The sequence below is a fragment of the Coptis chinensis genome, chromosome 9 (assembly GCF_015680905.1).
Source record: "Coptis chinensis isolate HL-2020 chromosome 9, ASM1568090v1, whole genome shotgun sequence".
Taxonomy (NCBI): Eukaryota; Viridiplantae; Streptophyta; class Magnoliopsida; order Ranunculales; family Ranunculaceae; genus Coptis; species Coptis chinensis.
The window spans coordinates 40,248,481-40,320,569 of NC_141464.1; the positions used below are offsets into that span (position 1 = coordinate 40,248,481).

Genomic DNA, 72,089 nt, shown 5'->3' on the forward strand with positions numbered 1-72,089 from the left:
GAGATCATAAGCATCACTCGAATCTCCCCAAAATTTAATTGCAGTTTTAAGCTTCTCACCTGCCTCGATGATATTGTAATTGAGGCTTTTGATGGCCCAAAAGGCACGATGCTCAAGTTCAACCGGCGATGACAAGGTTTTCCAAAACAATGCGGTAAGGAGACATCCCTATAGGTGTCTTAAATGTTGCTTCGGTATGCCCACAAGGCATCCGATAAGCGGAGAGACCAGTCCTTTCTTGATGGGTTGACAGTTTTTTCCGAATAGACTTTATCTCTCTCATTGGAGACTTCCACTTTGGCCACTTCGTTTGTGGGTGGTATGGAGTAGTAACCTTGTGAGTAACTCCATATTTCTTCATTAAAACCCAAAATTTTTGTTACAAAAATGTGTACCCCATCAATCGATGATAACTTTGGGAACACCAAAAACGAGAAAATGTTTTCTTTTACAAATCTCACGACAGTCTTATGGTCATTTGAGCGACATGCGAGTGCCTCAATCCATTTGGACACATAGTCTACAGCGACTAAAATGTATAGAAAACCTTGAGAAATAGGGAAGGGTCCCATAAAATCAATGCCCCAAACATAAAAAATTTCCACAATTAATATAGGATTTAGGGGCATCATATTTCGTTTGGTAATTCGACCTAGGTGTTGACAACGAATGCAAGCTACGCAATGTTCGTTGTGCATGGCGAAAAAGGGTAGGCCAGTAAAAACCACATTGTAACACCTTGGCCGCAGTTTTCTTTCCACTGAAATGACCTCCGCAAGATTGTTCATGGCAAAAGGATAATACGTCGGTGTGTTCCCAGTCGGGAATGCAGCGACGAATGAGTTGGTCGGAACAATACTTAAAGAGGTAGGGTTCATCCCAGAAATAATATTTTACAGTGGATAAGAACTTTTTATGATCAGGAGGGGACTTCCTCAGTAACTAGGTAGTTAACGATATCCGCGTACCATGGAGATAAGAAAATAGAGTACAAGTATTCGTCTGGGAAGGAATCACCGATAGCCGGGAATCACTATCGATGTCACCAACTAGTCTTGATAAATGGTCGGGCTCGACATTTTCGGTTCCTTTCTTGTCTTTGATTTCCAAGGTGAATTCTTGTAAGAGAAGGATCCAGCGAACAATCGTTGTTTTCGGCCCTTTTTTCGCCGAGTAAGTACCGAATTGCTGCATGGTCGGTATATCACGATGGTCGATGTTCCAACTAGGTAGGGCTTAAACTTATCCAAAGCATAGACAACAGCTAGGAACTCTTTCTCAGTTGTGGTATAATTACGTTGAGCGTCGTTAAGAGTTTTACTAGCGTAGTAAATGACAACGGGTTTGTCGTCACGTCGTTGGCCTAGCACGGCACCAATAGCAAAGTCGCTAGCATCACACATTAGTTCGAATGGTTGAGACCAATCAGGGGGTTGAATAATAGGAGCGGTAGTCAGGGCAGTTTTTAGAGTTTCAAAAGCTTGTTTGCAATTGAAATTGAAGTCGAATACTGCATCCTTAAGCAGGAGATTGGTTAAGGGTCGAGCAACTTTAGAAAAATCCTGAATGAATCTCCCCAGAAAACCAGTGGGCCTAAAAGGCACGGATATCACGAACTGTACGTGGGAAAGGTAGCGAAGAAATTTTAACAATTTTAGCCTTATCAACCTCTATCCCGTCTTTTGAAACAATATGACCTAGAACAAGTCCTTTGGTAACCATGAAATGACACTTCTCCCAATTGAGTACCAGATTTTTCTCTTCGCAACACGTTAAAACTTTGGAAAGGTTGGATAAACAGTCGTTAAAGGAATTTCCGTAAATGGAAAAGTCGTCCATGAAGACTTCCATATAACGTTCCACCATATCACTAAAAATGTGAAGCATGCAGCGTTGGAAAGTGCCTGGGGCATTACAAAGACCAAAAGGCATTCGATGCGTATGCAAAAGGTTCCAAAGGGACACGTGAAAGTTGTCTTTTCTTGATCGGGGGATCAATGACAATTTGGAAGTATCCGAATAGCCATCAAGAAAACAAGAGTAAGCATGACCGGCTAAACGCGTTCTAGCATCCGGTCAATGAATGGGAGAGGAAAGTGATCTTTACGGTTCCGCATTAAGTTTGCGATAGTCAATGTAAATTCTCCATTTCAAAGGAATGCGAGTGGAGATGCATTCACCATTTTCATTTTGCACAACTTGAATGCCGGACTTTTTAAGGAACAACGTGGACGAGGACTAACCCAGTCACTATCCGAGATAGGGTATATGATACCCGCGATCAAGTAAACGTAGAACTTCCTCTCTCACTACTTCCTTCATGGCGGGATTAAGGCGGCGTTGTGGTTCTTGTGATGTCTTTGTGCCGTCATCAAGATGTATACGATGCGTGCATATGCTAGGGTCTATTCCCTTGATATCATCTAAAGACCATCCGATAGCGGAGCGGTGTTCACGAATGACATGAATCAAACGTGCCTCTTCGTCTGTAGTCAAGTGAGCAGAAATTATTATAGGGTGACTACCATCGGGATCGAGATGTACGTACTTCAAATCAGGGGGTAGAGGTTTTAAATCCAGAGTTGGAGGATTGGGGATCAAGGATTCGTGAGGGATCATCTCTTCAATGGAAAAGAGCGAATCCGGTTCTTCTGAATTAGTTTGCACCGAAGCATTAGGGTCAAATAGTGGTACTGACTCTAATAATGCATGGACATCCCTTATGTACGAGTCATCGTCAAACTCCGGATTATCAAAAGAAAGAAATTGGTGTATCTCGTCCGGGGAAAAGAGTTTGCGAAATAATCATGTTCCGACTATCAACCAAGCTAATCTCCCTCCATTATAGGATCGGAAACTGTTTCATTAATTTGAACACGCTGAGTTCGGCTTGAAAGGTTCCCAAAACAATGTCATTGAACCGTCCGACAATTTATAAGAGCGTTGGCAGTTGCAAGGAAAGAACGTCCCAAGATGATAGGGATGGAGTCACAGCTACTTCAGTATCTAGAATGACAAAACCAACCGGGTAGTAAAATCTTGGACCTTTACTATAACGTTCTCTACTATGCCTTTTGGGTACTTGATGGAGCGATCCGCGAAGTTGCAGAATCATATTGGTAGGTTTCAATTCATGAAGACCTAACCGCTTAAATAAGTAGTAGGGAAGTAGGTTAACACCGCACCTTGGTCTAAAAAGCCGCCAGCGGTATATTTGTCGCCTGGCGTGCATGGTACGGTTAATTCGACACGGTCCTTGTACTTTACCACACCATTGGTAGTGGTAATCGAGGGAAACTGCTTAGTGAGGAACACTTGTTGAGGTACATTCATACGTCGTTTGGTGGTGCACATGTCTTTCAAAAACTTGGCATGCTTGGGCAAATGCTTTAGCGCATCTAGGAAAGGTAAGTTTATGGTCAAATTTTGAAGGTTTCACGGATCTCATCAAAATGTTCGCCATGTTTGTTCTTTACCAAACGGGCGGGAACGGAGCTTTTGGATGGAATCGCATGCAAGGATCAATGGTATCTTTTCCTAGGGGCGTAGGTGTAGATTTTGATGGTACAACTTCGTCCGTTATAGGTTAAGCGGTAGGAGTTGGAAGGGCGTTAGTCGTGGCTTCCGCTGATTCCTCGCCGGCATAACGATATTATTGTCGATGGTTCGGCCAGAACGAAGAGTGGTAATGGCATTTACCTCACCCTGGCTTGGATTACTAGGTCCTGGTGCATTGTTCAGTTCAAAGGCGTGTTAGTAGGCTTAGGGTTTGAACCTGCTTGGCGGGGAACACGCCTTTGACTTTTATCCCCGGAGCTAACAAACAAAGAGAGACCATTGGATAGAAGCTAGGATTTGATTACGTTGATTCATGTATGTCGGGAAAAGTTTCAGCCGTTTTATCGGCTGTGGATTGGACTAAAGGGGCAGCAGGAACTAGTTCACGGTTATTATTCACGGGTTGATTTTGGTAGCCATATCCTTGACTAGCGGGAACAAGGTTGCGGTTGTTTTGGTACCCTATATTTGCGTTGTTGGGAAAATTACTTTGCCCTTGCTGAAATTGTGGAGGATTTCCTTGGCGATAGGAATTGTAGTTAGCAGGTGGTCGACAGAACGTTGTTTGCCACCGAAGGAGCTTGTTGTTGGGCGAGGGGTGCCCAAGCTAAATTTGGATGTTGCCGCCAAGGTGCATTAGGGATGTTGAAAGCACAAGCCTCTTCGAAGGTTGGGGAGGACACTTTCGTATACCAAAGGACAATAAGAATCGGGCGTTTCGGGACTTAAACAAAGAGGGCATGGGGAAGCGTTGGCAGCCATGACCTGTTTGGGTTTTTGTTCATTTACTTGTACCGAAAGAGCATCAACCTTTTTGTTTAGGGACTCGATTAGAGTTTTTAATTCCGGATCAGGTTTGACCTCGAACATAGACGTAACTTTGGTAGGAGTGTCTTTAGAAGACCTAGAAGAATCAGTGTTTCCCCAATGGGTGCTTCGTGAGGCCTGTTTCTCAAGAAAAGTGTATGCTTCAGTAGCGCCCTTGTCCATGAAACAACCGCCGTTCATGATATCTAATGTTTCCTTTTGATGGTCAGAGTGACCATTAAAGAATGAAACGGACTAATACAGCGTGTCGAAGTTGATGATGGGGACATTCGAGAAGTAGATCAGTAAATCTGCTCCACGCTTCCGAAAAGGATTCCTGGGGGTGCTGGCGAAAGAATTGAATCTTTTGAAGCATTTCTGTAGTTTTCTTCTGAGTATAGAACTTTATCATGAATGCTTGAACAAGTTTGGCCCATGTGTCAATGGATTGCGGCGCTTGTCCGGCGAGCCAAACTGAAGCTTTATCAGCTAAGGTGAAGGGAAACAACCTAAGCAAGACTTGTTCGTTGGTAACGGTCGGATGGCGAAAAGTGGTGACTACTTGTTGCATCCGACGAAGATGATTGTACGGTTTTTCATGGTCTAAACCATGGTAAACAGGTAACAAACCGAAAATGTTTGGCGGAATACGAAAATCACCTACAATCGCATCGAGTTTAATGCAGGAAGCAGGTCCTTCCTGGTAAAGGCAGTATAGAAATCCGAAAGGGGTTTCTCGACTGTGAGATTTTCTTCAGCCATAATTAAAGGAGATAATGGAAACGGAGATGTTTGACGAGGTTGATTTACGGAGGAGGAACTATGCCTAGGAGATAACATAAACAGTTGTTTCTTGTATTTTCGAAGATGATATGTAAGTTGTAATTCCTTATGTTTACCAGACCGTAGTCTCATACAAATATGAATTTTAATTTAGTGCTCATAAGGAACGAATAATGACTGGAGTTTTTTAGAAGTTAGGAAGGAGGGAGTTGAAGCACGTCTTCCCGGAAATTGCTAACTTTCGGCGGGGAAGCTAGGATAGCGTGTGAATATTCCAGCAGCCAGGTTACCTGAGAGAATTGAGGGAGGTTGTTCGTGCTAGCATGTTCCTTAATTAGGCAACCTCAATTTTTTTCTCAAGTTTCCTAGGCACTGATGGAATAGGATGATGATTTATGATGGTGTATTATGCGGGGTGTTATTAAGATGATTTAGATGAAATTTTTAATTACTATGATTTTTTTTTATTTTTTATTTTTTATTTTTTTATTTTTTTATTTATTTTTTTATTATTTTAATTTACGTAATTAGTGTATTATGGAGACGTGATTACGAAATATGTAATTAAAAACGATAGATGCTAAAATAGAAACTAACTAACATATACTAGTTCTGTGAGAAAGTCTACCCATGCAAATCTATATTACCTATAATGCGTGCAATTATGTGTAAGTTATCGTGAGCTAGGGAATGTCGAGAACGAACTCATGCAATTGAATACCGCGTGCGTGAATTGATGTAACATACACATACAAAAATATTCTAAGCGAGGTGGTTTGACGCCACGATATATCAAAATATATTCAATCATATTAATTGTGTTACGTGAATATGTGATGACGAACCACCTTTACATGCACGAGTTCTCATGCCAACATACAAATATATACGAGGTAAAACAGGTTATAGCAAATAATATCCTCGACAAAGTTTGAGGAGTTTAAGAGTTTGAAACCCCGGCGTCCCCGCGATTCCTCGTGATAGCGTCGACTACTCCCAAGCTTATGCTTACTAGAAAAACAGGACCAAAGAGCCCAAAAAGAGTACTGAAAAGGAAAGTGACTCGCACTGAAAACCGTGAGTGTTGATACTCCGTGTTAGTTTAAACTTTGCTTACTAATTCAGTCTCGTCCGAGACTCTTTTGTCCGCTTTAGTACTTCAAATTCCTACGAGTACTTAGACTGTGCTAATGAAAATAAACAAACTTGGCTCACAGTTATTTGTTAGTAGAAAAAATTACGGTAAAGAGTTAGTATTGTAACAGAAATGAAAATTAAAAAGATGATGAGGTAAGGGAGGGGTTTTTATGGATGTATTCCAGTTATTACGTTAAGTCCAGAGTCCTTCGGCGTGCAGCGGCGCCATTTGATAGAACACTCTTTACACACGTTTATTGGTTTTCAGTTACTTATTTCCTTAAGTCCGAGGTCCACAGTCCAAAGTCCGAGGTCCACAGTCCAAGTCCAAAGTCCAAAGTCCAACGTCCGTATAGTCGTACGTTTTAGTCAAGTTACCTTACTCACGTGGGATTGGTAGGATAGGTCGAGTAAGGGATCGTCCAAACCTTAGGGCTCGGATAGGTTCACAACTGGAGTTACACTTTAAGTGAGTAGGATTTTTAGGTTTCTTTTTAGTTGGTTTTTAATTAAAATAACGATAATGCAAATAAAATAAATTACTACGGTGATTATATATAGGTAAACAAAAGTAGAGAAAGTGGAGGGAAGTTAATCATGCTCATGCAAGAATCATTTTTCAACAGTTTTATTACCAAATCACTACATCTCTAATTCGCCCTGCTTACGGAGACGACGCCGAGTATTGATCCCTAGTGCATGCCCACATCTCTAGGTCGTGCATTTCACTAGCATAAGGAGTTTCGATAGTACCTCATCTCTCGATATATTATTTCAGCTCCCGCACAAGTTCACATCAGTTTGGACAAATTGGAGAGTCATTTGACACCGTAGAAAGTCGCTAGCGAAGGACCGTCTGGAGCATCGGCACTCCAACTTTGTACGATCCTCGTCATTTTGGGACCGGATGTTAATTCTATGCCTAATTCCTAAATAGTGATTCTAGAATATTAACGAGTCAATCCGATTTTCACGAAGCAAAGATAACCCTCCCCGGGGGATTAGCTCATCATCATAGAAGGAATAATAAAACTTGTTGTATACATTAAGTAAATAAATGCAGGACAGAAATTAAACAAGAAAAGAAATGATCATTATTAAGGGTAAAATAACTTCATTGTATTAAAATTTTTGAAATAAAATGGCGGAAGGTAAGTACTGAAGAAAAACTAAACGTAGCTAAAGCATTAATATGCTGAAGGAAGATATATGAAGGCCACCCCCTCATATTTATAGGCATCATAGGATGACTATCCGTGAATGATTTAATCTGCTTTTGGCCTTATGCTAATTGAATGGTTCGAAACTTTGAGAATCAAAGTTTTGTTTTAACCATTTTAACTTTTCGTCTTTTTGCTGTTTTAAGTTTCGCCTTGTAGCTCATTTCAATTCAAACCCCCGGTTTGAATTGGTACGTGTCTTCTCTCTTGCCGGTGGTATCAAATTGAAGAAGAAACTTGCCACCGCCTATCTTGACTCATCATCCTTTTCCCGGGCCCTTGAGTGTGTCCACTTAGTGTGTCCAAGGCGTACGATTTTGGCGTTTTACGACTTTTTGTCCTTCTTGCAGAGTTCGTTCGCTGTGGTCGCTATGGTAGCTTCACTAGCCAACGTCGGCACCTAGATTTATCCGATTTGAGCTTCGGAAGTTTCTGCCTCTTTATATGTGGGCCCGCCCCCGCGACCGGTTCTCGTCTTTTGGAAACTTCGGCTCTAGTCAGGCTTTGTTGGGCTTCACGGGGATTGAGTGGGAATTCCAAATATTCCCATATTCTTGTACTTGGCAGCTTCACTAGCCAACGTCGGCACCTAGATTTATCCGATTTGAGCTTCGGAAGTTTCCTGCTTCTTTATATGTGGGCCCGTTCTGCACTGGTTCTGTTCTTTTGGGAACTTCGGCTCTAGTCAGGCTTTGTTGGGCTTCATGGGGATTGAGTGGGAATTCCAAATATTCCCATATTCCTGTACTTGGAAGCTTCACTAGCCAACGTCGGCATCTAGATTTATCCGATTTGAGCTTCGGAAAATTGCTGCTTCTTCATATGTGGGCTCGTTCCGCACTGGTTCTGTTCTTTTGGAAACTTCGGCTTCACGGGGTCGAGTGGGAAACTCCAAATATTCCCGTATTCCTGTACTTCGATGCATGTTTTATCACTATATTCATTTTAATTGCGGAAACCTGCAAAAGTACGAAAATATAATTATTACATGATTATTAAACACATAATCGACCAAAATGCTATGTCTCTCGGGGTTTAATATTACAGTTTTGGGTGCTTATCAATCAGCTCTCAAATGTGCATTTTATTACTCTTACATTACTCACTCATAGCTTTTATTGCTTTTTTCAGGATACAGAGAAATTCAGACGACTTATCATAAAAGTTGCGTCTTAGCACCAAAAGGAGCATTAATTATATATGCTTATTATGAAGACCCGAAACTGCTATGAAAAAGTGTTGAAAAGTCAAAGTTAAAGTCAAAGGTCAAAGGTCAATGAATCATAACCAAATAGCTGGAACTCAAAGTCCTCAACTTACAAGACCAGAGATAGATGTCCTCAACTAAAAAGATGGCTTTCTCTAAAACCTATCTTGATCAAGAAGAAAAGGAAAAAGTAAAAGTATAAAGTAAAGGATGAGGTGCATGTCTCAAATATAATGGAAAAGGTCAAATCAGTCAAAAGTATAAAGTAGGGGTATATAAACTAAAAGTTAGGGAGAGTGAAGACACCTAGACTTAATCTAGTGTCATGTAGGATTTATTTTTCTAGTCTTTTTTCATTCAAGTCATTTTACTTTATTGTTCCTCATTTCAATCTTGTTATTTTGTTTTGTTATTCAATCAATCAATCTTCTTTTGTTGTTATTTGTTTCAATCTTTCATTTCAATCATTTCTTTCAAGTTCATGTTATTTTAATTTTCAAAATAACTTAAGCTTTCAATGCTCTTCATTCAACTATAAACTAAACAAGTCCTAAAAAGAAACTATCTTCCTTTCTTCTAAAACTCCCAATCATTTAACTCCAAACAATCTATGGTGAACCTCACTTTTATTCTTTTGAAGATACATGCCACACCTACAACTTCAAATAGCGCCGCCGTCATGGATTGAAGAAGCAAAGATCAGTGGTTGAGCATCTAAGAAGGGAAGCATCTTTCTCATCATTTTCACTTCTTGTTTTTTATTTTCGTTGATTTATTTCGTTATTTTTCATTACTGAGTTATTTTTTTGCAATACCATGTTCAGCAATCAACAGATGGAGAGGAGCTGAACCTGTCGACGGAAGACGACGCAACTTGGTCAGAGCCAGCGGGCGACCTCGCCCGCGTGCGCACCTACCATTGTGTGCGACCGCCCATCCACGTTAGCACACCAGCGTCCAATTTTTTCCAGTTTCATATGTTTTTTCATGTTGAGTTGATCTAAGAACCTGTATTTTGTAATAAAGTAGGATAAATCAGTGGAACTTTTTTGTAATAGTTAGAGATAAAAAGAAAAACGAAAAAAAAATAGGAAAAATGGTTTTTGATTGATTATATGGATGAACTTGGGTGACCACTTGGTTGAAGTTCTACACTTACCAAGAGATTAGAGTTTTCATTGCTTTAAGAAGTTCAAGTGTGCTAGGCAAGTCATGAATCATTGCTTGCCACACTTTGAATCAACTTGGTAATCAAAACTCTAACTAAGTTTAACTCTAGTTTATCTAGATAATCTTTCTAAATTAGTTAATCTATTAGATTAGTTTAGTATTAGTTTAGTTTTATGTTTTGGGCCCTTAAAGGCAAAGTTGTTTACTTATCAAAAACTTGGACTGTGGGCTTTTTTTAGTGAACCTTTATTGTAACCTAAAACAAGGAAAAACTCAAAAGGTTGGGCCTGATTCTTAGATCACGCGCCAATCGTCGTCACCTTCTCCTCAAGCAACGTGTAAGCACGGCTTGAGATGTAACTTCTAAACCTCCTTGAAGCCCACGTAAGAGAATACCTTGTGTGTTCAAACCTACTTACGTGACAGTTTGAAATTTAATTTTCGTACTGCAATTTACATTCACGCATAAGTAACAACCATTGGGAAGTCACATTATACTATTTGGGTGATTTTTCAACATTTCAAAATTTTCATTAGTAACACTTATACAGCCGTTAGTACATTTTTAGCATTTATCTTCCGTTAGAAACATTGGTAACTCTCACTTAATTTCTTTGTAAATATTAGAATTTCTTGGTAACGTTTGTTTAGATATTAGGTGACGGTTGGCTGGCTATATGCTACCAAATGTAAAATGAAAATTGAAACCCAGCGAAATTATAAGCAGGACTATTTTCACTATCGCGCTCATCTCATATGCAAACCCTTATTAACATAACAAAGAAGAAAAAATGCAAAGAGGGAAAAGGAATTGTTGTTGTGCCTGCTCATCGGGTAAGTTGCCATCTACCTATCTTCTTCTATTCTTTTTTCTTCCTCCCGTTTCTCCTTCCTCCTTTCGTAACAATCTTTGATTTTTGTTTTTACTATTTAGGGGATGCAATTCAACTCCGCAAAAGTTTCAGGGCATACTTAACACTCAAAATCAACAATCTTTTCTCCATTACAAATTTGGTAAACATATTATTTACTTATTTGATTAATTTATTAGTTGAAATTTAATAACATATCAATTTTTATCAATTTTTTTATTACTTGATGTTAGAATTGGAGGTCAATTGGAACTGTACCTGGTTTAGCTTTAGTGATGGCGTTGACGTGGAGATTATAGAGATGTCCAAGTAATGGTGGTGGTGGTAATAATAATAATCATCAAAGAAGAAGACACCAACAAGTACCAAAATGATAAGTTGGTGGTACAGCTGGAAGTAGTAAGATTAATGTAGGTAGTAGTGGTGCTAGTGGTGATGTTGTTGTTGCTACTGGAAATTATGATTTGAGAGCGCAAAATGTTATTGCCTAGTTTTTTCCCCATTAAGGTAGTTTTGAATGGTTTATTGTTATAACTGGATTTATTTGATGATTGTTTTTTGTTTGTTGTTTTTTTTGTAGCCGACATTGGGGCAAGTATGTGTGAAGGAAGAAAGGTAATTTGGTTTTTGGTTCGATCTAGTTTATTTTGGATATTGCACTAAAGAGTTAGGTTATTTTTTGCCTTGATGAATGTAGAAAACAAAGAGAAATGGGTTAGTTTAGCAAGTCTAGATTGTTTTTCATTTTTGACTTCTTGATTTAAATGGATTATGTAGATTAGTCATTGCTTAAAGGAAATATGTGAGTATCATATAAGTGTTTAATAGTGTTTGATATAGGTCAGAAACATGGGTTACAACAGTGTGTTCTCATATGAGAACAAACTAGAAGGTTCCACTGTGAGATTGTGAGATATATATATATATATATATATATATATATATATATAGGAGTAGGTTCCGTTTACAACACTTTTTATACAACATTTTATATCATACCCCTTGAAAATATGAATTAAGCTTTGATTCTTTGTAGATATGATTTGCACACCATGGAGATCATCTCCACAAAAATTCAACTCATTTGAAAACTCCTAACCATGAGAAAAATTGCTCTCAATCTATGAATTTTTATGAACGGTCCAAAAATATCGATTTTGTAACCCTTTTTTGTCAAACTTAGAAATGGTCAAAGGACCAAGTGTTGTAAACGGAACCTACCCCACTATATATATATATATATATATATATTACCAGTAGATTGTAAGATATGAGTCATTTATAGGTTTATTTGTCTTAGGTCCTTGGCTTAAATTGTGAGATATGTATTCTCTTAAATGTAGTGGATTTCCAGTTTGGCTCAAATTCATTCCTAGTATCAGTTTTAGAACAGACAATGAGCCTTTCAAGGTTAGGTGCTTAAGACTTTAAGTTCCTTTCCCTCTCTATATATTGCTCTTTTGCCCCTCTTTAATTTGGTTAACTTATATGTGGTTTTACAATTATATGATAGGTTGCAATGGAAAGATTTACGAAAAAAATTGTAAACATGATGAATGCAGAAGAGTTGTTTGAATCTCATGGGGGGTCCAATTATTCTTGCTCAGGTAAATGATTTGTATTTGTAAGTAACTAAATTCATTTACTTGTTAAAGGTTTATACTTTACCAAATTTGTTGATTATGAAATAGAATGAGCTAGATAACTTATAAGAAGAGTTATACTTGCTCAATTTGGATTCATAGATAGAAAATGAGTATGGGCCTATGGAGTATGAGCTTGGTCCTCCTGCTTGAGCATATACAGACTTTGTGGCAGAAATGCTTGTGGGTCTTGGCACTAGTGTCCCTTGGATTATGTGTAAGCAAGACGATGCTCCTGACCTGATAGTAAGTCACGCCTGAACTATCTTAATTAAGTTGCCAATTGCTTCTCTTTTATCCTACATGTTTATGTTTCCTATAAGTCTATAATCCTCCTGGTGCCTTCATGTGATCTATCCCCGAAATTGTTAACGAGCTTTCACAGTTCCTCTACGAAAATTCTGCTGTTTCCTTTGGTCAAGTGGTGTACACTTAACGTCAGGTTTTTCAGCCTCAGTTGCATAAGGCTTAGTTTATCTTCTTTTGCTCCTACATATTATTGTTTGTCTGGTTTGTAATTTCTATAGCCTTTGAATCTTGTCCTGATAGTAATGATGTCCATGTATCCTTGCCCAATACTCCTTTATTTCCTCTTCATTCCATTATGTTATGGTTACTTGATAACATTGATTGGCAGTAACACTTGTTGAGCATCACGGGTTTGATTCCTAATATTTTAATGTTCCTCTACGAATTTGTACTAAGTTTATGTTTTTGTCATATTTGTAGATAACTAGTTGTTGCATGGACATGCCATTAAAAATAATCCATGTTGGATACGTACCCACGTGTCCCATTCACGATACGGAAAAATATTATATGTGATAAACCTCAATTTTTTTTAATATATTTTGTTGTGTCAGACACTTCATATCCAGCTTGCACTAAGGTATGCACTAAGATGAAGAGGTGGCTTACACTAAGGTATGCTAAATTTATTAACAAGCTTGTATTGGCTACACACACTTCCTGCTTGAACCAAGCAAGAGTTGGTCTTCTCCGAGTGACCCAGTACAGAGGGGGGATAAGAAGAAAATAAAAAGGGGTATTCACTATTTTTCTCTTCCATTTTTCAGTTACCTTATATCAATAATAAAAAATGGGTGGAGGTTTTAATATATGTTTTGCTTAGTTATTTGACCCCATATACATGTACATCACTTGATCACACTACTATGATTTATTGAGATTTTCTTTTTCTTTTTTCAGATTTGTTTCTTTGGTCTTGGTTGTTTCATATGCTCACACAGTCTATCTGATGAAAGTTCCTTAAGGGCTATAGTTTTTATGCTTTTACTATTTTTGAAAATTAATAATTACAAACAATGAATTACTTGTGCAATATACCTTTCTTGATTCACTTGTTTTTTAATTTTATATACTAGTCATAGTGGAATAACGACTTCATGATATGATGCAGGTACATGGATCGATTAACAAATAAAAAGATGGCAGCTAGGTTTTTTGGTGTTGAAAGTGCGCACAACAAGCTAAGATATTGCTAGGATAGCGTTGGCGTCATGTAGTTTTTTTTTGTTTGCTTTAATTTATTGTGAATCTTTTGGTATTGGAATGACTTATTTTGTTGGGAGTCAAACTGGATGATAGATATCAGGTTTGATCCATGAAATCAATAGAAGTTAATTGTTTTGAATGTTGTTTCTTTTTTCCCGAGTGGATGTTGTTTCCATACCATAAAGCATGTTAAAGTGATTTTGGGTGATGTTTTGATAAATGTATGTGGATATTGTTTCTATCATAAAACATGTTAATGTGATTTTGGTTATGACGTATAGGATATGCAGGTTGAGAAATGAATACGATCGAATACAAAAATGAAAAAAGGTTTTTAAAAAAAATTATTTTCATTTGTCTTGCTTTTGGAAAAAGTGACATAATATCTATTAAAAGTGACACAACTGACCACTTTTATGTGTCGCTTTCTTTCTCATACGAGTTACATGGAGTTGATTCCCAAAAGCGACACAACAAGTGGGGGGCTTTTGTGTCGCTTTTGCAATACTTATGTCACGCTCTAGTCCAAAAGTGACACAACAAGTATACTTAATGTGTCTCTTTTGATGTACTTATGTCTCGCTCTGGTCCAAAAGTGACACAACTAGTATACTTAATGTGTCACTTTTGATGTACTTATGTCTCGCTCTAGTCTAAAAGTGAAACAACTAGTATACTTAATGTGTCACTTTTGTCGTATTTATGTCTCGCTCTGATCCAAAAGTTACACAACTAGTATACTTAATGTGACACTTTTGACGAAATTATGTCCCACCCTACTCCAAAAGGGATACAACTAGTGTCACTTTTAACAAGCACTGTGACACGCTTTCTTAAAATTGACATAAGAGAGTATTCTTAAATGTCATTTTATTAACAAAAAGTGACACATTTAATAAGGCTTTTGTGTCATTTTTGGTTAAACTTTATCACTTCAGAATTAATTTCAAAAGTGACACAAGTGACTTCTTGTGTCACTTAACACATAAAGCCCTTCCATTAGTAGTGTGTGAAGCCACTCTCTTCTCTCCCTTAGTTTACAATTGGTTTATATTTATTTTTAGACAGGACTGAGGATGCTATCGAACCCAATTTAAATTCCTTACCACGTGTGATATGTCTTTTCACCTAATTAAGGAATATATCTGGTACTTCTGATACTTGATCGCTCTGGCACTTTGTAGTTTACTGCTAGTCATCTCTGGCCTCCACCACTGTTGCCAAATATATATGTGAACATAATTAGGTCCTAGCCTCAGTTTTATGTCGAAACTCTTTTCTGTTGAAGCATTCACATTGTTTCTCACCTTCCCAGTGTTTAAGCGATTTTATAGAGGTTGATGGTATTTTACTTGGACATTCTCAAGGCAGTGAGGGAACCTACAACATTTCAATATTATTAATTGTTTGTGTTTTCATTGAATAACAAAACTACAAAAATGTGTTGTGGCAGGCCCGGCCCTGAGCAGGTGCCATGTGGGCGACCGCACAGGGCCCCCAATATATAAGGCCCAAAAAAATAATTTTAGTGGAAAAGGCTTATTTCACAAATCAAAAGCCCAAACCGATGAAAAACCCAAAACCGAAAATTTCACAGTAAACAGTCGATTATCTCATATTCTCTTTTCTCATTAATTATGTTCATAAAAAAAGAAAATAACAATAGATATAATAGAGGAGGAGATCTTCTCAATGACTAGATCTCTCTCTTCCTAATTAATAACGTTTTCTTTTGGAAAATCACTCCAATTAATTGTTTGAGTTGTCCTCAATTACTCAAATACAAAAAGAATTAGTAAAAAAAAAAAAACCCTCATTCACCTTATGACCATCTAGTATCCTCTCATTCTCAATAATTTCTTTCTTTACAATTGTGGATTTGTATTAATTTTCACTTCGATCAACCTCAATTACTTATTGGGTTAGTTAGACTTACCCCCCATTAATAGTTGCAATTAGTGTTACCCCCTTTTTAATATTAGTGATACCCCCCAATTGCAAGATCCAATGGTTGCGAGATGATTTTTTTTTTTCAGATGAAGAAATCGACCGTTGGATCTTACAAATGGGGGGTATCACTAATATTTTTTAAAATGGGGGGTAACACTAATTGGTATCTAGTAATGGGGGTAAGTCTATCTAACCTTTACTTATTCACCTAAATTTTGATTATTTTTCAAGTAAGTTAGAGATTAAAATCAAATTTCCCTTTTCTTAAATATTATTTCAATAACTCAATTTAATTCCAAAGTAATCTAGTATAATATTATTCACCTAACTTGATTTCTTGAAACGACATGATTGTTTTCCTAATGCATTCATAACTTATAGAATTTTGTTGATTGTTCCCATTACCGTCATTATCATGCAAAAGAAGTTTTTTAAAATTAAAATTATTGAAATCATACCTTAGATGGACTATGTCACAAGAAAGTCTAAATGGGCTAGCGTTAATATCTATTGAAAATGAATTTTTAAATAAAATTAACTTTGAAAGCTTCATTGATGATTTTGCAGCAAAAAATGCGAGAAGAGAAATATTTCGATGATCCAATTTGTGTTGATGGAAGACTGGAAGGGAGCCACATTTCGCCATTTGCACAGGGCCATTGAAAACTCAGAGACAGCCCTGTGCTGTGGTATTTGCTCCAAGAGCAAATATTCAGGGCTGACTTTCTCTCAATAGTTGTAGGTCTGGTACATACCTGGTTTAAGTGCTATAGCCTCTGACTAAGAGTGCTGCAGGTGGAGTGTTAAAGGTTTTAGTTTCTGTAGATAATACCCTATGCACTTATCCTTTTGCTGTGATACGTTGTATATTAATGAAATAATCTCTTCTATTAATTTTATTTTTATGATATGCAAGTGCACCAAATTTGTTGTATTATCATTATCAGAATATCAGGCACTTCATGTACTGTTTACTTAGCTGTTGTTAAGGTTATATGGGGTGCACTTGGGTCTTTGGTTTTTTGGTCCCAGGAGAGTAGTTACAGGCTATATAGGAACTAAGGCCAACACAATCTCATCCAAATCAGTTATTCACAAACGTACTTTTTGTACATTATCAATTCCAAATAATAGATTCCAATAGTCCAATACCAATGATACTTAGATAAGTCCAAAAGAAAATAGTACAAACGAATTCTTGCAATTAATTAAATAGCTAAATTAATAAATCAATAAACTAGGTATTACATAGGATCTGCTTGTGTTTACCTCTAACCAAATTCTCACCTGTCGATCGGCATGCCCCAAAGCAAAGAAGAGAGAGCGAGAGTAGTGTTGAGTGTGAAAGAATGAGATCTGAATCAAAGAGCTTTAATTGATTGTCAGCTTCGAAATTAATGAACCCGATGAGAGTCATGAGTGAAGATGAGACTATGAGAGAAATGACTGAACGGTTATGAACGATAAGATGAGTTTGTCTTCAGATAGTGGGTTTTAATGTAGTTTCAGAAGAAACTAATTATCTTCATGGGCTATGGGTTTAGAAGTTAGAACAATGACGAAAAATAATACCACTAGTGACTGTTTCGGACTAATAGTAACAACAAATAGCCCGGGTTAGTTTCTGAGCTTGGCCAAAAAATGAAAAAGCTATTTGTCACGGTTGTCAGGGTGTGCGTGACAAAAGGGGTTCTACAACAGTCACAAAAATCGTTTTCTGCCATTTGTGACCGTTTCAAACAGAACAATCACAAATAACATTTTAAAACAGTCACAAAAACCTTTTTTTGTACTAGTGCTTGTACCCATTCCCCTGCTTACTGGGATCGTTGTCGCTAGGATTTTCAAGGACGCAACCCTAGAACTGTATCCACAACTCAAGGTTTGTGATCATACTTTTTATCATTGGGAATATATATATCTGTATTTGGTTGGTAGCTGCTGTTGTAAGCAGATAAAAGAAAACAATAGAAGACAAGGACAGAATAACAGGTAATAACCAAGGCGCGGATTAGGCTGTCCTTAAGGAAAGATTTTGCCCCTTCCAATGGTGCAGAAAGGCAACAATGGCGTCTTCCTCACAGGATTCAATGGTTAACAGCAGTCTGACTTTGCACTAGAACAGACTACCCTCTAGAACGGCTATATAACTCTCTCTGGCGGCTAACAAGAAGAAGAGAAGAAGAATAGGGTTCTGTTTCGTGTGAGGTGGGATGAAGGGACAGTATTCATGAGTTCTGTTTCTGTTTCGCTGGTGTATAGAGGCAGCAGCAGCAACACGACTTCTATCTCTCTCTATACTCGAGTTCTATCTCCTATCTCTCAAGTTTAGGCAGTTGGTAATCCACTACCCACTAGACAATCAGCCTCAGCCCGAACCCGACACGACTCGGTGCGGTGCGGGCGGGCGCGCGTGTGGCTTTGGGTGAGTCCTCCCTCCTAACACAAAAGCCTTTGTACCCTAAGGGCACACCCTTATGTTGGAGGAATTTCTCATATACCTCACTTGCTAGTGGTGGTTCACCAATGTGGGACTAAACAACACACAAGTATTTTGAAATACTCTTGGAGATTCCAACAACTGCTAGGGTAAATCTCTTACCATTTGGTGATCGAACCTAGGATATCCAATATTAAATCATTTCAATAAATTTGAGGCATCATTACGTGTAAATTGTTCCGAGATCATTCACTATACTAAAATGAATTGTTAAAAAAGTTGGTTTCGTTACCTTACTGGCTTGGTTAGGAGGAAACTAACCTATTGTTCCACCACTACTTGTCAGTCAAAGCTGATAAGCACCCAAAAGTGTATTATGAAACCCCATTGAGACATATAAATTTGGTTAATTATGTGTTTAATAATCATGAAATAAATATGTTTTCATATCAAGGCGTGTATTTACATAAACATGGAAATATTGGTTAAACTCAAGATAAAAGCACGAGGAACGGCGATATATGAATTCTTCCAAATCCATATTTAAGCATCAAACTTCCAAAGCTCCTACCTCTTGAACCAAGACTCGAATGCGACAAGAGAGTTGCTCGGACAAATCGTATGCAATGAATTCTACGATAGGCGGAAGTTGTAAACCGCCTAAAATATACCGGACCGCCATCGATCGACTGCATATGGACCCACTATGTGGGGGCCACAAGATTGGATGAGTCATCAATCATGAAGCATGTCAAGACAAAAATAACAAATTATTGGTGCAAAGTTGACACCTTGCATGTAATAAATTAGATTAGGTGTTAATAGTGAAAAAAGGCAAGGTGTCACTTTGTTTTAATGTGGTGGATAAAAATGAATTAATGTGGTTTGATGATTCACGTGGGAGGAAATGAGATTTCTCTCAAATGGAGAAGAAATTAGACAAGGGTGGGGACACTCCATTTACTCCCTTGACTTATTTTTCTCACATGGCATTATTTTAGTTCCTTAGTGAAAAAATCATAAGTTTAGTTTTTAGTTTTTTTGTAAGAAGCTTGTAATAGTTTTAATGGAGGAAACACTTGTTTTCTTCTAGAAAATAAATATATCGCTGAGTTTGATTGTTTACCTTCTTCCTTTCTCTCTCTCTCTTTTTGTGTTTTTTTTAGTTTATAAATCCTTGTCCCAAGGATCATGAGCTAACTTCCCTTTTGGGGAGTTAATCCAACTCATGTGAGGGTAAATCAATTTTTGTTGGTTTGGTAGGTTGTTAGGAAGAACAACTAGCTCTACACCCTATCCCAAAATGATAGTTGGTGTAGTGTCTAGTTAGGAATCAAAGCAATGAGCTTAGAGATAAGTCATTGCTTAGTTCCACTTGCTAGCATGTGTGAGCTCTTAAGTGAGCCATACATGCTAGAGATCAAATCTTTTCTTCCATTAGGGGCTTGTCTATGAGTCTAGGAAGGATCAAATAACCTTTTTCAAATCAACATCTAATGATAGTTTCACATGAGGAGGATTAACTCTCCACCTTTTCTTTCAAATCTCTATTTTGGTATTAAGTGCATGTTTTCAAACTTTAATGTCTTTCTTAATATTTGTGTAGGAAGGAAATCCTAGCTTTAATATTATAACCTTACTCCTTAGTTCCCTTAATTGTAACATCCAATTTGTAGTTGTTCTAAACTTTAGGTTAGTTCGAATCCTTATTCAAACTCTACGAAACGAAGATCGTGAGTAAGGAACCTTGAGTGCTTTTGCATCAATTTAGAGAGTTCAAACCTCTAAGTAGTGTTAAACAAGCATTTATCAAAAGCCTACAACCACTTGTCCCCACTTTTAATTAAAAAAGGTGTAGATGGAATTTGTGCATTTCATTTATTTATAATATTGCTATAAACTCACAGTTTACTTTGCATTATGTGATGATCAGGAAGGAGAGTTCCCTTGGCATTTGGTTTCTGTTGCATTTTTCCTCATATTGCTCAAACTCCCAGGTCCATATTACCCGTACTGGGGGCGGATATTTATCCCACATTTTGTAAATGGTGGATTGTTGAGGACCTTATGGTCTGCTATTATGTGGTATAAAATGCCCCATGTGGCAACAGAAACAACCTTGCCGCAGACTTCAACACCTGATCATCAGTGTTAGTGAACACTGATAACGCTGTCTAGGAGGCTCGGGAAGGCATTGTTCTGTCTTAGTGCGTGTATTCTGTTTTGCAGCAAGGTGTAAGCTTTGTCAGAGTTGTAGTTTATGGAGGTACGGTTGTATTTAGCGAGTGTATAATTGGTTAATGAGCAAATTTTGGTTACGATCGATCTGAATGTTGTTGTGGTTACTAGGCGTGCTTGATAAGGGATTTTCCCGCTGGCAAATTGGTCTTTTCCCACTTAACAGTGTATTTTCCACTGCTTGGTACCATTTTAGGACTCGACAAATTCTTTTCTCATTTGCCGGCAAACACATCACAACACGTGACCCAATTTTCCCACTTCAAGCGGGAAAAAAAAATCCATGTCGGAGCTGGATATAATTTGCCATAGGAAAATCGACCAAAATTTTCTCGCGTAACCCTACTTCCTGGCAAATCAAAATCGCTATCTCTCACACACAAAGAGAAACTAGGGTTTCATTATTTCCAAATAGACAACTCAATTTATCAAAAAAGAATCAAACTTTTTGGTTCCTCACACGATTCGATCCAAGGTAACTAACACCAATTCTCTCATTTCATCTTTTTGTTATTTGTTTTGAATTATTTATTCTGTTTACTTAATTAGAGTGAATGTTAGTTAGAAATTTGTTTTACTTAAAAGGGTATTTGGAATTGAATTAGTTCATCTTATTTCCTACATATGTAGTTGGAAAATGTGAATGATTTATAGTTGGTCTTTTTGAATTTTGTTTTGCTTGTTTTTTTCCATCTCATGAGAGTGTTAGTTAGTTAGCAAGTTGGAATACTTTCTTCTGCATTGTGTGGATCAAAATGTTCTAGTAAGTGACTTAGTGTAGGAACTTCAACTTAAATTTAGATATTTTTTACCCCATTTTAATAATGTAGGGTTTTGCTTAGAGTATAGAAGATTAAGCTGTTTTCTTTTTGTTTACAAGTCCCATATGTTTGTAAAATTTTCGCTGAAAACACTAGCTACAAGGTTATTTGGGTAAAAATGTGTGAGTTTTTGTGCTCTATATAAGTTAGCTAGTTTGTTAGAGCTGCATTTTTTTCTTTACCTTTGCTTTGGACAAGATGCTGTTGTCATTGGCTTAATGTTATGCACGTAAGTGCTCAGGATTCACATTTTGCACCGCCAGAGATTCCCACTCTCGGTATGTCGGTATTTGATCTTAGAGGCTTAGGAAATAATTTGGTTGAATGGAAACTTTCGCTGTTATTGTTGTAGTGTGTGTGTTCATGTGGTTGTGGTGCGTGTGTTCTTGTTGTTGTGGTTTTTGTGCTTGCTTGTCTGTGGTCCCTTTGATATACATTGTTGGGCCTCTCTCCATAAGCTCAGGCTTTTGGAGTGAAGAGGTTACTAGCGGTAAGAGGTTACGGGTTTGGGTCAAGGAGCATATACCGGTAGACGGTAGTGTTGAGGGGAAATATTCTGTGGAGCTTACTCTTTGTTACACCTGTGGATGCTTTCTTATTCCTTCTATTCGTCTTTAACTCGTAAGTTTCATTATCTCTCACACACACTCTCTCTCTCTCTCAAGCGCCGAGGGTGAGTTCTCACTCTTTCTCTCTCTCTCTTGAATTTTGTTTTCATTTTAATTTGCCACTACATGGTTTTAATCGACATCATGTTCCTTCCTTTTTCCTTTGAGTGTAAACAGTTGGTTTTATTCTCGACACAAGTATAAAGAGGCTTTCCAAGAGTATATTCGTGTATTGGTGAGATTTGAAGTCTATTATGTTTATTTGTTTGTTTGGTTTACTATAATGGTATTTAGAATATGTTTTTAGGAGCAGATTAAGTGGTGGTTTAGTTTCTGGAATGGTTTTTATTTGGTTTCGAGATGGCAAGAAATGGTAGCCTAATTGTTTTTTGTTGAGGTGAAATGGTTTCTCATGTATAATAATATGTTTCAATATAAAAATTCTGGGACTCTCACCGTCAAGTTACGCACAAACAAAACACATTTGGTTTCTCATGTATAATAATATGTTTCAATATAAGAATTCTGGGACTCTCACCGTCAAGTTACGCACAAACAAAACACATGAATATATATAACTTAGGACTCACCATTGTTATTAGCTTATCTATGTGAATGCATGTTATGTGTTATTGTTTACGAACTTTAAGTGTTTTGTGCTTACTAGAAGCCTACAAGCATGATCCACAGTCAATATTTAGCATAAGATAGTTATAGTGTGTACAAGATAAACGAAAAAGCGAAAGCGAGTTCAAAGACAATGTAGAACACTATCAGAAAATTGACTTGATTTGCATGTGCTGTTTTTACATTTTTGGGTTTTGCTACAGAAGATTGAAATCGAGAAAATTGATTGTCTTTTAAAGTTTCATTGTGGGTTGTCAAGTTGAATAAATTCTAGTCGCGGACCATTTTGCACCTGTGCTTTTGTTGAAAGAGAAAGGATTATATACTTTACTTATAATAGTGAATACTATTATCACAACAAAGAAATGTGTTGCTTATATCTAATAAATAAAATTGTGTATATCATTGTGTATAATATCTTTTAATTGTTATTATTATCATACCATAGGCGCATTACTACCCCTCCTTTAGTGAAGCGCAAGAGGTTTCGTCTTGGTCTTGAGGCCATGCCTCCACCTCCAGATTTCAAGGAGTTGACGGAGGCAGTGCGTCAACTAACTAGTGCCTTCAATACTGTTGAGGAGCATACTAGTAAGTATAGATTATAGTTAGTGACATGCGCCCGACACACGTATCAAATGGAATAGTCCCCGCACAATTCGGTGATAGCTTATAGAAAGAAACAAGCAAAAGAGGTTCCATTAGCTCTGAAAAGAAAGATTGGTGATGACTCTTGGACCAAGTTAGGGGGCAGCAATGCGCTCCCCATCTGTAAGGTGGCCTCCATGTTGATTGGGGATCAAATCCCATCCATATGTTCCAGCTACTGTTAAGTTGGCCAGCTACAAATTGGTTTACTGCTCAAATTAGCCCTCGATCTGAGAGGAGAGGACACAAAACATTGGAAAAAAATATACTCGGAGCTTGTTAATATGTATTATTCTAGGCTTAACAAAATCAGGTTAGAGAAGATTGTAGCTTCTTGATGGGGTCAAGGTCAATCAGTTTGACATGCATATGAAATGTCAAAAATACAAAAGAGATTCTGCCAAATTTTTTATAGAATGTGATGTTTTATAGTTATCGTTAAAGACATTTGAACCAAGTATTAAGTTATCTTTGTTCATGTAAGGATGTACTTATAGATTTTCATCTTTGTTCATGTAAGGATATTTGACGTCGTATTTGTCTTTGTTCATGCGTTGTAATTTTAAAGACATTTGAACCAAGTCTTGTTCTTTGCTTCGTATTTAATAGATTTATTGTTATATAAGTCTTGTTCTTTCTCCAGGAACGTCTTGCTCACTTTGTCAGGAAAGATAAAGCTTGCAGACTTCGGAATATCTGCGAGGATCACCCCTGGTCAAAGATTGTCTAGTAAAACTGGTACCCGGCTTATCTTGCCCCGAGGATTCGAAAAAAAGTGGATATCCGGAGTCTTTGGTGTCATCTTTCATGCCCTTTTAGCTGATATGAGTCTTTTTGTCGGTTTTGCTATATGGACAAGAATACTCTTTGTCAGTATTATTTCTTCTTTGGCCTCCATGCATCTTATGACACGGCAAAGCGGTCTCAGATGGAGAAAGAGAATCACCCAAATTGAAGAAGGTCAAGAGGGGATTCTTCGGTGGTAACAACAACGAATTGATGAAGGCGTTGGATGTTTTGGTAGAGACAACTGAAGATGAAGAATCAGAACAAGGGAGTGGTAATGACACATTTTCTGAATCTGCAGCTGGACTGCAAATAAATTTACTTTCATTCATTAGTTTGCAAGTAGTTATAGATCATTGGTGATATATGGTGTTATAGATTGATGCTTTACTTTTAGTTTGAACATAGGATGTGTTTGAAAATGAATATTTGAAGGATTTGGCTTTGTACATAATGCAATTAATCTGATTTATAGAGATTGTCTGTTTTTCTATCAAGTGTTTTTTGTTCAAGTAAAGGTTGTTCTCAACAGGCTGCACTTAAAGGTAAAGGAGCAGAAAAATAAACTGCTTTTGATTGGAATATGCGTGTTCCTGTTTTGTAAGTGTACATGATGCGAAGACTGCTCCATCTTTTAAAACACTTCTTCGAGTCTTTATATTCCGCATATTTTTGTAAGGCTACAGTTTAGTGAGTCAATATAAGCTTCAAACTCCAACGAAAAGGCAGATTTCAACCACTCAAAGTGCTATGGCAGCTTGGGTGGTGATTTCACATTTTTCTTAATCCAGTGCTGTAAGGGTATTTTTCGTGAAACGTTGCATTGAAACTCAGATTGTCGGTCGACTAAGACCAACATGGCAGGTGAAAAAACAATAGAGGGATCATCGAGCGTGCCACGATCCTTTGGTCTGCATTTGTTTAATTACAAAAGAAGTTATCACTACAATGGCCTTCAACAACTTTGGCCATGTTTCCATCATACGTAGGAACAAAGATATCACTCTCCAGTGAGACCAGATAATCCAGTGCTGCCATCTGAGAGGAGTGGTTCTGGAAAAACATAAGATCAGAAGGTCCCAATAGCGTCTATTTTCTGACCTGTTTTTCAAATTTAAACAGTCTGTCAGAACTCAGAACAAGAACCATCACCATGGAGAATATTAATAGGGGGGAAAATATACTAAAGCCGCCTTAGAAAAATGATTAACTTATATGAAGTTGCAATTAAGTAGAATTATGTCATGTGAACTTAGATAACAGGAGTAGTCTATTTCACCTGGAACACATTTTTATATACACCGATTCCGTTGGTTTCAAAATCTCTCTATTGTTCATTCATGAAGTCAAAATGTAAAAAGTCAAAGTGCGAGTTCAGCAAAGAAGCAACACACTAGTAGAATTATACACCAAGGATACCAACAAGCCTTCCAGGAATATATAATAGGAACTTACTTTATGCAAATAACTAAGAACAAATAACGTAACACCACCATATAATCCACTCATTATCTTGAAACACAACGATATTGCCTAATGTAAAAAGTTTAGCACATTGCTCTCAAAAAACAAACAATTAAACCCAATTATATCCTAGGTGTAACTTCACATTCCATCTACTTACCAAGTTCGGATAAGCAGCAGCCATACTTGCCATTCTGGCTTTCTCCACCATCTATTTCTCCAGCAGCAATATATATTTGTATATTACTATCTATGTCTAAAGCCCTCAATGTAAGAGCTGTTTCTTCAGGTGTCAATGGGCAGAGACCATCTTTCCTCTTAAGGTCGGAATTAATTACTTTTTCTTTTCACCATGGGTAAGCATATCTGAAAAGAAGTGTCAACATTACCTAAATAAAGTGCAATATATCAAACTCTTAGACAAGACATTGGTAAGTCGAAGAGACGGATAAGCCTTACCTCATTCTTGTCAACTCTTCCACTTCCTCTTCCTTGAAGCCTTGAGTGCACCCAGAGAATGCCAACATGTCCATTTCATATCTCAGATGCAAAACTAAGAAAGGACCATTTTTCCTTAGAATCCTAATAACCCTTCTACCCAACTCCTCTATCTGAGGAGTAAATCTTAGAGCGCTGAAATTTACTCGGGCATCTTAATTTCTGAATATCTGAAGGTAGGCCATTGTTAGCAAGCCCAGCATCAGTCTTGTTCAAATGCACAATCTTGTACTTTTGTATCAATGGCAATATCTGCTTACAATAGATGAATAAAAATAAGATAGCAAACTCCATCCCATGAGTAAGAGTATAAATCATGAAGAATTGGATATTGCACCAATGATACTTAACAAAAAGTTACCTGTTTATGGTAATAAGAAATGTCAGACCAACTAATGGGGGGCATGGAGTAGACATTTCCTCTTTCCACTCTTCTCTTTAACCTGGGAGGTAGCTTCTTCAATATCCGGATTTCATCTCTCAAGGATGTAATAAAATGGTCCGCATAAAAAATGTCCTGAAACTCACTGCAATATCCAGTAAAAGCTAATGTAAACAACTCCGAGAAACAGCCATATGCTCCAACTTCTCAATCATTGAAACATTCAGGTACTCAATGAAATAACTTTCGAGAAATATAATAACTTGCGAATAAGTTAGAAAAGATTATTGACCCACCTGGGATCAGCCCAAAAAGATGTTTTATCCCGTTCGGGGACTACTAGCGTAACATTCAAATATCTCGCAATGGCAACCATGTCACAAATCTGTCAAGCAGACCAAAAGTTATTTCACATTGATCAATAGTAACAAAAGTGGACACTGACTGGGATTGATTGCAGAAGGAATAAATTTGACCTAAAAATAGCCAACCACTCACCGTTGCACCCATTTGATTAATCCCTCCATTACACGAAACCATTAGGTAACCATTGTTCTTATAAACCCCTAAAGGAAACATTCACAAATATTTCATATTAGTGAGGACCACATTCCATATACATTTCCCAAAAAAGTAATTTCATTCCTTTCTACACAAATAGAAAACAAATATAACAATCCAAGAACCCCAATTTTGTTAAACATTGCAACATCACAAACCGTTTCATAACTAATAATATAGGCATAAATACTATGACAGTATGATAAAAAAAAAACTTAATCACTCACTTTTGGGTGGAAGGGGAACCTTCAAAGGAACAGAAGACAGCTTAACATCTAAAGGTGAGAGAAGCGAATGATCAAAACTAGGGTTGAAATATTTGCCGAATTTGCCAATGGCAAAAATTGTGTTATCAAGCACCACCAAACCTGGCAAATGAGATTTGCCAACATTTGCCTAGTGATGAAACAAGCAGCGGCAAAACTCTATTTTCCTGCTAGTAGTTTGCCGGCAAAATTTAAAGTGGGAAAATATTTTCCCATTACATATTTGTCCCCTCAAGTGGGAAAATTTATCAAGCACGCCCTAAATGTTTTAGTTCGTAGTATTGCAATCTTATTGAAAGCATTTTATCATAGGGTAGCGAGCTGACACATGTAACCATTCTAATACCTTTAATGAGAGTGAGATTGGAAGAATTAGGAGCATGCTCACAGGGTGGACTCTACCCTACCAGACACTGCAGACAGTTATATATTTGGGCCACATGAACTTCTCAATTTCACTCTCTCGGGACATTACACAAATGGTACGTCATGCAAAATCCCTATTTTACCTGCCAAAGGTACATAAAAGAAGTTGGATTGATATTGCTAACAGCCAGCTGTAGAGACTCTGGATTTTATAACTTTACAATGCAGTGACCACTAACCCTGAAATAAATTTTGCACATACGCAACATCAAGTGGACCACCATTCTAATTCAACAATAGGGGGCTACTAACACTAATTCTCAATTTTTTTTTTTTGGAGTGAATAGTTACCTCTGTACTTTTGGGTTTTGAGCAAAGTTAGGGGGCATCATAGATCCGCCACCATTTGATAACCACCATAGTAGATCCCTATGCCAAAACTTGCCCTGAGTAATGTTGTTTTGTAGTGTATTAATTATTAGTTTTAATTTTAATCGTCACAAAATGATTGTCCATCCCCTATATGCCTGCTGTATACGTAGTACTACCACTATAACTGTTCATTATAGGTTATACATGAACCTTACCTATGTTTACATATTTATGCTGGGTTTGGTCGACAAGCCCGGCCCTGAGTAGGTGCCATGTGGGCGACCACACAGGGCCCGAATATGTAAGGCCCTAAAAATATATGTTTAGGTGAAAATGCCTATTCGGCAAAGTAAAATCCCAAACCAACTAAAAGCCCAAAAAATCGGAAATTTCACAATAAACAACCGAAATGTCCTCTCATATTCTCTTTCCTCATTAATTATTTTCGTAAAAAAAATAAAATAAGAGATATAATAAATGAGGAGATCTTCTCAACGGCCAGATATCTCTCTCTCCCTAATTAATAACGTTTTCTTTTGGAAAATCACTCCAATTACTTGTTGCTTGAGTCGCCCCTCGATTACTCAAATACAAAAAAAAAAAAAAAAAAAAAACTCCTCATTTATCTTCTGATCATCTAGTATCCTCTCGTTCTCAAAATTTCTTTATTTACAAGTGTAGATTTGTATTAGTTTTCACTTTGATCAATCTCAATTACTTATTCACCTAACTTTTGATTTTTCTTCAAGTAAGCATAGCTTATAGAATTTTGTTGACTGTTCCTGTTACTGTCGCGTTTGCAAAAATAAATTTTTCAAAATTAAAATGATTGAAATCATATCTTAGATCGACTATATCACAAAAAAGACTAAAAAACTTCATTGATAATTTTGCAACTAAAAATGCGAGAAGAACAATATTTCGATGATCCATTTTGTATTGATGGAAGACTGGAAGAGAGCCACATTTTGTTGTTTGCACAGGGCCATTGAAAACTCAGGAACGGCCCTGGGTTTGGAACATGATAAGCTTCCATATCTCTTCGGTTCAGCAGCACAGAGTGGCAAAAGCAGAGAGAGGCAAATACAACTTGCAATTTCAATCCAATTTTTGGTATTCTATCTAAAATTATGCAAGTAAAATTGATATCTGGTTCATCCTTAGTTTTTTTGTTTTAAACATTTTTTTTTAGAGAAAAAATTCAGTGTCAAGTTATTTTTTTTCAATCAAGTTGTAATAAGTTATTTATTCAGTAAGATTTTGGTATTTTTGACAATATGTTTGTGTTTTTAAACATCGTTAACTTTATGGTTAGAGTTGGTATGTCCCAGGCTTTGTATGCTTTTTCATATAGTCTCGAGATATATTCCTGGAAGTTAGGGTGGGCAATAATTTTCTTTCAAAAACTAATTTGAAGAACCAGCTACGCAGACAAGGGTTGCCTATAATAGAGACTATCAGCAACGCTTGATAGTGTTGTCGAAGCTTTTACCAAATTTTGGTATTCACTGTGAGCATAGAATCAGCAACACTTATTGAACCCTTACCAAACCTAGCTCCTAAACCACATATTTCCCTCTTAAAAGTGTATGCAACCCTTTCAAGCGTTGCTGAAAGTAAATAATATTTGCTACTCTTAAAAGCGTAGCTAATAATAGCTAAATAATACAAAAAAATTAATTTAATTATTAGAAAATGCGAGATACATATAGCAACGCTTAAAACCGTTGTCGATAATAGCATCTATTACCTATTTCAAAAAAGCAATAACAACGTTTTAAAAGCATAGCAAAAGATGTTTATTGGCTACGCATTGTAAGCGTATCAAATAATTTCTTAGCAAAAAATCCCATTTCTTATAGTGCAGCAGCGAAATTCATTTTCTATGCACCACTAATCACTTAGGCTCTATTTGGCTGCAAGAGATATTGTATTACTTAACTATGATTAGGTGATACAAGTCATGAGATGAACTACTTGTGCGTCTGCCCCTTATCCTGTCACATGTTTTATTTGGCTACTGTTTGGTTGACATTCACACCTATATACTCATTTTTAATATCATACAAAAGAAAAACTAAAAAAAAAAAAAAAAAAATCATCAACAAAATTTGCAAATAAAAACTCATAAACAAATAAAAAGAAAAAACTATAATTAAATATTGAATACATAAGCACCTAATTTATTTATACAAAAAACATCCCCAAAAAAAGAAAAAAAATCCCAATTTGATGAATAATGGGAAGATTTAAACACCACTTTTTGGGGGGGAAAAAAATATTTTAATGTAAGAAAATAAATAAGATAGAGACAGAGAAAATACATAAGGTTTCTGGTTCCATTACTAGGATTCTCATGAAGTGGAGAGAGAGAGAGAGAGAGAGAGAGAGAGAGAGCATTATTTATGTGTTTTTTATTATTATTATTTTTTCTCTCATGAATTGAAAACATGTTTTAGCCAATCTAGGCAGCTGGGCTTTTCCTTTGGATTTGCTTATCCACACTTTTGTGTTCCAGCAATTCAAGGGGCTTACTAGAGTATCCACATTTTAGGCAGACCAAACACCTATACAAAGCAAACATGACTGCCACGTCACCAATTCCTTGACTCTCTATTCACACTATATCACCGATTACCGATACCACTAATGTGGCAATTCATCCCAAACTATATTCATCATTTCATATTCCATGCTCGCCTCTTATCTAAACCCTATTAAACCATTCTCAACTCGTACACAACTCCAAATCGAAACCTCTACCTTTCCATTCACAAGAACTACAATAACCTCCTCATCAAACACCCCCCATGAGAATAACCAAACAAAACTCTCCTCAGCCGGCAAAATTAAACGTCTAGTTTTGTCCCAAGAAGGTAGAACAAAGCTTAACATTGCTCCAGATAGAGACTTCTATGCATATCCACGTTTTGTTATGCATGTCGACAATGGTTTCTGTTACAACCTATTTTGTTCAGAAGGGATTCTCTTCCCCTTACCCACTACTCTCTCCTTGAACTTTCTTTTCTTTTCTCTCCTCTCCCTTTAGTTCCTCCCCCTCTCTAGGTTAATGAATCCTCCCCCTTCTCTCTCACCCACTATTCCTCTTTATACCTTTCTTTCCCTCCATCATGGCCCTCCACCTGTCCCTCCATCTCGCGGTCCTAATAGCTCCATGTGTAGGGTTTCCGTACCGCGACCCCATGCTTTCAGCCTGATCTGGTGGATCGCGGACTACGACGCTCCGCTGCTTCGGCCCAACTCCCTACTCCTATTCAGTTGATATATCTTCCACTACAGATGCCCCCTCCGAGTCCCATGGCGGTATGTTGGTCGAGTCGAGAGCCCCTCCATTAATCTTTTTCCCGTGGCCTTCCATCTTCCTTTCACCGGGCTTGGATTCACGAGTTCCCATGTGACTACAGCCGCCGCCCCTCGATTCTTGTGCATCCACGCGTCCTTCATTGGCTGGTTCCTTTTCGTGTCCCCTCGATTTCAGCCCCCCTCAAATTACCTTTTTACCCTCTCCTCTTATAAAAAGCCCGCTCGATTCTTCTTCTCTCACTTTGCCTTTCAGTTTCTTTCCACTTCCCCCTTTTACCTCTCTCCTTATTTTTCAACCCTGGTAGCTCTCGTGATCGTCGTTTCTCCGGTCTCCTCTTTGTGGGAATTCTTACTCCGGCTGCTTTTCTCCTACCTCAGGTTGGTTTTCTCTTCTCTCTAGCTCCCTTTACTTGCTATATTGCGCATTTCTCCTTGGTTCTTGGCGTTAGAGTCTGTTCATTTCCCTTCCTTCTCCGCCTTGTTGTAACTGTGTGTCTTCCACTCCGACCGCGATGTCGACAGCAAGATCCACCACCTCTTCCTCTTCCCAGTCCCATAGCCGTGCTTCCCCCCCTCTCCCCGACCAGACCGAGGCTCCTTCCACCTCTGGTCAAGCCTTTGCACTCCCGCCGCCTCCGCCGCGCGGCCGTAGACCTAATCTAGAAGCTGTTAAAGCGGCTTATGGAATACCCGCTGACGTCATCCTAGAGCATGTGCCTGACCTAACTCACTTCCCACACCTAGTTCCCTACAGGCCGGGGTGCCTTGTGGCCACGGTAGGCCAAATCGTTGCCGGCCTGCGATTGCCCCTCACCCGCCTCGATGTCGAGGTGTGTAATCATTTTAACATCCCCCCTTGTCAAGGCATCGGCAATTTCTGGAGGGTCATGTATGCCGCGAACTACTACAACCGTTCCGAAGTACCCAAGATAACGGTTCGCGACATGACCGCTCACTTTTTCATCAAAAAGAGCACCAAGGAGGTCGGTGTCGGCTATCACTCTTTTCTGCGTCCCGTCCGGGAGCGCCACTTTATTCTTCATTATCACTTCCCTCGACAAACCGTGGCACCACTACCCTCTTTATATCTCGGGCAACTTTCTCTCCGCGGATCTTCCCTCCGAACCGAACCTTAACCACCGCTTTTCTTCCCGGTGGTGAGTCTCTCTTTTATCTTCACCCCTAGATGTATATCTTTTGTCTTCTCGGTGACTTGGCGCTCTCTTTTTCAGGTTGGCGCCCCGACTCAAAGTCGCGACCTTACCACAGCATTTCTTCCACCACCTTCCAGAAGCTCCACGACTTGGGACCTGCTCAGGCCGTGATACTTGGGGTTGACCCTGCCACCGCCACCCCGATATTGGCTGATCCCGAACTGCGATCCATTGGGAAATACTGCGCCCCCTTTTTCCGTCCCCCTCCTCCCAAAGAAAGAAAACCACGTATCAACCCACTCCCCAAGGGAAAACGCCGTACCACGAAACCCCCACTCCGCCCCAAATCTGCTCCTAAGAACCCTTCTCCCGCCGCCGCCCCTACTCCTTATCGATCCCTGACCACCTGGGAAGACCAATACTCATCCTCTCATTCCCCTTCTAGCGCCTCTCAAGACTCAGATATGGGTGCCCACAAACGCAAGCTTTTTGACAGCGACTCGGATGACGATGTCGTCCCCATTACTGCCCCCCTTGCTGCTGCTCCCTCCTCTCCTTCCACCGCCCCCAAACGTTCCGCGGCCCTCGGCTCTGAAGAGGGTCCCCACTACCATGCCCCTCCGCCACCGGCTTCCTCGGGGCAGGGCCGTGGAAAGAGGCAGGCTCGGTTGAAAGGGTGCCGCAGGGGCCAGCCCCCCTTCGTCCCACTTTCAAACTCCGACCGCCACCTAACCATCAACGACTCGCCTTGAAAAATCCTGCGGTGGCCTCCTCCCCTATTCTTTGGGTCTCATCTCCCCAAAGACATGGCATATGCCGGCGGGTGGCAACCGAAGTCTCATCGGACCTCATTCTACACGGTTTGGGAAAAAAGGTGATCCTCTCTTTTCATTCTAGTGTCTCCCTTCTCCTTGAGTATTCTAACTTCTATTCTCTTCCACGGATGAGTTTGGACATCTCCTACATGATCCGGCCTCTTCGGGCGCCTCGTGGATTGATGAACCGACAAGGAGGTTGCCCAATTTGAGAAGGATAAGGCGCCAGCGAGGAGATGGACACACACGAGGGCCCGGACGAGCCGAAAGGTGCGAAAACGCCCACCTTGCTTACATGGACCAGGTTAATGACCGCTGAGTAATCGGTAGCGAGACCACTCAAGCGGCGCGCCGGCTGCTCGTCTGGTCCCCTCTCCCTGAAGCATCAAGAGGAGGTGTCGGTTCTTCTGAATCAACACGAAGCCGATATGGACGAGCTCCGGGACAGCTTTAGGGCCCAGGCCGAAAAGAGGGTGGCCAAGAAGGTCAAGGAGGAATTTGACCGGCTTACCCGAGGGTCGCGTCTCCTTCCTGAAGCCCCTGCCGCGGCTCCTCTACCCGATGTCTCCGTGCCCATCCCGGACTCCCCTCCTGCCATGTCTGATGTCGCCGCGCTGGTCTCTGAGGCGATAAATGAGGCGGCGGATGTAGTCATAGCCGAGGCCGCCGAGTCCGGGTCCAAGTCAGCACCGCGAAGGAAATTAGCTTGTTTTGCCCCGCTGGAGGCTTTCCTCGGCGCTATTTTGTAACACTCCTTTTTGCTACAATTTTTTCGTCTTTCCATCCCTCTTGTCCGGGATGTTTATATTATGTTATGTTTGATTGTGCGGGGTGTTTCTTCTGCTACTCTTACTCATGATTGAACAATAGCCGGCCCCCATTAGTGTATTTTGACCCCACGGTAGGGAATGTTTGATTTGCTTGCCCCACGCTTTCGGACCGGGCCTCCTCTACTTTCTCTAACTCTGGCGGGCACTCTGCTGCGGCGCGTGTGGAAGCCTCTTTGCTTCCGCCGCCTTTGTCCCCTATAGGTCCGGGGCAACTCCTCTCACCCCGGCACTGCGGGGAACTCGTTTTCGCGAGGCACCTAATTGTGCCTCACTAACATTGGGACCTCTCGTCCTTGGAGGGCTCAACCTCTCCCTTCCCTTCACTCTGAGGGGCAAAGAGAACTCAAGCAACAATATTTAACTCAAAAGTGCTACGGTTTTATATATGTACAAATAGCTCAAACCATTCCCCCATTACATCTACTCGTAAAATTTTTTCAGCAACCACGGCCTATCCACATCACGGTGCCCTCCACGCGGTTTAATCAGTAAGTGCACAGTACCCCCCACCTCGATCACCACATATGGCCCTTCCTGTGTCGGACCCAATTTTCCTTCGGCTGGCCTTCTTGGTGTGTCCGGGTGTCACTTTCGCCTAAGCACCTTGTCTCCCACCACAAATTTCCTCAATCTCAAGTTCTTGTTGTATTGCCTTTGCAAGCGGCGCTGATACTCTTCCAACTTAACTCGAGCAGTGTCTCTCCTCTCTTCCGCTAGATTCATGTCTCTGGCCAGGATGCCCCAGTTTGATCCATCATTTACAGCCGCGGTCCTAGTTGTGGATGCCACCATTTCCGTCGGTGTCACAGCCTCTACTCCATACGCCAACGCAAAAGAGGTCTCCTTGGTCGAGGTCCGCGGGGTTGTCCGATACGCCCAAAGCACCCGATTTAATTCGTTGGCCCAGGCCCCCTTCTTGCCTTCCAGTTTTCTCTTAAGATTGTTGAGTATGGTTTTGTTAGAGGATTCCGCTTGCCCGTTTCCCTCGGGGTTGTAGGGGGCCGAGAACCTTTGTTTGATATGATACGTTTGCAGAAAATTCTTAACCCTTGATCCCGTGAACTGGGTTCCATTATCCGCAATGATAGTGTAGGGCACCCCAAACCGGCATATGATGTTTTCCCACAAGAACTTGATCACTTGCACCTCTTTCACCTGCTGCAACGGCACCGCTTCGATCCACTTTGTAAAGTAATCCGTCGCGGCCAACAAGAATCTCCTCTTACCTCGAGCCATGGGCAGCGGTCCCACTATGTCAAGGGCCCACCTTGCGAACGGCCACGGGCTAGATACGCTGTGCAGTGGCTCTGCTGGGGCCAATATAGACTGAGAAAACCTCTGGCATTTCTCACATTTTTTGGCGATTTCTACGGCGTCTCTTTTCATGTGGGGCCGGTAGCCTTGTGTTAGCAACCCGTAATCCGTTGTCCCTTTCTCGCCGAGTGGCTCCCACAGTCCCCTTTATGCAACTCACTGAGCACCTCCTGAGCCTGTTCCGGCCCCAAGCATCTTAACAAAGGTCCACTGAAGTTCCTCCGATACAATTCCCCTCCCACCAGTACGTATCTACGAGATGTATGTTCCAGCTTTCGTCTTTCTCTGGGGCAAATCCCCTCACCCCCTGTCAAAAACCGTTTGATTTTCATTATCCACCCATCGTCACACTCCGCGGTGTTCATCACTCCCCATGCCTCCTCGAAACTCGGCCTGTCCAGCTTCTTCACTCGAAGGGTCCTTTCCTCGGATCCCGGCATGGCCGCCGCCACGCGTCCGCCGGGCGTGCATGGCGATTCTCCCCTCGATTCAAATGTGCGAAGCGGATTCTGGTGAACCTCGACGCCCAGCTTCGCAAGACTCCCAAATACCTCGCCATCCTCGGGCACCTCGCTGTGAACCCTCCATTCGCCTGGCATACTACCAAATTAGAGTCGGAGTATACAACGAGTTCCTTCACCCCCAGGCCCTCGGCCATTCTCATGCCGGCGATTACCGCCTCATACTCCGCTTCGTTGTTGGATGCTGCGAAACCCAATTTCATTGTCAGCTCTAGCATGTTGTTGTCCGGCGTGACCAATACTGCCCCAATCCCGCTGCCCGCATCCGTCGCGGAGCCATCCGCAAACACTCTCCAACCGTTTCGTTCATCCCATGGGTTAAAGCTATCCGGCTCCTCTTCCCTCTCTGATTCCAAAACCATCTCCTCCCCCCATGTCGGATCCTCTGCGGGAAACTCTGCCAAGATCTCCGCCACTGCCTGAGCCTTCTCCGCTGTTCTCACCTGATATTGGATGTCATACGAACTTAGCATCACAGCCCATTTTAGCATTCTTCCCGACTTCTCTGCTCTCAAAGCCTGCTTCAACGGCAAGTTCGTGACCACGATCACTGCGTGGGCTTCAAAGTAGGGCTTCAGCTTCAGAGCTGAAAATACCAAGGCGAGGGCGTACTTCTCCACTCGACTGTATCTGGTTTCTGCGTCCAACAACGTCTTACTCTGGAAGTATACTGGCCTTTCTATCTTATCCACTATTCGAACGAGGACCGAGCTGATTGCATAATCGGAGACCCCCAGGTATAAATACAATTTTTCTCCCTCTTCGGGCCGCGACAACAGCGGCATACCTTCTAAATACCTTTTAAGATCCTGAAATGCTTGCTCACACTCCGCCGTCCATCTGAAATCTGTGGTGTTTCTCAACAATCTGTACAGCGGCCTACACTTGTCGGATGATTTTGATATGAACCTGTTGAGAGCGCGACCATTCCAACCCCCAACCCGCACCTCCTTCATCAGTTGTCTTGGGCGATGGCATCTCCACCAACGCTCTTATCTGCTCTGGGTTGGCCTCTATACCTCGCTGTGTCACAATATACCCCAGAAATTTCCCTGTGGTGACTCCAAACGTACACTTCTCGGGGTTGAGTTTCAAATTGTGCGTTCGGAGTATCTGAAATGTCTCCTCCAACCCTTCCAAGTGCTCCTGTTCGGACATACTCTTCTCCACCATATCATCAATATATACCTCTAGGCCCTTTCGGATCTTGCCCTCAAACATCTTCTCCCCCAAGCGCTGGAAGGTGGCCCCCGCATTTTTTAACCCAAACGGCATTCGGTATATAGCGATGCGTGCCCCCTCCACTACTGAAGGCCGTTTTTCCCGTCGGGGCCCATACATTTCCACCTGGTTGTACCCCATGGATGCATCCATAAACGAAGAAACTAAACCCCGCCGTCCGTCTACCAACTCATCCACTCAGCGGCATTGGATAACTATCCTTCGACATTCGAATTCGTCCGTGAAGTCCACACACATCCGTACCTTTCCATTTTTCTTCGCACCGCGACTACATTAGACAACCAATCTGTGAACTCCACCTCCCTTATTATCCCGCGCACCTTTTAGCCTCGCCACCTCTTCTCGGTTCATTCGCATATTTGGGCCTCATGCTTCTCATCTTCGCGTCACCTGGTTTAGCATCCTCCCTCATGTGCAGCGATGACCGCGCGAAATTCGGATCCAACCGGTGACATCCTCTATTCCCCACGCAAAGACGTCTCTATTCCTTCTCAAGCATTGAACCAACCTATCCTTCCATTCTCCGTAAAGACTTCGACCCTATCGATGTGAACTTTTCCTCTTCACCCTCTCCCAAGTTTACTATCTCTATCTCATCTAAAGTCTTGGGATACTCCTCGACCTCCCTCCCTCCTCCGCGGACCAGCCTTATAATTGCTATCTTTGGCCTCTTTCTAGAGCCCGTCGACTCCTCTTCGGTCCGGGCCATCCTCTTGATTGTATTCGATGATCGTTCTTGGATGCCACCTGATCTCCAGCGGACCTCATATATTCCCGTTGGGGTGGGGAACCGGATAACTTGATAGTAGGTCGGCACCCCTCATCTCATGTATCCATCTCCTTCCCAAGATTGCGTTGTATTGAGAATTGGAGTCGACTACCATGAACCTTGAGAATACTGTCACTGGCCCCGTTGTCACCGGCAGCAGAAGTTCTCCCATAGGCTCTGTCACACTCCCATTGAATCCATACAAATTTGTTCGCGGAGGCCTAAGTTGCCCCGGGTTGATCCCCATCTCCTCAAGAGCTCCACTGAATAGCAGATCCACGGCGCTACCGCCGTCTATCAGGACCCTTTTGACCACATAATTGCCCATCGCCACTGTAATGACCAACGCATCCTCGTGTGGCGTATCCACGCCTCGGAGGTCTGCCTTGGAGAACGTGATTGCCTCCTCCCCGCTCATTGAACCTGCTCTGTATCTCTGTCCGCTATGGGTCTCGTTGACCTGCTGGATACTCGCCGTCCTTCTAACCTTATCTCGGTGGGCATTGTGACTCGGTGGCTTCCCAAAAGATAACATTTATGGTCCCCAATATCCGTCCCGCGGGCCGGGCTCCCGGTTTGGGTTTTCCCCCACGAATTCCCTCAACATCCCTTCTCTACTAACCTCCGGACCAACCATCTCGGGCATAACAATCATTGGTTTCGATGATTGCGCGCGGGTGATATTCCGCGATAAAAGGCTTGTTTGGCATCTCCGGCTGGAATTGTTCGCGCCCTTCATATCCCTCGCATTCTTAATCGCGGTAATATCTCACTCAATTGTTTCACCGGTAGGCGTGCTCCACCTCGGTATGGCTTCCGCTCCCTTTGCTCTCTCCGCTATCTCCCTTCCTCTTTTCGGCCGAGGACCGTCCGCGGTATCTCTCCCCCCCGGCTATTTCTTTCGGCTTTTCATCCTCCCCTTTCTCTACCACCGATCATCGTCTTGGCTGCTTTCTTGACTCTCATCGCATGGTGTCTTCGTACCTTATATACTTCTACCCTCGGATATAACTCATGCGATTAATCGCTATCTCGTTCTTTGCTACGGATGGTGAACTGCTGCCTTCAGTCGCAGCCCCTTTCGAATGCTATTACCGCCCGTCCTCTCATCCGTTCTTCTCTACCTTTAGGGTCTCTGCCTTGAAACGGCACAGGTATTCTCTAACCGATTCCGCGGATCTCTGTCTGACGTTGAATAGGGCCGCGATATCCACAACCCTCCTTTTCTGATGTATAAAGTGGTCCACAAACGCCTGCTCTAACTCTTGGAAATTGGTTATGCTCTCCGAAGGCAACCGGTAGTACCAGTCGGACGCTCCACCCTTAAGGCTGGCCGGGAACATCATGCATCGCAGACCATCATACCTCAACTCTTGCCAAAGAGGCATCTGCTGTCTGAAATGGTGGATGTGATCCGCCGGGTCCCCCGTTCCATCATATCTCTCGAATCTTGGCTGGGTAAAGCGTTTTGGTACCTCCGAAGCCCATATCGCATCTGCAAGTGGGTTGCGGTTCAGCCCCGCCACCACTTGGACGGCCGCGCCTGTTTGGACCCTAGTCTGATGAAGATTCGCCACTCGGTCACTGTTGATCATTTGTTGCACTTGTTCAGCTGTTAACCCGGTCACCGGATTATCCACCAAGGTTGGTCCTTGTTCCCCTTCGTCCTCCACCTTTTCATTCTCTGTTTCTTCCCCTGTTTCTTCCTCTGTCCCCTCCTCCAGCCTCTCCTTCTCCCTTCTCAGCTCCTCATTTTCCTCCCTCAACCTTTCAATCTCTTCCCTCATAAGCCGCGTCTCCTCTTCTGCTCTTCCCTCCTCCCGTCCTTCTCCTTCTTCTATCTCCGCTTCCGGCATCTGCTCTGGGACCCTTATCTTACGTGGCCTACCCGCTGCCTTCTTTGGTGCCATTTCTTCTTCCCCACAGACGGCGCCAAATGTTACAACCTATTTTGTTCAGAAGGGATTCTCTTCCCCTTACCCACTACTCTCTCCTTGAACTTTCTTTTCTTTTCTCTCCTCTCCCTTTAGTTCCTCCCCCTTCTCTCTCACCCACTATTCCTCTTTATACCTTTCTTTCCCTCCATCATGGCCCTCCACCTGTCCCTCCATCTCGCGGTCCTAATAGCTCCATGTGTAGGGTTTCCATCATCCAGCGACCCCATGCTTTCGGCTGATCCGGGTGGATCCCGGACTCTGACGCCTCCATTCGCCCAACTCCCTACTCCTATTCAGTTGATATATACTGTCACTACAGTTTCATATCTACATTAACTGATCTCTATAGAGAAAGATTGAAACTAGACTAGGAGATACTTGATCTTATGAGTTCATGGATTAGCCATTTACCTTGTGAAGTTAAGTACAAGAAGGTAGTTGGACATGGACTTAATGCTCAAGAACTGGCCAAGAATCCAAGGCTGGATTATTTCTTTGTAAAGGACCTTAACAATGATCAAGAGCTGGAAATGGAGAGTTCTACTTTTAATGTTGTGCTGTGCACAGTTAGTGTGCAGTATCTTCAGCAGCCTGAGAAGGTAAGGCAGTTGATCCTAGTTAGCATGAATATTTAGCAATAGTTAGTGTTACATATAAAATTGCCGGTTGAAATTATAATCTATTTTGATTTGCACCTTGGGACCTATTGAATCAGTGCATCCAAACAGACCATTGATAAAACTCAATAATAGCTTTGCCTAGAATGCTACTGCCTTTATGTATGTCTAAAAAGTTTAGTGAAATCAAAATTTATTCTTGCGCCAAATCAGTAGGTCCACTGGGGTTGGTAAAATTCCTCATCTCTACATTGCAGTTATTGAGTTATTCATCTTCAACTTGTATCAGTTTACTAGTATGCATTGCAAATGTAAGAACGCATGCATGGAGATGAAGTAAAAAAGATGAAAAAGTATGTTATGTCTTTTGACAGGTATTTGCTGAGGTGTTTCGGGTGCTAAATCTAGGAGGAGTGTTTATTGTGAGGATTAGTAATCGATTGTTCTACGAGAAAGCTATCAGTGCATGGAGAGAGGGCACTGGTTACGTGTAGTCCGGTTCAACTGGTTATTCAATACTTCTAATGTGTTGAAGGTTTCACACAGCCTGAAACCATTCGGAAGCTAGGTAGTGGCTATAAATCAGAAAATCCGAATCAACAACTTTTGGTTGGATTCAGAGGATACTGGGTTTGTTCTCCGGATCAGACCCTTTCTATGCAGTCATATCTTACAGGAATTACAAACCAATATATGAATGATGAGTCAGTGAAGTTGTCCTGCTAATTGTTCTTGTATTTACTACATTTCTTTAGTTTTTTCAACAAGTTAGAGGAGGCAACAAAGATTCATAGAGCGGTACTTTGTCAGTTAACAAATCCCTTCGAAACCAAATAACAACACAAGTTTAGGTTCAACTGTTTTTGATCAATTTGTATTCCATTAGTAAAAGGCTGACACATTACAGGCTTTACAGTTAATGAAGTCTCAGTTACTATTGAGGACCTGAAACAGCTTGCAGCAGTAGCTCCTGGGTAGCTACCGGAATTGTCTGAAACTTGCAATCACTTGGAATCAACATAGAAATTTCAATACTATTGTCTCCCATATTGATTGTGTTAATGAGCTAGATGAAGAATCATTTCAAGGTCATCCCCATAAGTAGTTCTGATCTTGATTGTTTGTCAACAGTTGGAAGAATGGCAACAGGACTGGTGAACTTGATGGCGCTAAAGTGCTAAACTATTATCCGAAGAAAGGAGATTTTCCACTCAATCAAATAATTCTGGCAAGTCCCATTCTGTTTCTTTGCATCCACTTTGTCATTCCACAACATGATTTCATCTAAATTACAAATTGATAATGTCTAGATCACAATGTTGCTGCGCTGACCCGTGCGTGACGACGTGGTCCTCTTTTCGTATCCCACATTTTCTTTTCATGAAGAAAAGGCCTAGAGAATTCCATATTCTAGTATTTGGGCACATATTACTGTTGATGCAGAATTGCTTGGAGAGCTTCAGGATTCTTTTGAAGACGCGTCAGAATTTTCAGAGCGTGCCAGATAAGAAAATCTTACCAATTTCTTTTAGATTTCACCAATTTAGGCCATAGGCGATTAGTGGATTCTTAATTTGCCTCAATCAAGAGGAATTTTGATATGAATAAAAAATGAGAATCAAGAACAAAGAATTCTTACTTAACAACTATTATTAAATCAATCTAATTCAATTGAAAGTGATGAACAAGTACAATAGACTAACCTTCAATGGCTTCAACAACACTATTGAAGTATTTTGTATTAACTCTAAGTTCTAGCTACTTCTAAATTGCTGGGAGCATGAATGAATGAAAGACAAGTTTGAAGAATAGTTTGAAGTGTGTATTCCATCCCTTTTTCCTTCTGCATGTCTTCTTTTTATAGTTGAGGCTTGTAACTGCTACTAACTTTTTGCTGCATAAAACTGCTTGTAACTTCCTGTCTTAAGATACTAGTATACTGCATTGCAGTGGGGCGTGAGCGTAGTATATCATTAATTTGGCTATGATTTTCTATATATTTTTTTATTTATTTATTTATTTCCACGACTTGATTAAATTTTTGATAAATTAAGAAAAATAAATTATATCATTGTCTAGTTTATTCAAGTGTAACAATATTGATTGAATATTTTTGCTACGGTAATTTTATTGCATACTTGAAACCAACAGTCATGTATGAACATGTGTAACGCTTTAGCACGTACATAGAATTATCTATCAATAATTACGTGTGCGATAAATGTGAAGAAGTAGACCATTATCCCAACAATGAAAGAAGCTAGTATTTGCGGAAATTTCCCCTGCTAAGTAGTCCTGCCTTACAATGGGCACCCCTATAGAGCCCTTTTGTGTTTGGAGCTAAGTCACATAATATCCTATCAACATACATTTAATTTTAAAACAATATTACATTCTCCAAATGGATAAGAATGAAATTTTAGGAAAAATCTTCTCTATATTTTCAACATTAAATCACAAAACCTATCATTCCAAAGAAACATGTTTTTGTCTTTCGTTATTTGAAGAACCAAAAATATATATATACAACACCATCAGAAAACTAAAGTAACATTTTGAAAGTTTTAAAATACTATACATATAAGAAGTTACACAGTTATTTACTTTAGAAACAAATATTATATTCTCAACGTAGAAAAATCACAACACATATTTTACGAATGAAAATTTCGACAGAGTCTCCTTTGTATTTTCCATATCTAGAAATCATTAAACCTGTCATATGATCAGAAGAACAGAAATAACAACATCGAACCAAAATAACAACATCCCAAAAGTTCTAAAATACTATACATATAACAAGTTACACAGTTATTTACTTTACAAACTGCTCAACTCAACTCAAAAGACACAGAAAGGAGGGTTAGCAAAAGTCCAAACAAAATCCCAAAAGGTAGTAGCTGAAGTGACAAAATCCATCTGCAGCAACCATCAAAAAATGTCCTCCTATATATTACTTGTGGAAGAACCTACATAAATCCAAACAACAAAATTAAGCATGATAACGACATTAGATATTCATTTATAAGAAATATAAAACATCTTGATGAAGTGAATTTGCAAACAAAATAAATATAAATAAAGATAGAAAGATGAATACTACATACCGAGATAAAAATAATAAATTAACATTTCAAAGGTCAGATTTTCCGATAACATCAAATGGTTGAAGCAGACAAGTGCAACAAACGATTCTCCTCTTGCAATCGGCCTCTAAGGCCAACACATTTTCCAATCTTTTGAAGTCTCTCCAAAGAGAACATAGGGCTAAATGCTAGATCACACAACTTTCTTGTGCGAGACAAAGCAACAAAAGTCAAACCGAGGCTTTCCCTTTCACCAATATCTACCACAGCCCGATCAAGAGTGAGGCCTCGACTCTTGTGAATTGTTATCGCCCAACATAGTACAAGGGGAACCTGAATGCGCTGGCATGAAGCATTACCTGACTTCCAATTTGATGTCTGTGGAGTAATAGGTATTGTATTAGAATCTGGACGGAACCTAGCACCACGATAGTGGTCGAAGTCAACCATAACAGCAAGAGGTATATCTTTTGGTGATTTGCAGCCATTTCCGTAAACAATATCTACAACAGTGCCCATTGCACCATTAACCAGTCCATTTGTGGTGGCAATGTTTGAACGAAGCATAACACGTGCACCAAGTGATAGACACAGAACTTTCTCCAAGCCTTTTGCATCATCTGACGAAGCCTTCGTAGCGGTCTCACAATTATTTAGTGATATAATTCGAGCAACTAGTTTACCAAGCTCAAGCAATCGGGTGAGATTGTAATCATGTGCAGGCTGTTTGCTAGGAAAAAGACGCAAAGCATCTTTGAAGGTGTTAACCTCATCCATATTGAGCGAGGAAATATCCCGAGTTAGAAATAATTTCCAATCACTGACGGTTGAAGTTCCATTACTGAGTCTGAATAGTGTTTCTCGGAATGATGCTTGATCATCCCCTGCTTGTCGAAATATATGTGATAACCGAACACATTTATCGAAACTAGAATATACAATTCCGCCATGTTGTTTTTTAATAGACCCACCTTGGACATATAATGCACTGTCACATACAGGAGGTAATTGACGCATATCACCAACGAGAATAATAGATACATCACCAAATGGCTCGTTTGAGAAAATATCTCGACAACGCCGGTCAATATTTGCAAGCATACTTCTTCCGACCATGCTGTACTCATCGATAATGATAAGTTTGGTGTCTTTAAACTCTTCTTGCATACGTCGACATTGATCACCTTCAATCTTTTTGGAAGTTTCTTTCACACCTTTCTGTTCCACAGTGAAAGAGAGTTCATGATGGATGGTTGCACCTCCAATATTAAAAGCGGCAACTCCAAAGAGGAGCCATGACACGCATCTTTGCTTTGTTTGTTTCGAAAAGTGCGAATGGCGAATACACAATTGCATTTATGAGTGTGGACTTGCCTCGTGCTCGCTCCCCACAAACAATGAACCGAAAGTACATGCTCCAAATTGTAGTGCTCTAACAACCATATCATGAGCCGCCTTTGTTCATTAGATAAATCATGATCCGGTACAACGGTTTGAGGTTCATGATTTAGTTCATTGCCACCACGCAGAGCATGAACAAATTTTCTATTAATTTCTATATTTGGATATCGATGTAAACCTTCAGCCCAATTGTGTGAAATGTCGAAGTCTCTCCTTCCTAATTCCATAGTTTCCCCAAGGACAAACATGGGCCCCATTGCTGCTGCCATCATCCACTCATCCCTAAGTAAGTCTTCAGTACCAAGCTCTACCTCAATACCATCTTCAAGCTCTTCATCTATCGGTTCTGGAAGAATAATCCTATGAGTGATTTCGAAACCCAAGTCATAGTATCTTTCAGACCACAAGGAAAATTCTCCCTGAGCTTCTTCGAGAGTTCGATAATGGTGATGAATTAAGACTTGTTGACGACAAAATGATTCCCATTTTTCAGTGTTTGGTAGGATGTCACCGTCTAGCTCGGGAACCAAACGCACGACTGCTTCCACTCTAGAAGTGTGCCAAACCTGCTGCTTGAAGTAATGTCTCTTTGCCATATTCAGGAGGGGAGTATTTTCATAGCAAGAAGGTCGTTGCAGATATCTTCCTACAAAGGTTGGATCTGTTCCAACAATTTCATCATCATCGGCCACTCTTCGACGGCGTACAATTGATGCTACCATGCTCTTTTCACTAACATTTAAGAGTACAAACTTTCTGGATGATCGGGTTAATGGGTACCCCATTAGCAAGTGACATACTTCCTGGGCAGAAATATCTCTTTCAGAGACACTTTTCATAAGTAGCCGCTTGAAAGCAGATCTTGCATTTTGACAGGGTCGATGAAAATCTTCAACAATATCTTGAAAAGTATCTCTGAAACTTTTTGAAGCTGGTTCAGATTTAGCGGCGTATTTAGCAATGTAATTGACAACAGATTGCACTGAAAGGACAGGCGACCAATCAATGTTTGCACGCCAGGTCTGCAAAATCTTTCGATTGTGGGAACAGACTAGTTCATCATTCCGGCAGCCGAGGAAACGATACATGTTACTGTTGGGAGGCTCTTCTACAATCTTCGACTCACCAATTACATCAAATGGGTATCTAAAGCGACATACCATTTGTTTGGTTGTTTTGTGTAAGCGCAAACAATGACTCCCACATATAGAGTGTCGCATGACCCAATTGACCAACGAAACATAGTCATTTTCGTCTGTATCAAGTTGTAAATCGAGTGGCAAAGTGCGTGCACAAGGATGGTCTTGCAGATTTCTAGACATGCTGGGGTCTGGGTTCATAGTGCAAACAAGTTTATCAAAATATTCAATGACATTAGATCTATCGGTAGCACTTGTAGCAATCTTAGTAACATCTGGAGCATCTGCTAGCCAAAGAAATCCATGAACATGACCGCTACCACGATTTTGCCACTCAAACCGGTACCAATGATCAACCACAGAGAACTCAGCTCGTAAGTAAGCCCAAAAGAAGAATTCCACTCTTGCTTTAAATAACCAAGCGACAACATTTGGGTTATCATTAATTAATTTTGCGCGTCCCCTTCTTTTATCTAAAGGAGACATCCTTTCAAGATCATTAGAAGGATCTAAAATACAAAACAGTTCTGGCCATTGCATGTCAGCAGCGCTGAGTGTGAAGAAAATGGTTGGTGCACCTAACTGTTTAACCATGGCAGTCAACTCTTTCAATCTTGTATACCAATAAGACCGGGTACCACGAATGTTGTTAGCAAAGTAAGAGACACGATTAGCTAATTGCTTGTCGCCGGACGAAACCATATTCCGAATTTCCTCAATTGACAACTCAGCATCCCCTGGATTCTTCCTCACAAAAACATCGCCTAAAGAAAGTGCCTGCCACCTTGAAAGAGAGTTCCAAGCAAAGTAGCGGAACCTCGTACCTCTAGCAAAACGCCCATCATGATATTTCATCAAAAACTGGAAGTACGGCAATGGTTGACTTTCCGCTGGCGAGCTTGACGTAGATCAGCATCACCGTAAGGAAACAAAGTTGGAAATGCCATAGCAATATACCCTGGGGTTGAAAACTCATCAATGATGTGAGTTGTTAAAGGCATATGAACATTAGTTTGATCTACACTTTGTACCATAAATGCCCTCTGGAGACGTGCTTGTTGATTGGGTTCTGCCGCAATAGAAATAGTTCCAACAGCATGAAACTCATCAATGTGCAAATCCTGGTTATGCAAGTGAGGTGGCCCGTCATCGTCATCGGCTTCCCTAGGTATGGCAGAAACATCGTCGTCGACATATTCCACAGGTCGGGACATATGTGGTAGGTCATCAGGTTGTCCATCAACAGGTAGTCCTTCGATAGTTCCATCGTCAATAATTATATCATTATAGTACCGATGATAAGTTTTCAACCAAACTAAGGCTGTGCGTACAAATTCTCGCCGAACACGGAATTCCTTGCTTGCATGTGGCCCCCCTCTATTAACGACAAGAATTGCAGACAAATCAGCGGGCTTGAATGGAAGAACAGTGGCAATCATATTGACATCTTGGGAAAAATTGATCACATTACCATCAGACTTGTATTGTTGACCCTAACACGATACACAGACATCATGGGGTGCACCCTGGCAATGAGAATTCTTTCTAAATCGGACAAACGAGACAGTTCCAGAGGTACAATGCCCAGATCCATTGAATTGTTAACACTGAACATGCCAGCGTCAGTGTTGGCCCGGTTATCCAACTTGCAAGAGGTACAAATACCTGCATCAATTATTGTTATAAGCGAGGTTAACATATTCCTAGAAAATATACAAAGAAAAGCAAACACCTGCAGAAATCTTTAGATCGGGAAATTTTCTTTTGCATAGAGGACAACTGACCCATGAAATATCATTGCATGATTTTCTAAATACTTGTGCGTTGGAGAGTGGTATGTAGTCGTCTATAGTAGGTGGCAGATCAGGGTTTTCACGGATATTGTCTTCACACACCATCAGTTGTACACCAGGAAGTCTTTGATGAACAACGTTTTGTGAAATAACTCTTTGACGAGCAATAACAACTCTTTGACGGGCAATTGTTTGACGTGCAACTCTTCGCCCAACAACTCTGCTACGAAACGCATTAAGGGCGTTTTAAACAACCCTTTCAACAGGGTTTTTCCTTACAAATGCTGATCTTCTACGAGTTTGTCTGGAATTTCGTAATCCATCCATGTGCAATGCACGAGCGAAAGCTTTACGAGTAGTGTCTAGGCGACGATGAGCATCTCGGTGCTTGGAGGTTTCGCAAATGCGTGCAACTTTTCTTCTAGCAATATTAATTGACTGGGTCGATGCATGCTGCTCACTTGTCTGTTTTGCACGGGCTCTTTTCTTTTTTGCAGTATTTTTAGCCCTTTTTTGCTCCACCCGTTGCCTTGTGTGTTGCTCCACTCGTTGCCTTGTGTGGGAAATGCTGTTTTGATTAGAATCCCAACTTCTTTGCAAAGAATTATGTCTAGAAGGTTCAGCATGAAACGGTGTCAGGCAAATATTATCAACTGGGCCTACAACCCTTGGATTACGGAGCCACTGAATGAGGGGACAATTGTCTGCTAAATCAAAATCAGATACACTATCTAGTTGCAAAGATTTATCTGCTTGACTTCCAACCCTGTCATAACCTCTTGAAGTCTCTGTTGGATCTGGTAGATTGTCAACCCTTTGCATATGGGGTAGATTTTCTGGTAAATCAGATATAGTCTCCCTTGGCAAAGAATTTTGTATAGGATTTCCAACCATACGAACCCATTCCATGAGCGGGCAATTTTCATCTAGATCATCGACCCTCTCCCTTGCTGAAGAGATTTCTGCATAATTTCTAACCATGTGATTACTTATAGAGGATTCTGGCTGATCAGGTATCCTATGAATATGCATTGAACTCTCAGGTTGAGATGCCACTGCGGTCATAACCCGAGAAGAAATACGTCTGGAACGAATTGTACGTCTTCGAAGTTGTTGGATATGCAATTTCTGGTAGGCAGTCTAATCTCCCGATGCATGTTGAAAGTTGGGCGAAATAGTTACGGGGCCGACGATTATGAAGACGCGGCCGAGTAGTAGTTGGTAGGGGAGTATGTCGATTCCGACGACTATAAAATCTACCAAAGAACCTATCAATTTGGTGCAGTGTTACTGGAAAACCTTCATCAGCTGCATCCATTGTGCATTCAAACACTGAGAGTGGAAAATGAGGGACGAGAGGGAAGCCTTCTTATGTCGTGTCAATTGAAATCCCTACATGGGCATTAAATAGTTGAAAGTTTTGCTTAGGAATTATGTTTCTTTTCTCTAACGAAGTTAAAGGCAGGGAAAAGTTGAGTAAACGGATAAAAACTATAAAGTCGAACTACTTCAAACTTATTATTTCAACCCTGGTTGTCATAAATATGAAAAACTTGCAATATATATGAAACATAAATATGACCACTTACTTTGTTATATCTAAATGAAATAATGAAATTTGGACCATTATTACCCACCTATTAAATGCACCCAAAGTAACTAATGTATTAGGATATATTTAGAATATTAAGCGCAAGAGAATTGCATGAATATTCACAATATTTAAAATAGTAGTTTCAAACTGAAAACAAATTAAAACAAGAGTAAAGCAAATGCGAATGAATACATACCAATTTCTTTGACAAAAATATCTCCAAGAAACAGAAATACCTAGAACCAAAAAAAACCCAAAAGAACTAAGCCTGCAAGGACAAAACAAATAGTGGTTAGCTTTGGAAATATATTGTAATGAAAACGGGTAGTTAGAGGCCAAGAAAATATTTGTTGCAGGATTAACAATACGACAAATCTGAATGAAAACATACCGCTTCCTTTTAAAAATAAATCCACAATAATAGAAAGACCTAGAGCCACAAAACTGCAGCTGTAAAGACAGAAGAAAATGGTTAGCTCCATGAATATAGATATTTAATCAAGTAAATCTATATAACGATTAGGTTGCTTTTATTTGTGGAATTATTTGAAAATGATAGAGTAAATTTGTATCTTAATTCTTGTTATTCCTTTTGGATAATATTTCTAACAAATTTAAAGTAAAAATACATTTCCAAATTTAAAATTGGACTTACATGCAGTTGACATAAACAAACAAAAATTCTGAATCATGATTTAAACATATAGAGATTTGGTTTATGCATCTAATAAGGCTTGGTTCCACATCTTCAAACCTCCCCAGAAGTGTAAACGCTAATGGATCTTTAGTTGGTGATGTGGTTGGGGCTTTCGACACCGACACCAGTGGTGTAACCCACTAGCCGTAAGACTACTTGCATCCCTTCTATTGGGTTATTGGGACATGACATGGTAGAACATGCATGAATGATATATATAAAGAAATATACAGGAAAAATAGCGCAAAAGAAGTACACATAATAAATGTGTCGTTATAGGACAAAAGCATACAACTATTCATATTTGGCAAGAGTAAAGGGTAACACCAAATACGTAAAATATTGCACAGCAAGATGATAATCTGAATGGAAGCCATATCTGGGGAAGGGGGAGTTAGCTCTCACGCTTGAAGACATTGTAGGCATGAATATAAAACATGGAGAGGTAATGCTGCATAGGAAAATTATTCAAAACTAAGAAACCTGCAAAAAGAGAATAAAAGGAAAAAATAATACATTTTAAAAATAATTCTAAGAACATCTCATTTAAGAAAACTACATTATAATGCTAAGAAATTTTCAAAGTATAGCATGCCTAAAAAGTTGATCAAGGAACTAAGGCAAACTAATGTCTTTTCCCAAAACAATGTGAAAATAACAAAATTACACTTTGGACATCAAGACCATCCATAGCTATACACAAGGAGATTATACTTGGGATGTGACTCAATTGTTGTCATGAATACAACCTCCCAAAGAAGAAAATCACCTTATGAAATAGCACATCTAATCATATGAAAATTTACCTTAAATAATTGCCAAGTATTTTATGGTGCTCACTCCACTTGAGAAAGAGCAACTCCAGTTTTTTTTCTTCTACCTTGGCAGCTACCCCCGAGGTCAGAGAGTCTGCAGTAAACATAAGAGGAATTAGGCTATGCTGGAGATCAACTGCTAGGTAAATTATTTGGAAGGTCTGTTTCCTTTATTTCAGCCATAGTACAAAAGTAAAGAAGTCAAGAGGTATATCTTGGTAAAAAGTCTCCAATCAAGTTTCATAAATAAGTAAAGAAGGAAGTACACACCAAATCCCTCCTCCGATTTTCTGAAATTTTTTCACGCTCTTGTTGACTCAACTTGTCGCTTTCTTCTCGCGCCCTTTGTTCCGCCTACATAGAAAGTTTGATATTTTGATTACTACATGAAAAAACCATGCTTTCATATATGAGATTTATAAGCATATTCAAGAAATGCTGCATTAAGGATTCAACATGATACAATCTTGACAAATCCACGGATTGTTTTGAAAAGTTTAAGGACCAGTTGGGATGAGAAAGCAATGAGTAGCTTCTTTACTACTTAATTCAAGATATTAATACCATTTTGAAAACAGAAATGTTTTGGTACAGTTTGGGACACGTCCAAGCTAGGAAGTCAAATCTAATAAGCAATGGCAAATCATTACGGTTTCTCCTCTACAAAAGAACCACCTCGAAATGAAATGAGCCTTCAGCAAAGAAGCAAGACACAGCCGTCACAATGACTCTCATCGTCCAAGTATGATGTGATTTAAAAACATGCTAAAAACTGAGCTGCAAAAAAATAAGAAAAACAAGATAAAAGGAAAACAGACTACCTAAAGAAGGACCATCTCTTGATCATGCTTTCAAGAACAACCAACAAAGACATCATACGGTCCCCTCTCCAAAGACAGTTGTAGATGAATTTTCATTGTCGGCTATGTATGCAACAAAATAAACTCCATTAATTTTTTTGAAAAGTTTAAACAAGTTAAAAAGTAATAAAAAAGAATTCATAAATCGATATTTTTTTCCCTAACATTCTTCTAAACACATACTACAAAGGCATGAGATGAACCCCCAAGCTGCCCGATTCAAGATGGTTCTTCATACTGAATAGTATTGACTGTTTCATCTCAGTAGATGTGAAAGAAAACATGCTAAAGGAGACAAACTCAGTATAAAAACTCAATTGATTTCAGAAAAAAAAGTGACACACAAAATCACGTAAAAAAACAAACATAAATTTTAAGAAAAGCTGTTTTTTCGAAAATGACCGACCGCCCTCAAATGAGCTTCCAGTTTTCAAGAATTTAATGAGTAGTGTCCAAAACACCTTTTAAGCTGGATAAGAGATTTCTTCCTTTGCGACAACAACAGCCTAGAGAACAATAAATGTGAGAGAAAACCCAATTTTTATTTTTGCTATTAACAAGACAGAAGAAAGTGAAATTAGGAAAGCAGAGTTGCATACAAAAATTAGAAATAAAGTCTACCCCGGCTTTAACACAAATTCACCTTCAATTTCTTTCAAGTTATTTTCAAGCAAGGTGTTCAATTTCTTTCAAGTTATTTTCGTGCAAGGTGTTGTTCCACTACTCACGAGAGTTCGCGCAAGGTTGTTCCACTACTGACGAGAGTAAGAGATTAGTCTGTGATGAGAATGAGAGAGAAGAGTTGAGGGAGAAGTTGAGAGATTGGGAGAGGTTGGGAGAGAACCGCAGGAGAGATTGGAGGCGAAGAGAGGGCACGCTCACGGATTAACTGCTGCCATCTCTGCCATATGTCATTAGTTTGAATGAGCACATTTTATTATTGTACATGACACATATGTAGGATATGTATTTTCTGGAGTAAACATACCCCCGCGCCGGCTGAATTTTGAGAAAAATTCGAGCTGGTGATAAGAGTTTATTCGATGCAGTTTTCATACACTTAACAGTTTTCCCTTTTGAAAACGTTCCACCATTTTACACTTCCTTGTGAAGAGAAATTCTATACACTAGTACCTTTGCATATCCTTTACTAAACACCAAATATGGTGTGTTATATTTGTACTTTTTTTGGCATTATATGCTTTGGTCTTCCATAGTTTCCCACATTGTAGGATAATATGGTTTTAGAAATCTGTCATTAATCTTCCTAGGATGAACATATCCATTAAGGTTCTGCAAATGGTATGCCCCCCTTTATCAAAACTCTATGAACATATCCATTAAAGCTCTAACTCTTTCTTCATTTATATCTTCTAGTTCCATGGCCATTGTTTGGCCATAATCTATTCCGTCTAGTTTGTTATGTGCCATAGCTCTTAAGGATTTCATTCTGATTTCGATAGGCAAAACTGCATCATGCCCATAAGTTAAAGCATAAGGTGTAACACCTATGCTAGATTTCTTAGAAGTCCTATAAGCCCATAAAACTTCAGGCAACAGTGTGTGCTAATCTCTAGGATTATTTTTCATCACCTTGCTCAAGTTATTCTTGATAACTTTGTTAGTTGCTTCAGCTTTGCCCATTTGATTGGGCATAATATGAAGCTAACTTGGTAATGATTATTCCCAATTTATTAGTAAAAGTTAAGACGTCCCCTTCAAATATACTAGCATTATCAGTGGTTATAGTTTTAGCTTGAGGAATTCCAAACCTATAAACTATATCTTCTAGGAAAATTACCACTTCGTTTTGCGTGACACTTTTTAAGGGTTTTGCTTTCATCCATTTAGGGAAATAATCAGTGGCTAATATGATAAAGCCATGTTGTTTTGAGGACAAACGATATATTTTCCCAATTAAATCTATGGCCCATCCTCGAAAAGGCCAAGGCTTTATTACATATATTGTAAATCAATACTAGGGAAATGCTTAATAGGTCCATGTTTCTGGCACTCATGACACCCCTTAGCATACTCTATACAATCTTTTAAAATAGTTGGCCAGTAATAGCCATGTCTTCGAAGCAACCATCTCATCTTTATTCCAGCTTGATGTGCTCCACACAATCCTTCAAGAACTTGTGCTATGGTCGTCACTCCATCTTCACGATTTAAGCATTGTAGTAAAATACCATCGGATCCTTTTTTGTACAAGGTATCATCATATACAATGTAGTTTAACGCCTCCAATTTTATGGCTCTGTCCACCTTTACATTTGAATTATTCAAGTAGTCCATTATTGGTGTACGCCAATCTTCTTTAACATCAATGTTATTGATTTTTTTTATGAAAACTCTCTATTTTCCAATAAAGGCAATAATTTCCTTTTGGAAATGTGGGATAGATTATCCTCCGTATCTTTTATATTCCTATATCCCGAAGCTATTTGAGCAACGTCATTTGCTTCTTCGTTCATAAACCTAGGAATATGAGTCATAGTAACATCTTTAAATTTAGATAGTAATTGTAGTGCGTAGTCATAATATGGTCTGAGAAGACCACTTAAGCATTGATATACTCCAATTGTCTAATAACTAATTGAGAGTCACCAAAAATTTCAGCTGAAGATGCTCCTAAGTTGCAAAGTGTTTCTAGTCCTACAATAATGGCCTCATACTCAACTTGATTGTTTGAACATGAATCACAATCAAGTCTAAAACCACATTTTTCCTTTGTTCCATTTGGTGATTCTATAACAACACCAATTCTAGATAAAACAGCATTTTTTTTTAGTCATTTTGACGCCCCAAATCTCAAACAATTATATACCTAAGATACGTGATTTTTTTGGAAAAATTTCCGCAAAGTTTTCTCTATATTTTCAACATTTTATAAATATAATAACCTGTAATAACTTGAAAATCACAATAATATATTTCACATTGGTTAACCCAGCTACTTAATCGTCTCGAACAATTAATACCAGAGCAGTTAAGTAACCGACTTACAAAAATGAGATCACTTCAACATTGGGACTTAGTACGCCAATGTGCTTGAATGTCTCGACTAATTCCAGATCATCCAAATACCTCGTACAAAGTCATTATCGAAAACACAAGTTAAATACATACATCCAAGTCCCATAACTATCAAAAGATTTATACCTTCAACAATAAGTACTTACTATAAAAGTTTCTAAAAGAGATACAAAAGAGAAAGATTCTAAAGCGTCTTGACAAGTGCCAGATCACTTGAGTACCAAACTAATATCGATTAAACAAATAAAAATATCTCTATTATGGCAATTGGGTAGACACAAACACAACTAGAAATAATGACACTCATAACAATAAATATTTAAGTTATAGTAAAAGTTACTCTCAGTGCCATTCTCGCATCTGTGTATTTGTAACCAAATGACATACGTAAAACATTAAACTTGAATTTTAGTTCTTCTAAGCAAAAATATGTAAGGATTCGATATTAAACAGATCACCCTAAGCATGCTCTAACATATATAGTTATGAAATAAAACAACGATCAAACATTAGAAACAAAGAACTCTACGAAGTGGGTATCTACCTACGGAAGCAACTGTGTCGGGGGCTGCCTACATACTATTTCAGGGATCAAGCCATACATAGTTCTTCCTTCAGACCTCGATAGTTCAACACTAGAACTGAACAGTTCAATACTAACCATACCAAACACTTAAAACATTATCAAGTACGTAACCCGTCCCTGCTTTAGCATGTAACATATAGCAAAGGGACCGTCTCTTACTGTGACAACACTCAAAATTCCATTCATTCATCAAATACAACGTCCATTAGGATCACACCATAAAATAACACACAAATATTGCATACAAGCATTATAGTTGAATTGTTTATCAAGCTTTACCAAATTATTAAAAAGTGCGTGCATGACATATTTAGATTTCCCACAACAAGGTTTACTCAAGAGTGTACCTTTTAGAGTACAAGGTTACGACTCCAACTCCTAATATATAATAACATCAAATAAAATTCAGCTCCTAATATATAATAACAGCAAATACCACAAATAATGATACAAAACCATTCCAATTCGCTAGAAGAGTCGTAGAGAGTGATATCACAACGTACTAACAATCTCTTGAAGGTAATTGTTACACTAAATATGCAATTCATAGTGAGACGAGAGTAAGACAACATATACATATGCTAGAAAGTCCAATTTTCATATAAACTAGGATTTCTACTCAAACTACAAATATTCACTTAAACTAGGGGTAGATGTACTTGCCTTTAGCACTCTTGGTATCGAATTCCAGCGACCCATCTTTGGTTGGCTCTTCCTCCACCATAGATAATAGCTCCAATCAATGAAATCCTAATTGATTTTTCTCAAATAAATGGGGCTACTAAACTCAAAGTGCAATGAACAAGATGATTTATTAACCTCCTTGGTAACTTTGGTTTAGGTCTTCTCCACATATACTTTATTAGATCAATTTGACTAATTACATATACTTCTCTTGGTAAGAGATAGTATCTTAGTTTTGTAGTTGCATAATACAAAGTTAAACATAGCTTTTCTATGAAAGAATAGTTACATTCAGCTTTGTTCAGAAACCTACTAAGGTAATATACAACTTGTTCCTTTTTCGCGTCATTGTCTTGTGCTAACAACACACCAATTGGAGTTTTCTGATGTTGAAATGTACAACTTCAGTGGTCTATCTTCTTTTGGTGATATCAACACTGGAGGCTTCGCCAAATAATCTTCAATGGCCTAGAACGTTGCCTCAGGTTCCTCTTTCCATTTTGACTCGTCCTTATCTCCAAGCTTTAAGAAAGTAGAAAAAACTTTAGTTTTACCAGCAGCATTAGATATAAACCTTCTAAGAAAATTTACTTGGCCTAAAAAGTTTTGTAGTTTTTTCTTTGTTCTTGGAGGCTTAGCTTCTTGTATAGCTTTTGTCTTATTTTGGTAAATCTGAATTCCTTTTTCTATGTACTAAATGACCAAGAAAATTACCATCATTAACTCCAAATGCACATTTTAGGGGGGTTTAACTTTAACTTGTAAAGTCTCATCCTCTCAAATGAATTTTCTAAATGACCAAAGTGTTGGCCAAAAGAGCTAGATTTGACTATGATATCATCTATATAGTATTCTAGAATATCAACTGCCATGTCAAGAAAAATTGTATTCATTGCTCTTTAGTAAGTGTTTCGACCAAATATGATCAAAACACTAAGTGATGACAAAAGAGATGAATTATGTATAAAAGTAATAAGAAAAGTGATGGTGATTAAGAGAATGATGAGACTGTACCTTTCGGTTGCCTACGTACCTAAATTATCGATGCGATCAAGTCTAAAGACGTAGTTTTGTATGAAAAATAGTTTGATATTTATATAGGTAGAGTAGAGATTTCTTGTAGCTCAAGTAATCGTAATTAAACATGACTCTTAATTGATAATTATCTCTTTGATAACAAACGAATCTGGAAATAAAATAATATACTTAAGTGGCAAGCCATGACTAGGGTTCAGCCCTAGACACATGAGTTAATGGGCCTATACATCAATTTATGGTATTGTAAATTGGCCCTTAGCCTTGTCAATTAAACGAATAAAGTGGAGACCCCTACTAATGGAAGTTTGCCACGTAAACACCGTCCCTTTTTTGGCATGTGAATGAAGCTCATATGGCAAAGAAGAGAAAAGAAAATCAACGAGGAAAAGTAATGAGAAAATAATAACTGGAATAAATAAGGTGTGAATTTAAAAGAATAGGTATATGTGAAAATTGATGGGCCAATTAGACGGTACTTAGGCAGGGCTGGATAGATTAGTTGGGCCTGTGTATTAGGCTTTGTTATAAAAGCAGATCAAAATAAAAAGGAACTTAAACGTTCATAGAACTAGCCCAACACAAAAACATAAAACGCCCAAATAGGACAAGCTACTATAAATGTCCAATTGCTGGCCCAATAGGACAAGCTAACATCTTCTTCTTCGCTCTTACTGTAAAAGACTATAATGGAGGAACGAACTCGATGAAGCCTCAAAATTATCTGTGTGCACGAAACTAATTTCGTTTATCCAAAGAGTTAAAGTAATCAAAACCTCAGGGGGGAGGCCTCTAAAAGTGTGCATGTGAGGCAAGCCACCAAAGGGAGAAGGTATTTTGGAAATTGGAATTATATTAGAACTTGGATTTGTGTGAGTGACAAAACAATGACGTGGAAATGGATTAGAAGATGGAAACACTCTAGGGAAAGTAAACACCTATAGGAACTCGAAGAGAAACATTAAGACTTGGACTTGAGTTCTAATTGCCTAAGGAATGGACTGAAAGCATATGAATTTGAATACGAATTGGAAAAAGTAAAAGACCTGTGTATATACCTTATAGGGTGGACAAAATTCGATATCTAACAACGTGAATTTGCTGCAAGGCAGTAGTAGTACGTGCAAGCTCGCGAGAGCAAGCCAAGCCGCCAAGCAACCCGAAGATGAAACAAACTCAAGCGATGAACTCTGGCAATATACTAGATACGCCCAATAGAAACTAGGATGCAAATCAATGAAAATGATAATGAACGAAAAACACTCAAGGTGTGAAATTTTTTAAGATTGGTTTAACTGAAGCGATTTGTAAAAAGTGAACCAAAGTTGTTGGTTTAATTTATTAGCACAATGTTTGAGGATGGAATTAATCCAGTTATCACTGTAGGTGAAGTTAAGGTGTGCAAGGCCGTAGAAGAATCAAGGATATGGAAAGAAGTTCGGAAGGAGAAGTCAGTCTAGGAACAAAAAGCAATGGATAACAAAAACGTGTGATTTTCGATAGCATGAAACAAGTATGCCAATATCGTCCACCTCATCAGGGTAAGAGTGATCCAGGCGTATGCATGAAGAGCTTGTAATGCATGGTGACAAAGAAAAAAGTGGTGGAAATAGAGATAAGGAAAGAGAACGAATAGAGGGAAAGCATGGGAGTCGAGACCGTAGTGAGAAGGACAGAGAGAGTGAGCAAGGGAATCTTGACTTGGAAGCTTGTGTCTTGTTGGACGAGATAGCAGAGCGTGGTTTTACAACAAAGTCTAATGGAGTTCTCTCTACTGTGAGATGTCGGTAATTTCAAATTTGATATACAACTAAAGATTGACCAGCATAATCTAGGTCAGGATTATTGATCGGTTTCAAATTGGATCTACAAGGATATTAAGTCCAAATTGTTAGGTTTCGATCAAAATTGCATTTGGGCTGCCGAAGAAGATGGAGAAAAGTTCAGAGAATATGAAAAAAACGGTGTCAAAGAGTTGCGATAGCCCCATGAAACAGGTATGTTAGTATTTTTTATTAGTTATCTTAAAATTTTGGTTAAGTCTGAAAGACTAGCGAAAAGTTTATTCTTGTCGTCACAGGTAGAAACGGTGGTATGACGGGCGAAAGAAATTCACGAAAAAACCACGAAGAAAAGTTGTGCTCCGCATGATCTCAATGCCTTAGAAGAAATAAAGAAGGTGAAGAAAATTTTCACTCAGAAATTTGACGTAATGTGAATTTTACGAGAAAAATATATTCACAAAGAGTCGACGAAGAAAAGTTTCGTGTAGAAAGGTGTCAATTAATGCCATAGAAGAATTAACGAAGCTAACATAAGTTTCGTTGAGAAAGATCGGCTCAGTGCTTTAGAAAAAATAATGAAGCTGTCGGAAAGTTTCAATTCGCTCGGAAAAATCGGCTCAATGCCTTAGAAAAAATTATGAATATGTCAAAAACTATTTAACCGAAAGTGCTAAGTGAAGCAAATGCAAATTTCAAAGAAGAAAATGAAGATTTAATCAAGCGACCGTAAAACAATTGACAGAGATAATTAATTAGGTAATTGTGTGAATGTAATACCATAGAGCTAAAAATTCTTGTGCTGAAAATAAAAATAAAGTATGAGTTTGCTATTCAATATTGTTGTTGTGTCAGAGAACATACTTGCGGAAAACTGACAATGTTGTTGATATATGTAGTTGAAATGAAATAGAACGAGACGCCCCCATATAGAGAAAAATGCCCCAATGCTAACTTAACTTGGTAAAATTAGAGTAAGCAAGTGTAAAACGTTCAAACTTAGACTGACGAAGCTAAACGTGGTAACTTCATCAGATTTTTCCGTAGCGATAGTAACGTATTAAGTAAGCATAAAAGTGTTCAAATTTAGACTAATAAAGCAAAACGTGGTAACTTCATCATATTTTTTCGTAGCGATAGTAACGTACTAAGCAAGCATAAAAGCATTCAAACTTAGACTAGGGAAGCTAAACGTGGTAACTTTGTCAGATTTTGTCGTAGCGATAGTAACGAACTAAGCGAGCATAAAAGCGTTCAAACTTAGACTGATGAAGCTAAACGTGGTAACTTCGTCAGATTTTGTCGTAGCGATAGTAACGAATTAAGCGAGCGTAAAAGCGTTCAAACTTAGACTGACGAAGCTGAACGTTGTAACTTCGTCAGATTTTGTGGTAGCAATAGTAACGAACTAAGCAAGCGTAAAAGCGTTCAAACTTAGACTGACGAAGCTAAACGTGCTAACTTCCTCAGATTTTGTCGTAGCAATAGTAACGAACTAAGCGAGTATAAAAGCGTTCAAACTTAGACTCACAAAGCTAAACGTGGTAACTTCGTCAGATTTTGTCGTAGCGATAGTAACGTACTAAATGAGCGTAAAAGCGTTCAAACTTAGACTGACGAAGCTAAACGTAATAACTTCGTCAGATTTTGTCGTAGCGATAGTAACATACTAAGCGAGCATAAAAGCGTTCAAACTTAGACTGACAAAGCTAAATGTGGTAACGTCGTCAGATTTTATTGTAGCAATAGTAACAAACTAACCGAGCATAAAAGCGTTCAAACTTAGACTGACGAAGATAAACGTGGTAACTTTGTCAAATTTTGTCGTAGCGATAATAATGTTGCGATGGAAACAAAATTATATCATTAGAACTGAAGTGAAAGAAAAACTTTATTGATCACAAAATCTTGAAAAGTGCAAAGATAATAACGGAAAATAAACTATTGAACTGGAAACATACTAACAAATTTTTGTCCGGTTTTTCGTTCAATTTATCTATTTTGTCCGCTCACTTAGTAAAATAATTTGTTACGACAAGCAAGAAACGAACAATGCCGGGGGCTGTCGGAAATAAACCAACAATGTCAAGGCCCCATTTTGCAAATGACCAAGGTTTTTGGATTGGATGACGCTTCATCGCGGGAAGTTTGACCCATATCACATATCATGTTTTTGACAAGGCACACACTTCTCGGACAAACGCTTAACATCCTTTGGCGTGTATGACCACCAATACCATTGGGTCATTGCTATATGAGCGAGACTTCGCCCTCGGGAGTGGTGTTTACATAGTCCTGGATGAATTTCTTTGAGGCCTAGTAAATCGTTCGTTCTACCCAAACAACGAAGGATAGGATTGAGACTTGTGCCGCTGCGATAGAGTTTTTGGTCATCAGGAATTCCGGAATATCGTCACCGCATGATGATCGCCGATGATACCGAGACATTATCGCTTACCAAGCTCATTGGAATCATCCGACGAGATAAGTGGTTAATCCAAGATTGTCGCGGATGTGATGACTTAATTTTCCACGGATAAAATCGTTAATTCTGCCCAAACAACGAAGGATAGGATTGAGACTTGTGCTGCTGCGATAGAGTTTTGGTCATCGAAATTCGGAATATCGTCACCGGTGCATGATCGTCGTCGGTAGATACCGGAGACATTATCGCTTGCTCATTGGAATCATCCGACAAAGATAAGTGGTTAATCCAGTATTGTCGTGACAGCGATGACTTAATTTTCCACGGATAACTATGCGATAGAATCAGGATGCCTTACATCATAACGCGGATACTGTACAATACTGATATATGTAAAATTTCATGCAATTCGTTGAACTAAGTCTAAATAAACGTCCATTCTATCATCGCGAGCCGCATAAGATCATTCAAAGTGGCTAGCGACTAACTTAGAATAATCAATCATAACTTAGTCGCCCCCAGTTGAAGAGTTGTGCGTATACCACAAATGACAGTTTCGTACTCAGCCACATTATTTGAAGCATCGAAACCCAAATGTAGAGACCTCTCAATTATGTCTTCATTCAGCTTCAGCTTCAAGATGACAAAACCAAGACTGGAGCCAGACTTATTATGCGAACCTTCAATGTAAATCCAACAATCAGTTGATATAGCCAATAAGTATTGCCAGTCATCGCCCCCGGGAGGTAATGACAATTAGGTATCAACATTTTTCTTATCGAGTAATGCGTTCGACATAAAAATATCATCAATAAGAAAATCAACCATTAGCGAAACCAAAGTTTGTCTCTTTTTAACTGTATGAGTGTCAGAAACAATGTTGTAAGCGCTAAGGTAAATTTTCCATTCTACGACTCGATTCGTAGACATTACGAAAAAACTTGCGTAACGAATATTGAGTATAAACTTCGACTATTCCTTCCTGGAAATAAGCTTAAGACGTCTGCCAGCCTGAAACAAGGCCAATGCAATTTTCTCAATGCAAGAATGCCTCGATTCAGCTGATATAAGAGTCTTGCTAACAAAGAATATGAGACGACTATCGGCACTATGAAATGGCAATGGACAAATATGAATTGGATATGTTTCTCTGAGATTCGTGAAAAGTAACCATTGTGAAGTCCGTATGTATCGTCTTGAACTCGTGGGTAAACCATTGCAAATAGCAAAAATCTAATCACCACCACGTAAATGATCCCACATGCAACTATGTTGTTGGTAAGCATTATGTTATGTGACAGATACAACACCATTTTCGAGAACTCATGGATAACCGTACGTTGTAAACAACAAGAATCTCATCATCACCACGTAAACGATTCCACAAACTACGATGTTATTGGCGTGTGTTATGTTGTGGTGTGATAGATTTCACATCATCTTCGAAAGGAACGATTTGTTTCAAATGACGCTTGTAATAATTGTTTTGTTTCCGTAATCACTTGAACTATCGAAGAAGTACTTCATGAGAAATTGGACTTACATTATCCACATTAAACGATGGAGAATCGTTAGAGGCAATAAATTCATGATGAATAATTTGGTGCATCGGTGGAACAGCAATAGGGTCACGTGCAACCTATTGTTGAAAAGGAGTAGGAAGGATTAGTCCGTTACCGCCAACTTGAGCTTGAACATCATGTACGCGATAATCGACAGTAATTGTATTGGGAACTTGAGCTCTTCTAGTATTCGTCATAATTTTTGCAGAACGTGATCGAGGGTGTTGAATAAGAACCACGAACAGCGCCAATTATGTTTTAACCAAATATTATCAAAACACTAAGTGATGACGAAAGAGATGAATTATGTAGAAAAGTAATGAGAAAATGATGAGAATGTACCTTTCGGTTGCCTACGTACCTAAATTATCGATGAGATTTAGTCTCAAGAACGTAGTTCTGTATGAAAAATAGTTTGATATTTATATAGGTAAAGTAGAGATTTCTTGTAGCTCAAGTAATCGTAATTGAACATGACTCTTAATTGATAATTATCTGTTTGATAACAAACGAATCTGGACATAAAATAATGTACGTAAGTAGCAAGCCATGTAGCCCTAGATACATGAGTTAATGGGCTTGTACATCAATCTATGGTATTGCAAATTGGCCCTTAGCCTTGCCAATTAAACGAATAAAGTGGAGACCCCTACTAATGGAAGTTTGCCACGTAAGTGGGGTCGAAACAGTAAGTAGCCCTAGCATTTTTTAAACCAAAAGGCATTTTGACCCACTCATATGTTCCAATGTTTCCTGGACATGAGAAGGCAGTTTTATGTATATCTTCTTCAAATATGCATATTTGATTATAACCTGAGTGTCCGTCCATCATTGACAACACTTGGTAACCTGATGATCTATCCACTAATAGATCTATTACAGGCATTGGGTATTCATCTTTAGGAGTAGCATCATTTAGATTACAAAAATCAATGCATATCCTTAATTTGCCATTTTTCTTTATAACTGGAACTACATTTGAGAGCCACTCTACGTACCTGGCTGTCTTGATGAAGCCAGCTCTTAAAAGTCTTTCAACTTCTTCTTTTATCTTCAAAGATACTTCGATTCCCGTCCTTCTTAGTGGTTGTTTTACTGGCTTGAAATTTGGCTTGATAGGTAGCCTGTGCTCCACCAATTCTTTATCCGAACCTGGTAGCTCACTATAATCCCAAGCAAAACAATCTTTGAAGCTTTTCAAGAGACCAATGAGTTTTGGTTGGTCTTTCTTTTGTAACCTTGCACTAATGTATGTAACTTTAGGATCATCTTCACATCCTAGAGTGACTTCTATTAGTGGATCTTGAGTTTCGACTGTTAAGTCTTCTCTCCTCATATGTAAAGTGGAGAGTTCTTCCTTCTTCTTAACTCTGACTTCACTTTCTTCAGCTTCAAATGTGTGGTCTACCCAATTAATTATGGCATCTTCTTTTATTTTTTCTTCGATATCTCCTACCATTACTTTCAATAAAGCCAATCTAATTGCTTCATTCATTTTATTTTCTTGTGTATCTGCACTATTCATAATCCACTTTGTCTGCTTCACTTGGTCCAAGAAGACCAAAAGCTAATTCACTCCAATCATCGTCCTGGGTATCTTTTATTGCATCTGCATTCACAGGTCCAACATTGTCCTGATATAGTTGCGCTTCTATGCAGTTTGAACTAACATGAAAGGTTGAGGATCTGCCTTCACTTCTTCAATTTCTCCATCTCCCTTCATCATAAGAAATTTCTGATGCATAGATGATGGAATACATCTGTTAGCATGAATCCAATCTCTACCTAATATATAAGGCATGAGTATTTTTCTTATCACCTGTGAAACCTGATATGGCGATATGATGCCCTTGGTATAATGCCCTTAGTATTTTTCTTATCACCTGTGAAACCTGATATGGTGATATGAGTGTGTACTAACTTAGAGTTGTGCATGTTTAACTTTTTCAAATTAAATTAGAAAAAGGTAAGACATTGACAGCAGCTCCATTATCTACTAGGACCTTTTTTTTAGTAAAATACCATTTAAATATGCTTTAATGAATAAAGGTTTAATGTGTTTTATCATGTCTTTAGTTGGTTCGTCAAACAAATAAACATAATCACAAGAACTAAAAATTAGCACAGGGAAACTAATCTCACTCTCATCTTCTTGGCTGAAATTACCTTCATCCAATTCTTATTCTTCTTTTTTTTCTTTTGCTTCGAAAGCTTTAGGCAGCGTGTATTCTACATTCACTTTCATCTCCTCAGGCAATGAGCCAAATTGAATATAAGTAGGTTCTATTTTCTAATTCTCCTGCTGATTTTGTTATGTTATCATTTCATCCAACAGCTCACCTTCCTCAACATGTGGACCAGATGGCTCGCTGACACTTTCAACAACCATTGATGGTTGGTTTTGGGTACATGATTCTTGTTCCATCGAGGTGACCTCGTTGCCTGAGTGATCGTCTTCACCTCTTCTTTCTCTGCAAAATCTGGGATTAGGCTTGGACTGGACTGGTAAGGTTGTGATAAAGCTTGTGTCCTGTCCTTGGAGGTGAGGAGCTTATTTCCATGCTCTATATTTTCTCTGTATCCTCCTCTGTTGTGTCATCCTAGTAATAGATGGAGTAATCTTTTGGTATCTTGACTTTGGGTCCTTCAAATTCAGATTCGGGTAGGATTATTTTACATTTATTTCTTGCTCTTTTAAACCTGTTTATAAATTGTGTAGCATTTTCATCATGCCTTTGGCTTAATCTTGCTAGGTCAGCCATTAATACTTCAAGTTCAGTTTGAAAAAACTGAGCATGAAACATATGTTCTAGTTGTTGCCAAGTTTGTACTGAATTAGGCGGTAAACTAATGAACCATGAAAATGCGGCATCGATTAATGTGTTTGGAAACAATTTTATTTTTAGAAACTCATTCCCTGCTGCATTGGCACATTGGCTAGTGAATCTAGCACTATGCTATATTGTAGATTGAATATCATCAACAGAAAACAAAATCAAAGTCAAAAATTTAAATCTCATAGGTAACTTAATTCTATCTATCCACTTTGGATATGGTTTCCTATAAGTAGGTGTTTGTACCCCCCCGAGCCATTGGACCACAGATTTCATGGATCAAATCCACTAAATCATCCCTTCTTATGGCATGTCCTTGGCCAACTCCTGCCATTGGTTGTGGCAGTACATTAGGCATGGCCATAGGTTGAACATTATCATTTCTTCTAAAGTCGTTATTCAGTCTCGAGTGATACCCAAAACCTCCAAAGTGTTGTTCAGCGTTCATTCTATGACCTTGTCCTGGTGGTAAAGTTAAACCATATATTCAAATTTGGTTCATAAATGGGAGGGTTAAAATTTCTTGGTCTATGGTCTCCCATTTGTGCAGGCCTGTTATAATAAATAAAAGGCACACTATTTTGTCTTTCACCCCTATGGGGATAAGTTATAAGTATTATCTGCTATACCAATGGCTGCACTAGAGATGGTATATTAAAGTTTTCTGACATGTTCCGTCTTGACGTTATATTGTTTGCATTCAAAGGGTTGCTACGGGGAACATTTATTATGTTTTCTCTAAGATTTGTAGGCTCAATTACTTGTGTCACCAGAGTAGGAGGAACTACAGTTTGTGTGACTTGAGGCATATTATCTAACTTACTTGAAAATTGAAATAGCCATCATCATATCTAATAACCTACCAATCGTTGGATTTGATTGATTACTTTGTGTGATATGCCCACTCATAGGCATTACATTGTTATGATTTCTAGTCTCTTGGCCACTAGACGTAGCCATTTGGTTTACATTATTCTAAGAATTTTCATGGCTTTCTCCTGCAGGAACTTGGTTCATTTCACCAATTTCTCCATCAGTTTCACCATTAATTTCATTTTCATTTTGGGAACTCTCTCCCAATCGCCGATTTCTTGTTATTTGATTCGTCATTTTAAAACAAATAGCACAATTGTCCCACCTGGCATGCCAAAAAGATGTTGATGCAGAATTGCTTGGAGAGCGTCAGGATTCTTTTGAAGATGCGTCAGAATTTTCAGAGCGTGCCAAGTAAGAAAATCTTATCAATTTCATTTAGATTTCACCAATTTAGGCGATAGGTGATTAATGGATTCTTAATTTGCCTCAATCAAGAGGACTTTTGATATGAATAAAAAATGAGAATCAAGAACAAAGATTTCTTACTTAGCAACTACTATTAAATTAATCTAAATAAATTCAATTGAAAGTGATGAACAAGTACAATACCTTCAATGGCTTCAACAACACTCTTGAAGTATTTTATTCTAACTCTAAGTTAAATTACAGGGAGCATGAATGAAAGACATGTTTGAAGAATAGTTTGAAGTATGTATTCCGTCCCTCTTTCCTTCTGCATGTCTTCTTTTTATAGTTGACCCTTGTAGCTGCTCCTAAATTTTTTCTGCATAAAACTGTTTATAACTTCCTGTCTTCAGATATTAACTGCTGCCATCTCTGCCATGTGTCATTAGTTTGAATGAGCACATTTTACTAGTATACTGCATTGCAGTGGGGCGTGAGCGTAGTATATCATTAATTTGGCTCTGATTTTCTATATATTTTTTTATTTTTTTATTTATTTCCACGACTTGATTAAATTTTTGATAAATTAAGAAAAATAAATTATATCATTGTCTAGTTTATTCAAGTGTAACAATATTGATTGAATATTTTTGCTACGGTAATTTTATTGCATATTTGAAACCAACAAATATGTATTAACATGTGTAACGCTTTTAGCACGCATTACCGTAATTATCTATCAATAATTACATGTGCGATAAATGTGAAGAAGTAGACCATTATCCCAACAATGAAAGAAGCTAGTATTTCGGAAATTTCCCCGCTAAGTAGTCCTCGCTTTACAATGGGCACCCCTATAGAGCCCTTTTTGTGTTTGGAGCTAAGTCACATAATATCCTATCAACATACATTTAATTTTAAAACAATATTACATTCTCCAAATTGATAAGAATGAAATTTTAGGCAAAATCTTCTCTATATTTTCAACATTAAATCACAAAACCTATCATTCCAAAGAAACATGTTTTTGTCTTTTCGTTATTTGGAGAACCAAAAATATATATACAACACCATCGAAAAAACTAAAGTAACATTTTGAAAGTTTTAAAATACTATACATATAAGAAGTTACACAGTTATTTACTTTAGAAACAAATATTATATTCTCAACGTAGAAAAATCACAACACATATTTTACGAATGAAAATTTCGACAGAGTCTCCTTTGTATTTTCAATATTAAATCATAAAAAACCTGTCATATCTAGAAATCATTAAACCTGTCATATGATCAGAAGAACAGAAATAACAACATCGAACCAAAATAACAACATCCCAAAAGTTCTAAAATACTATACATATAACAAGTTACACAGTTATTTACTTTACAAACTGCTCAACCCTAACTCAACTCAAAAGACACAGAAAGGAGGGTTAGCAAAAGTCCAAACAACATCCCAAAAGGTAGTAGCTGAAGTGACAAAATCCATCTGCAGCAACCATCAAAAAATGTCCTCCTATATATTACTTGTGGAAGAACCTACATAAATCCAAACAACAAAATTAAGCATGATAACGACATTAGATATTCATTTATAAGAAATATAAAACATCTTGATGAAGTGAATTTGCAAACAAAATAAATATAAATAAAGATAGAAAGATGAATACTACATACCGAGATAAAAATAATAAATTAACATTTCAAAGGTCGATTTTTTCCAATAACATCAAATGGTTGAAGCGGACAAGTGCAACAAACGATTCTCCTCTTGCAATCGGCCTCTAAAGGCCAACACATTTTCCAATCTTTTGAAGTCTCTCCAAAGAGAACATAGGGCTAAATGCTAGATCACACAACTTTCTTTGTGCAAGACAAAGCAACAAAAAAGTCAAACCGGGCTTTCCCTTTCACCAATATCAACCCACGGCCGATCAAGAGTGAGGCCTCGACTCTTGTGAATTGTTATCATGAACATAGTACAAGGGGAACTGAATCTACTGGCATGAAGCATTACCCCGACTTCCAATTTGATGTCTGTGGAGTAATAGGTATTGTATTAGAATCTGGACGGAACCTAGCACCACGATAGTAGTCGAAGTCAACCATAACAGCAAGAGGTATATCTTCTGGTGATTTGCAGCCATTTCCGTAAACAATATCTACAACAGTGCCCATTGCACCATTAACCAGTCCATTTGTGGTGGCAATGTTTGAACGAAGCATAACACGTGCACCAAGTGATAGACACAGAACTTTCTCCAAGCCTTTTGCATCATCTGACGAAGCCTTGGTAGCGGTCTCACAATTATTTAGTGATACAATTCGAGCAACTAGTTTACCAAGCTCAAGCAGTCGGGTGAGATTGTAATCATGTGCAGGCTGTTTGGTAGGAAAAAGACGTAAAGCATCTTTGAAGGTGTTAACCTCATCCATATTGAGCGAGGAAATATCCCGAGTTAGAAATAATTGCCAATCACTGACGGTTGAAGTTCCATTACTGAGTCTGAATAGTGTTTCTCGGAATGATGCTTGATCATCCCCTGCTTGTCGAAATATATGTGATAACCGAACACATTTATCGAAACTAGAATATACAATTCCGCCATGTTGTTTTTTAATAGACCCACCTTGGACATATAATGCACTGTCACATACAGGAGGTAATTGACGCATATCACCAACGAGAATAATAGATACATCACCAAATGGCTCGCTTTTTGAGAAAATATCTCGAACAACGCCGGTCAATATTTGCAAGCATACTTCTTCCCGACCATCTTTGTACTCATCGATAATGATAAGTTTGGTGTCTTTAAACTCTTCTTGCATCGTCGACATTGATCACTTTCAATCTTTTGGAAGTTTCTTTCACACCTTTACGTTCCACGGTGAAAGAGAGTTCATGATGGATGGTTGCACCTCCAATATTAAAAGCGGCAACTCCAAGTAGAGAGCCATGACACGCATCTTGCTTTGTTTGTTCGAAAAGTGCGAACTGAATACACAATTGCATTTATGAGTGTGGACTTGCACTGCCTGCTGCTCCCCACAAACAATGAACCCGAATACATGCTCCAACTTGTAGTGCTCTAACAACCATATCATGAGCCGATCTTTGTTCATTAGATAAATCATGATCCGGTACAACGGTTTGAGGTTCATGATTTAGTTCATTGCCACCACGCCAGAGCATGAACAAATTTTCTATCAATTTCTATATTTGGATATTGATGTAAACCTTCATTGATTATGTGAAATGTCGAAGTCTCTCCTTCCTAATTCCACAGTTTCCCAAGGACAAACATGGGCCCCATTCTTCTTTGCCATCATCCACTCATCCCTAAGTAAGTCTTGCATACCAAGCTCTACCTCAATACCATCTTCAAGCTCTTCATCTATCGGTTCGGAAGAATAATCCTATGAGTGATTTGAAACCCAAGTCATAGTATCTTTCGGACCACAAAGAAAATTCTCCCCGAGCTTCTTCGAGAGTTCGATAATGGTGATGAATTAAGACTTGTTGACGACAAAATGATTCCCATTTTTCAGTGTTTGGTAGGATGTCACCGCCTAGCTCGGGAACCAAACGCCTTGCTGCTTCCACTCTAGAAGTGTGCCAAACCTCGGCGCTTGAAGTAATGTCTCTTTGCCATATTCGGGGAGGAAGTATTTTCATAGCAAGAAGGTCGTTGCAGATATCTTCCTACAAAGGTTGGATCTGTTCCAACAATTTCATCATCATCGGCCACTCTTCGACGGCGTACAATTGATGCTAACATGCTCTTTTCACTAACATTTAAGAGTACAAACTTTCTGGATGATCGGGTTAATGGGTACCCCATTAGCACGTGACATATACTTTGGGCGAAATATCTCTTTCAGAGACACTTTTCATAAGTAGCCGCTTGAAAGCAGATCTTGCATTTTGACAGGGTCGATGAAAATCTTCAACAATATCTTGAAAAGTATCTCTGAAACTTTTTGAAGCTGGTTCAGATTTAGCGGCGTATTTAGCAATGTAATTGACAACAGATTGCACCGAAAGGGACGGCGACCAATCAATGTTTGCACGCCAGTCCGCAAAATCTTTCGATTGTGGGAACAGACTAGTTCATCATTCCGGCAGCTGAGGAAACGATACATGTTACTGTTGGGAGGCTCTTCTACAATCTTCGACTCACCAATTACATCAAATGGGTATCTAAAGCGACATACCATTTGTTTGGTTGTTTTGTGTAAGCGCAAACAATGACTCCCACATATAGAGTGTCGCATGACCCAATTGACCAACGAAACATAGTCATTTTCGTCTGTATCAAGTTGTAAATCGAGTGGCAAAGTGTGTGCACAAGGATGGTCTTGCAGATTTCTAGACATGCTGGGGTCTGGGTTCATAGTGCAAACAAGTCTATCAAAATATTCAATGACATTAGATCTATCGGTAGCACTTGTAGCAATCTTAGTAACATCTGGAGCATCTGCTAGCCAAAGAAATCCATGAACATGACCGCTACCACGATTTTACCACTCAAACCGGTACCAATGATCAACCACAGAGAACTCAGCTCGTAAGTAAGCCCAAAAGAAGAATTCCACTCTTGCTTGAAATAACCAAGCGACAACATTTGGGTTATCATTAATTAATTTTCGCGTCCCTTCTTTTATCTAAAGGAGACATCCTTTCAAGATCATTAGAAGGATCTAAAATACAAAACAGTTCTGGCCATTGCATGTCAGCAGCGCTGAGTGTGAAGAAAATGGTTGGTGCACCTAACTGTTTAACCATGGCAGTCAACTCTTTCAATCTTGTATACCAATAAGACCGGGTACCACGAATGTTGTTAGCAAAGTAAGAGACACGATTAGCTAATTGCTTGTCCCCGGACGAAACCATATTCCGAATTTCCTCAATTGACAACTCAGCATCCCCTGGATTCTTCCTCACAAAAACATCGCCTAAAGAAAGTGCCTGCCACCTTGAAAGAGAGTTCCAAGCAAAGTAGGGGAACCTCGTATCTCTAGCAAAACGCCCATCATGATATTTCATCAAAAACTGGAAGTACGGCAATGGA

General features: G+C 39.1%; 1 protein-coding gene, 2 long non-coding RNA genes and 3 pseudogenes across 3 annotated transcripts; 2 read left to right on the forward strand and 4 right to left on the reverse strand.

Annotated features, from left to right (window-relative positions):
• Positions 1-24,951: 24,951 nt before the first annotated feature.
• LOC147475972 (rhamnogalacturonan I rhamnosyltransferase 1-like) lies at positions 24,952-28,131 on the reverse strand (annotated as a pseudogene).
• A 2,500-nt stretch (positions 28,132-30,631) lies between these two features.
• On the forward strand, positions 30,632-41,626 carry LOC147475973 (uncharacterized; annotated as a pseudogene).
• Positions 41,627-43,248: 1,622 nt separating this feature from the next.
• On the reverse strand, positions 43,249-51,912 carry LOC147475974 (uncharacterized). Its single transcript, XR_015208292.1, has 6 exons — positions 51,809-51,912; positions 51,258-51,341; positions 50,979-51,081; positions 49,867-49,925; positions 49,672-49,743; positions 43,249-43,431 (listed from the first exon to the last, which is right to left on the reverse strand). It is a non-coding gene; the product is annotated as an uncharacterized LOC147475974 (long non-coding RNA).
• LOC147475975 (uncharacterized) lies at positions 43,621-46,790 on the reverse strand. The gene is made up of 2 exons (XM_086583353.1): positions 44,961-46,790; positions 43,621-44,766 (listed from the first exon to the last, which is right to left on the reverse strand). The coding sequence occupies exons 1-2, from the start codon at positions 46,788-46,790 to the stop codon at positions 43,621-43,623; spliced, it is 2,976 nt and encodes a 991-aa protein (XP_086439479.1).
• A 13,132-nt stretch (positions 51,913-65,044) lies between the features above and the next one.
• On the forward strand, positions 65,045-67,569 carry LOC147475976 (uncharacterized). Its single transcript, XR_015209624.1, has 4 exons — positions 65,045-65,235; positions 65,321-65,501; positions 66,798-67,020; positions 67,279-67,569. It is a non-coding gene; the product is annotated as an uncharacterized LOC147475976 (long non-coding RNA).
• Positions 67,570-70,858: 3,289 nt separating this feature from the next.
• LOC147475977 (uncharacterized) lies at positions 70,859-71,911 on the reverse strand (annotated as a pseudogene).
• Between the last annotated feature and the right edge of the window lie 178 nt (positions 71,912-72,089).

What these genes read in the sequence shown, in the direction of transcription:
- LOC147475975 (XM_086583353.1), bottom strand. Translation starts at nt 46,790, where the DNA reads ATGGTTTCGTCCGGCGACAAGCAATTAGCTAATCGTGTCTCTTACTTT. An exon ending in AGCACTACAATTTGGAGCAT is followed by an intron (nt 44,767 to 44,960) that starts GTACTTTCGGTT and finishes ACTGTGGAACAG; the next exon opens with AAAGGTGTGAAAGAAACTTC.